General features: G+C 44.7%; 1 protein-coding gene across 1 annotated transcript; it reads left to right on the top strand.

Annotated features, from left to right (window-relative positions):
- The first annotated feature begins 11,866 nt into the window (after positions 1-11,866).
- Positions 11,867-35,864, top strand: LOC131729615 (type 1 phosphatidylinositol 4,5-bisphosphate 4-phosphatase-like). Its single transcript, XM_059019816.1, has 7 exons — positions 11,867-12,174; positions 26,550-26,713; positions 27,118-27,224; positions 27,439-27,550; positions 27,671-27,723; positions 27,925-28,015; positions 28,398-35,864. Exons 1-7 carry the CDS (start codon positions 12,051-12,053, stop codon positions 28,539-28,541), a joined length of 795 nt encoding a protein of 264 aa, XP_058875799.1. The 5' UTR covers positions 11,867-12,050; the 3' UTR covers positions 28,542-35,864.
- The last annotated feature ends 17,090 nt before the right edge of the window (positions 35,865-52,954 follow it).

Genomic DNA, 52,954 nt, shown 5'->3' with positions numbered 1-52,954 from the left:
AACTCACTTAAGTCTGCCCCAACTCACTTAAGTCTCTCCTCTGTCCTAATTCTCCTCGACCTCTCTGCTGCCTTTGACACTGTTGATCACTCCATTCTACTATCATCTCTCGCTGACCTGGGGATCTCTGGCACTGCTCTGGCCTGGTTCTCCTCTTACCTCTCCAACCGCACTTACCAGGTAACCTGGCATGGAGCAACCTCCACACCTCACCCTCTCTTAACAGGAGTCCCCCAAGGGTCAGTCTTGGGTCCTCTCCTGTTCTCTCTCTACACCCGCTCCCTGGGCCCCCTCATCGCATCCTATGGTTTCTCATACCATTTATATGCTGATGATGCTCAGATTTTCCTCTCCTTCCCCACCTCTGACTCCACCATCTCCTCCCGTATCTCTACCTGTCTGTCTGCTATTTCCTCCTGGATGCACTCGCATCACCTTAAACTCAACCTCTCTAAATCTGACCTCCTTTTCTTTCCCTCCTCCTCCCCCTCCTCTGATCTCTCTCTATCTCTGTTCCTCTGGAATCTACTACACTCTCTCCCTCTTCCTCTGCTAAGAACCTCGGGAGTCACCCTGGACCCCTGCCTCTCTTATTCCCAGCACATCTCCACTCTGGCACGCACTTGTCGATTCTTCCTGAGCAACATCCGAAGAATCCGACCCTTCCTCACCAACTACGCCACCCAGCTCCTGGTCCAGGCCTTGGTACTCTCCCGCCTAGACTACTGCAACTCCCTCCTGGCTGGCCTCCCTGCGTCCGCCACCCGTCCGCTCCAGCTCATCCAGAACTCTGCTGCCCGCCTGGTGTTCTCTCTGCCTCGCTTCTCCCACGCAACTCCACTACTCCGCTCACTCCACTAGCTCCCAATCACCGCTCGCATCCAGTTCAAGACTCTTGTACAAGCCTACAGATGCCTTGACCAGACTGCACCCAGCTACCTCCAGACCCTCATCTCTCCCTACACACCCACTTGACCTCTCCGCTGGCTCTACCTCCTCTACGCTCCCCTGCCTCAAGAGCCCGCTCCTTCTCCACCCTCGCTCCGCAGTGGTGGAATGACCTTCCTACAGATGTCAGGACCGCCCAGTCCCTGACCACATTCCGGTGCCTCCTTAAGACTCACCTCTTCAGACAGCACCTGTAGAACTCCTCTGTTTTTCCCCTGGGACACTATCACCTTTCCTTAAATGAGCTTTATTTGCTCTTATCTGCCCCCTATTTTACTGCATTTAATCCTGTACTTCAGAGTACTGTAATCTGCCTAGTGTTTAATCTGTAGTATTTTGTAGTTAATCATATCCTGATGTAACTATCACTGTCACTGTTATCTGCTGTATTATTGAATTGTATTTTGTCACACTTGTATTTGCTTGAACCAAAGTCATTGTATTTGTCTTGTATTTATCTTGCTCTTATTGTATTATTACTTGTACTGTAACACTTGAAATGTATTTGCTTATGATTGTAAGTCGCCCTGGATAAGGGCGTCTGCTAAGAAATAAATAATAATAATAATAATATTTGTATTTAGTTTGGTAGTAAATGTATCACATTTGCATTTGTATTAAGCAAATTCGCAAGAACATTGACATTGCCACTGGTCTCATCAATTTCCTACTATCTGGAAAACACAAGTATGCTCAAAACCATAACCATCACATTTAACAATGGAGTCACCCATACCTTTCAACATGTATGCTCAAAGTTTGAAATCATGTATAAAGTCGACATTGTTCAAGAGCAGTTCCCAGTCATTGGTGCTCATACAATCACCATTCACAAATGCCAGGGGATGACTCTAAAAACAGTTAGGATGGATCATGGTAACTCAATTTTCTCCTATGGACAAAGTTTTGTTGCACTTTCCACAGTTACTTAAGCAGTATCCACCTTATCAACTTTGACCCCACCTGCATCTACGCATGTCAAACTGCAGTTGAAGAGTACCATCGGCTCAGAGGGATTTATTGTCCAAAGTTGACAAGCTTGAAGGAGACTAACACGCACAAGGGAAAAGATTGTGTGCATTCCATTCACCGAGCCATCATTAATGTTCAGGAACAGCAAAAGTCTCAGTCTTCTAAGAGAACATTGCACTTACACATCCATTCAGAGGCTTGAGCAACCCCAATTTCACCTCATGCTATGCAAATGCAGCATTGCAGTGCCGCCTTCACTTTCAACCTCTGAAGGATTCATTAAAACACAGTCAACAAGAGGCTATCAGGAGCTCTGTTCACAAATAGGATCACTTGCCATCCACTGCGTCTCTAACTACTGTGGATATTTGTCACTTCTTAGGAGAACCTTTCAATAGAGGTGAGCAGCAACATGTTGCAGAGTTTCTCACCAAATTGTCTGAAATTTGTCCTGAAGTATCTTGCATGGTTTCAGTCACAATAAGTCATGGCATTCTATGTACTACATATAACTACTGCTCATCAAACCGAGAGGTGTTGTATATTTATCCTCTACATGTACCTGCTGGTACAGATTCCATGTGTTTGGAAGAACTCATTTATAGAAATGACAAATGGGCAATGATTCCTGGTAGCAAATGTAGGCAATGCAACATTTCTCCAATCATGAAACATGAACTTATTCAATCAGCAGGGAGACTGATTGCAGTCCAACTTATGCTTTGGGAAACCAAACCAGACGGGACCGTTACAAAATGACACAATGCTAAGTTTACTGCTGTGCAGAAGAGCACAATTACTGTGGACAACAGGAATTACCAATTAGATTCCATTATCATACACCAAGGACAGGATGCTACTTTAGGACACTATGTGTCTGTTCTTGCTGTGGGAGCTACTGGAAAATGGTGCATGCAAATGATGCACTTATTGAAGTCAAACCATGGTCAAGAAATGCAAACAAAATGAATATGTCCTTTTATGAAGAAATCTAATGCTTTACAAATGCCTTAGCCTAAGTTCATAAGACCACTATATCAAGGAGAATAATGTTTTTTTTTCCAGCATTAAAATGTGTTAGTATACTACCCTTTAGCACGGACATGCACATGTACCTTTTGAACCATTTATAACATTGTAGTATTGTACCTACGTAAATATCAATATATCAATACCTACCAAAATAGACATATTGTTTTCACCTCTCATGCAACTATAAGAATATAATGTTTACACTTTCAATACTGTCCAAAAGTCCCTTCTACCATTATTTTACTTTCAAATATTTTCTCATTTCTCTTATATTACTCTACTTATTATTCTCTTGTAATGTCTGTCTGTCTATTTACCATACACATTCTCGAATATCTTTCCCTCGCTTTGTTCATTATTTGATGAAGTAAAAAAGGAAGTGATATCTATAACAAAAATGTAAAAAAAAAAACAAGTTAGAAAAACACAACAGCCGTTTAAAGGGGTGATATCATACACAAAAGCCCAAGTTAGGAGAAGCAGTTAGGCCAGTCTTGTCAAGCATCAAGCAAATAGGCACAATTGGAAAGGTGCTGGGGCACACACATACACTGAGAAACACACACACTATAACACACACAGTCTCAGTGTGTGTGAGTGTGTGTTTCAGTCACTTCAAGTCATACAAAGAGAATTTCAAGTGGTTTGAACTTGCAACATGATGTTCTTGAAGAGCACATGACCTTAGCCCGCTGCGCCACTGTGCATTTCAAGTGGAGCGATAAAGTGGAGCGAAGCGATCAAAAAAAGGCGCCAAGTTAGAAGCAAGAATTGTGTGAATCTTGGGCCCCAGCACCTTTCCAATTGTGCCTATTTGCTTGATGCTTGACAAGATTGGCTTAATTGCTTCTCCTAACTTGGGCTTTTGTGTCTGATGTCACCCCTTTAAACAGCTGTTGCGTTTTTCTAACTTTGTTTTTTTACATTGACAATGTTTTTGTTATAGATATCTATATACATTAGAAACATTTGTTAGTGTCCGCTGAAATTACTTAAATCGCATATATTTTTTAATGTGATTTATTTTCAAATACTTATAAAAGTTATAATTAATATGTGTATTCATTTGTCATCTGTGGTTAATATATATATATATGTATATGTATATATATATACAGTACTGTGCAAAAGTTTTAGGCAGGTGTGAAAAAATGCTGTAAAGTAAGAATGCTTTCAAAAATAGACATGTTAATAGATTATATTTATCAATTAACTAAATGCAAAGTGAGTGAACAGAAGAAAAATCTAAATCAAATCCATATTTGGTGTGACCACCCTTTGCCTTCAAAACAGCATCAATTCTTCTAGGTACACTTGCACAAAGTCAGGGATTTTGTAGGCATATAGTCAGGTGTATGATTAAACAATTATACCAAACAGGTGCTAATGATCATCAATTCAATATGTAGGTTGAAACACAATCATTAACTGAAACAGAAACAGCTGTGTAGGAGGAATAAAACTGGGTGAGGAACAGCCAAACTCAGCTAACAAGGTGAGGTTTGCTGAAGACAGTTCACTGTCAAAAGTCATACACCATGGCAAGACTGAGCACAGCAACAAGACACAAGGTAGTTATACTGCATCAGCAAGGTCTTTTCCAGGCAGAAATTTCAAGGCAGACAGGGGTTTCCAGATGTGCTGTCCAAGCTCTTTTGAAGAAGCACAAAGAAACGGGCAACGTTGAGGACCGTAGACGCAGTGGTCGGCCAAGGAAACTTACTGCAGCAGATGAAAGACACATCATGCTTACTTCCCTTCACAATCGGAAGATGTCCAGCAGTGCCATCAGCTCAGAATTGGCAGAAAACAGTGGGATCCTGGTACACCCATCTACTGTCCAGAGAAGTCTGGTCAGAAGTGGCCTTCATGGAAGACTTGCGGCCAAAAAGCCATACCTCCGACGTGGAAACAAGGCCAAGCGACTCAACTATGCACGAAAACACAGGAACTGGGGTCCAGAAAAAATGGCAGCAGGTCTGGACTGATGAGTCAAAATTTGAAATATTTGGCTGTAGCAGAAGGCAGTTTGTTCGCCGAAGGGCTGGAGAGCGGTACACGAATGAGTGTCTGCAGGCAACAGTGAAGCATGCTGGAGGTTCCTTGCAAGTTTGGGGCTGCATTTCTGCAAATGGAGTTGGGGATTTGGTCAGAATTAATGGTCTCCTCAATGCTGAGAAGTACAGGCAGATACTTATCCATCATGCAATACCATCAGGGAGGCATCTAATTGGCCCCAAATTTATTCTGCAGCATGACAACGACCCCAAACATACAGCGAAAGTCATTAAGAACTATCTTCAGCGTAAAGAAGATATATATATTTCTCCCCCTATAAATTACTCTGGACTTACAGCAGACAGTGGCCTTTTATCATTGAGGTTACATTATGTTATAATTTTATGTGTATATCTATGTTGACAGTAGAGAAGTCAAGAGAAAATATAGATTGAAATTAATCCAAAAAAAAAATCAAACTGACTCTGGACTCTGATATCTGGAAATAAAACTTCTGTATCTAAAAATCTGTATTTTCTCTTGACTTTCCTACTATAAATGATCAGGAGTAAACAAGGCTCAGACTTTAAGTGTGTTTGAAAAGATAATTGTGACAACTTAGTAGCCTGAAATGGAGAATCCAAAAGCTGCAGGACCAGTTTTTCATCTAGCCAAGCACTCAGCATTCCCTGCATAAACTAGTTTGTACTGCCTTGATCTATCTGACTGCAACAGCTCAGGTTACACCAGGCTTGTGTACCCAGAAAACAAAAGTTAAAACTTACATTTTGCATTGTAATATATATATATATATATATATATATATATATATATATATATATATATATATATATATATATATATATATATAATGTAAAACACCCTAACAATGCATCAATTACAGAAACACTGGTCTCTCTACTCAAAGCATTTTACACAAATTTGCTATTATTGACACTTACTCTAAAAGGAATAAAATAAAGTCAAAGCACATATTCTTAATACGTATAGATGTTGTGTATGAGGAAATCATACTTCATAACTTGCATTTTATGTCAACATTTACAGCTCTAAAAAAAAAAAATGATGATAATAGAATGTGCAAAAAATGCTTTGAGTAAGAGGCCATTGAATATACCTCACTGTACCAACATACATCAATGTTTTCTGAATTTCACATTAGCTACAGATCATTTATTATTATTTATTTCTTAGCAGACGCCCTATCCAGGGCGACTTACAATTGTTACAAGATATCACATTATTTTTACATACAATAAAAACTTTTTTTTTTACACATTATTTTCATCCAATCTCAATGTAGATACACTGATGTATATTAATTGTAAGTTATTAATCATGTTGTAATTTGCTCTTTGTATTTCAGTTACATATAACAGCAGTGAAAGGAGGAGTGTTGCCTGAGGTGAAACGGTGTACCCAATGCTGCACTTTGTACCACTGTCCATTTTGCCAGCCAAGCAAATATAAACCCAATAAACGCCACCATTTAAAAAAGCACTTGGATGTCCATCTAAAGGGTGCAGTGCAGTGTGATGGTTTGTTATTTAATGGTTTTTACATGTAACATTGTTGAAGGTTGTTTAATATATTTAGTGAACGATATGCATTTCAAGTAAAATATTGTGCATAAAGTCATTAATACTTATTGTTTACATATGTTTATTTAAATGTTTATAGAGAATGCTCAGGAATACTCACTTGCAAATACAGTAGGCTACATAATTATTCATACCCTTTATTCAGTGTAAATGAAATGGGGGAATTAGTTTACATTCATTATTTATTGCTATATCATAAAAAACATATCTGTCAAAAATAACTGCATTTTAATTTTTAATATCCAAACTGCATTATATATTTGTAATAAAGTTCTTTGTTTGCAATTTTGATCCCCTTGTTTGTTTTCATAGTACTTTTGACAGGAAAGCAGGACTTCAATCAAAACAGATAAATAAGTGCTTTAAATAATAATAAAAAAAAACTCTTCAGACAACTGTGAATGAATGACTGTGTTAACATCTCCTTTGTCAGGGGTGCAGAACTCTGGGCCAAGAAGGTTTTCATTTTTTGATCCCCCTGAGGCCTTCATTACCTGATTTGAATTAATTTGCTTAATTGGACAAGTTTACCCTTTTATTTGCTCTTAAGCAGTTGGAGATTTACAGACAGCTACAAAAACCTGCTGGACTGACTGCGACTCTAGAGGAGCAGAATTGTGGACCACTAAATGTATATATTATACTTGTTGTGGGATTTTGACAATTTATCTGTGGGAAAATTAAACACGTTCAGTCCAAATGTTTATTAATCGGAGAACATGTGGATGTCAGTAAATGCATTATTACAAATATTAACCATCCATCCATCATCAATAACCACTTCATCCAATACAGGGTCACGGTGAGCTGGAGCTTAACCCGGCAGACACGGTGCAAGGCAGGACTACACCCAGGATTGGACACCAGTCCAACTCTCACACTCACACAAGCATGCACACAGAGGGCAATTTAGAGTGACCAATCAACCTGACCAGTATGTTTTTGGTTGAGGTGGGGAAACCAGTGTGCCTGGTGAAAACCAACACGAACACGGGGAGAACATGCAAACTCCCCTAAAACGGGAATCAAACCTGGGACCCTGGAGCTGTGAGGCAGCAGCGCTAACCACCACACCACCATGCCACAAACTATAACCTAATATACATGATAAATCATAAGAGCAAAGATTGTAATCAAGTTCTTCGTTATTATTATTATTATTTCTTTCTTAGCAGATGCCCTAAGCCAGGGTGACTTACACTTGTTACAAGATATCACATTATTTTTTACATACAATTACCCAGTTATACAGTTGGGGTTTTACTGGAGCAATGTAGGCAAAGTACCTTGCTCAAGGGTACAACAGCAGTGTCCCCTACCTGGGATTGAATCCACAACCCTCCGGTCAAGAATCCAGAGCCCTAACCTCTACTCTCCACTGCTACCCTATGTGTATGTTGTGTATGTAATCAAAAAAATCGTCCAATTTTAATAGGAACAGATAAAATCCACTCCCTTTCTACTAATTCATTTCTATACCAACAAACATCACAGATGTGTTCAATGATTATAATCTTTATTACGAGGCTGTAGTTGGATTTTTATTTGCATCACAGCTTGTTATTTATTATTGTTATTATTTATTTATTAGTAGACGCCCTTATCCATGGTATCACATTATTGTTTACATACAATTACCCATTTATACAGTTGGGTTTTTACTGGAGCAATCGAGGTAAAGTACCTTGCTCAAGGGTACAGCAGCACTGAACCCACGACCCTCCGGTCAAGAGTCCAGAGCCCTAACCAATACTCCACACTGCTGCCCCACTATTTAGGGTTTGGGGCTAGGGTTGGTTTGTCTTCAGTTCCACTTTTAGCCACTAACTGTACCTATAGACAACCACTTTCACTTCAATACAACTGCACCTTGCTAAGAGACCCTTTTAATCACCACCTCTATGTGACTACATGATAAATTGCTGTATTTTGTGTGTGTGTGTGTGTGTGTGTGTGTGTTTCACAAATGGACATAAATTGCTGTTGATAATTTTTTAGCTGATGCTTTTAATGTTAGCCTTAAGGCGTAATTCAGGGGATGCCGTAGAGGGCTCTCTCCCGCTTCGCGCTGCTTTTTTCTCATCCTAAGTCCTTTTCTTTAGCTAGTCTTACCTTCCCTCCGTAGCGTTCTGCCCCGTAAGCATCAGCCGTTCTCTTCCCGGGCGGAAGCTGATCCCAGTTCAGCCTCATTTAGCTTTTTCAGCCAATCACAATGCAGCACTCGCCACGTCGATTATTAGGGCATGGCCAGCGCTGCCCCATGTATGTTATTGGCTGCCCCTCCTGTCTATCTCTCGCTCTCATTCTATTTTAACCCAGCACTATTTTCGCTTCCTTGTCTGTGTTTGTTTTTTGTTCCTCCTCCTGCCCTCCTCTGCTCCTTTCTATATCGCACTGTCCGCACAGTGCTTCCTCAGGGGGGGAAGTGAGTCTCACTCCCCCGGCTGTCCGGGTCGGCCTCTCGTCTCAACCACTGCAGCCTGGCTGTTCCTCGCCGGCCTGAGGGGACCCCCGGCCACATCCTATTCTTCTGCTGCTTATGCGCTAAGCCTAAGCCTCAACCTTGCTGTCCCATCTCCTCTCTTCCGTTTCAGGTCCAGAACCATTTCAGCCCCCTTATACAGTAGGCCGTGCCTCCACCTGCCGAGCGGGCCCCGGCCAAGGGGGGGGGGTTCTCTGTTTTCGTCTCTCCTAAACGGACCCGAGACACTTTTCCTAAGCTCTCCACGCCGCCCAGCTGCCAGCTTTGCTGCCTGAGGATGCTGCACTGAGTTGCGAAGGATCTGTCCTTTTGTCCTGTTCGTCCCCTTCCTGTCTCTTGCTCCATTAAACACCCAGCAGCCAGAGGATGCTGCCTGACCCGTCGGGAGCGAGAGTCAGATTTGTTGTATGTTATGTGTCTAAACTTTGCTCTTTCTCTCTCACTTTTATGTCACCCAGCAGTCGGAGGATGCTGCCTGACCCGGCGGAAAGTGTTTATATCTAATCCTTTGCTGTTCTTGTGTCTCCCTCTCTACGCAATTCAGAGTGACCTTCAACCTGGGCAGCATGTCTTTGGACTGTGGGAGGAAACCGGAGACCCGGCGAACAGGGGGAGAACATGCAAACTCCACACAGACTGCAAATTAACAGTTATAGAATATATATATATATATATATATATATATATATATATATATATATATATATATATATATATATATATATATATATATATATCTGATTGCACAATGGTTTACGCAGGCCTGTATTTTTATTTTACATCTACATTGAAATTCTAATTTCAGTTTGTATTTCAAAGCAGGTCAACATGATATGACCAAAGGGACTTAAACAAAGGGATCATCATTCAACTTTGATAAATCAATTGGCATATGAGCTTAAAGGACAGAACAAAAACTGGGATGCAAATAATATGAGTGACAACCTGAACTTCAGCTTCCTATATTTTATTGCATATACCTAGGCTAACCTATACAGACATGTAAGCATGTCAATTTTACATTGTAAATAAGATGAGAATGACACACATAATTCTTACTTTAATACGATTAAGTAAATGTAGATTGTGTGACGCTACACCCCTATAAAAATGTACCACGGTTCTATAGTGTAGCTATACTATTATTATTATGGTTGTACTGCATTATTGTAACACAGGGAATTGTACATTGATGGTGTAGGATACATTTATTATACAATACAACTGGACTTTCACAGATACCATCGTACCTTGTTCCAAAATCCAGTGGTACATTTTTATAGGGTTCCGTTCTAACAGTATTGTTGCAATAGAAACAAACGGATAATTGAACAGTTTCCAAAGAAGCGGAGGGCAGTATATTAATCAGAGAGTATCAAGCAATATTTTTAAAATACGTTGACATCAAGACCATTCCCAACAATGCTTGCAGATTGTCTTTTTTTTTTTTTTTTACATACATTACATACCGCAAATAGTTAACGATTACCGCTTTTGTATATATTATATGGAAACGTAAGCGCATTCATTAATACTGCCTTTATAAATGTAATGATGATTAAATGGTTTATTTAGAACGCAATGTCGGCAATGTCGATGTATTCATTATTTGAAAAACATAAATAAAATGGGCGTATTACATGTTACGACATTGACAATACAGAGAAAACTAGATTCTGTAAACAAAAAAAAACGACTTCACATGGTCGGGATCAGTGCATCAATGTGAGGACTTGGAAATTGCGTCCGTGTAGAGGCGGAGTTATAAGCGTACCGGGCTTGGGGGCACAGGGGAGAAGTTTGCCCTGAACTTTGACTGGCAGGCAGGTCTGCCTATTAGGCAGATAATAAAACACCTCTCCGCGAAAACCCGCCTCCTCAGTTACATCACAAAGGAAACATGCCTTCTAAGGGCAAAAGCTGCCACATTCAAACTGAAAACTGCGCGTTGTATTTGTGGCACAGAATTTTATCCGACATAATGAGTATTTTGTGCACATAATTATCATTTCGTCCCACAAAATTGTATTTTGTGGACATAATTAGCACTGTGTGCTACAAAATGTGTATTTCATTCCACAGAATGTCTATTTTATGCACAGAATTAGCATTTTGTCCCACAGAATGTGTATTTCGTCCCATAAAATGTTGTTTTGTGCACAGAATTTGCATTTTGTGCTACACAATGTGTATTTCGTCCCACAAAATTAGTTTTAGCCCCACAAAATATACATTTTGTCCCACAAAATGATAATTGTATGTTAAATTATTTTGTGGACAAAACTGAAAACTTATTTTGCTTTTCGTAGACAGAATGTATACTTGACTGTTCATTATGTCCACAAAATGATCTAAGAAAAAATGTATTTTGTGCACAAAATGAAAACATTTTATTTCATTTTGTCCACAAAATGAAAACTCTCTTTTGCCTTTTGTGGACAATATTATATACATTTGTTTTTTCGTTTTGTGGGACGAAATACATGTTGTAATGTATTTTGTGCACAAAAGCCCTTTCGTGGGCAAAATAGTGCTGCCTGCCTGCCAGTCTAAGTTCGGGGCAAACTTCTCCCCTGTGCGGCTTGGGGTGTGAGGCGTGTGTCGTCCGTCTTGCAAGTACACTGTTGGCGTTCCCTGTGTTCAGAGATCATTCTGCGCGGATTCTGCCTTGTTTAGCCAATATTCTTGTAAGAATGAGTGCGTTCTGCACAGATCTGCCCAATTGTACACATTGTGGACTATTATGTGAACTGCGCATATCAGTGCAGAACTGAGGAAATCTGCGCTATAAGAACGCACCCAAAGTTCAGGATCTGCGCAGAATGATCGCCGTGAACGCCTCCAGCTCTCCCAGACAGACACATACAATCACATGACAAGGCTAGCTTGTTGTTTCCTGGTTGCTCCTGCGGTCTCCTGATCCGCCGCTTGTAACACTATCATTTTTATTGTTTATTTTATTATTATTGCCGCGGCGGCGGGTCCCGGTGTCAGGCATGGCGGACGGCGAGAAATCCCCGCTCCTCTCCTACGAACCAAGCGACTTAGCTATCGGCGGAAGCGGCGCAGTGTTGCCCGGGCCAGCGGCGGCGGCGTACGGGCTGCCCTGCCAGCCGCAGAGTGAGTGATAATAATAATAGTTGTTGTGTCATGCATTTATATAGCGCCTAAATATTATATTGGTACCGTGTAGCTGATGCTGGGTTGTTAACTAACCACGATAAAACTAGGGTAATGGTTACAGCACAGCAGCTTACAGCAGGGGTTCCCAAACTTTTTCACTGGGGCCAGGCCCACCTGATCAGTTGTATTAGGTACTGCGGCACATCAATAGCTGTCAATACTGTCAATAAACGTAATGTAAATTCTTATTTTATTTGAAAATATTTCACATTTTCTAAATACTTAGAAAATAACAATGAATATGTAGTGGGATTTTTTTTTTTTTTTTTTTTTTTTTTTGTTTTAGTAATAAAATGAATTCCAAAACCAAACCTTTATTTTTAGATTATTATTATTATGTTGTTACATTAGGAACCTGTCCAACTAAACATCATTAGAAATGCAGCTATTTTCATCGTCATCAAACAAAAAAAAGAAGGAAACGTTTCTTATTTTCCCCATTCATAAATATCTGAACAGTAATTCCTTCTGAGTAAAACAATACCTCGTTTCCACAGAACTCGAGTATGCGCCCTAATTGCCAAAGCCTCGTAAAAAACGCTGTTTTAAAGCAGCTACTGTAGCTGTGCCTCGCAAACTACACACACACGGCTTTCATTTTATTAGAATTAAAGTGCATAGTTACACAGAAACTCAACCCAAGCTTGATGCGAGTCTAGCATTAATTTATATAAAATTCTTATGAGTGTGTATGAATCTTGTTTTTAAAATGTTAATTTTACTTGCTGCTTAAAAACTGTCCTACATCAAATACGTATTTTCCTTCTCAGATGCTGTAATTGCAAATACTTGTAAAAATGTATATATACGTTGTGAAGAAAAAAATAATTCCAAAACATCGATCCATTTATAATTCAAAGTGTTATTCATAACTGCTTTGTTTTTGTATTTCCTCTGGTTTGTCTGATGCACCCATAACCTTGCATGTTATGAATAAACGTTTTTTTTTTTTTTTTTTTTTAAATATAAACTAATACCTACAAAGGGAAAAGAGAGCCTTGTATTGCTACTTTTTTTCTACCACTCTGTACAGCGCAGATGCAAATTAGGTCGTTTTTTAGGTAAAAAAAAAGCCCCCTGGGTTGACATTGTCAGTACCTTTTAGGATTTTGAATGCTTGAATCAGATCACCGTGTAGTCTTCTTTGTTCAAGACTGAATAGATTCAATTCTTTTAGCCTGTCTGCATACGACATTCCTTTTAAACCCAGGATAATTCTGGTTGCTCTTCTTTGCACTCTTTCTAGTGCAGCAATATCCTTTTTGTAATGAGGTGACCAGAGCTGAACATAATATTCTAGATGAGGTCTTACTAATGCATTGTAAAGTTTTAACATTACTTCCCTTGATTTAAATTCAACACTTCTCGCAACATATCCAAGCATCTTGTTGACCTTTTTTTATAGCTTCCCCACATTGTCTAGATGAAGACATTTCTGAGTCAACATAAACTCCCATATGATATTTATAGTGCACATTTTTGGCCGTTTTGTTTTAGATTTAGATTTGTCTACTTTTGGGATGTAATTGTTTTGCACCTGTAGTACTACATTTTTAAAAAAACAGCCACCCTTTTTCTGTGGATGTTTTCTCTATTTTACTCCAATCTACTTCTGTTAGTCTCTGTTTCATGCCTTCATAGTTTGCTTTTCTAAAATTGTAAACCTTATCTTTAGTCATTACTTTTGGGGTTTTAAAAAACACTTCAAATGAGACCATGTTGTGGTCTGAGTTTGCCAATGGCTCTCTGACCTTCTGTTTTTTTGTTTTCTCCCCCCGTCCTTTCTAGTTTAAATGCTGCTGGACCTCCTCAAGGATCCTTTCTCCAAGTAGATTGGTTCCCTTTCTGTTTAAGTGCAGTCCATCCCACCTATATAGATAGTCCTTGTTGTAGAATGTGCTCCAATGTTCAAGAAAGGTGAAGCCTTTCTGTGTGCACCACGATTTTAGCCATGCATTTTGATTTTGTATTTCCAGCTGTCCATATGGTCCTTTGCAAGGTGCTGGCAGTATCCAAGAAAATACCACAATTTTGGTCTTGTCTTTTAATTTCCTTCCTAGCTCTCTGAATTTGTTTTGCAGGGATCTTGGTCTGTTATTCCAATGTTGATTGTATCGATGTGGTCAACTACCACCAGGTCATCTCCTGTTCGTTCTAGGAGCCTGTCCATGTTCTCAGTGATGTGCATGACAGAGGCTCCTGGAAGGCAGCACACTGTTGTTGTAAGGGGGTCCAGACTGGAAACTGAACTTGCTGTGTTTCTCAATGAGTCCCCAACAATCATGACCTCCCTTCTTTTTGCTGCCTGGCCAGCACTGTTTATAGGGTCCTGGATGTTGTTCCTTTCATTTTCTTGATGTTAGTTTTGGTCATCTAAATTGGTTCAAATTTGTTGGATGTTTGGATTTCTGGTGGTCGTGTTTGACGAAGTTTCTTTTTTTCCCCTGCTTCTGCCTATCTGAACCCAGCTGTTTCGACCCTTTTCCATCTCCCTGGTGGCTTTCAGTCTGCTAGGGGTGCAGACTTCCATGAATTGTGGGTATGCCACCTCAAGCTCCTGTTGCTGTCTTATTTTCTGCAGCTCCATTTCTAACACACTTACTCGTTTAAGCAAGTCCTGGATCGTGCAGAACTTTACACACACTTGGTTGAGCTCTGTTGGGTTTTCTCGGATTTCCCACATCATGCAGTTGTCACAGATTACTGGCTTGAAGACCATGTTAATTTTTTTTTTTGGAAGTTTAGTTTAGTTTCTGCAGCTGTCAACCTGCTTTCAAACTGCTTCTAACTGCGTTGTACTTGTCCACTTGTACTTCTCCCACGCTGTCGCATCCACATGTTGTCTTATATTAAGCTATGTTGCTCACATTATTGCAACATCACATCTTACACGACTTTAAGTTAATATATAAAATAATAATAATCACTGCTTCCGCGGCCCACCCAGGGATGAGTCACGGCCCACAGTTTGGGAACCCCTGGCCTACAGTACAGTATTGTATTGTACAGTATAATTCAAAAACACAAATAGCGCTCATTCAATGTCAAAATAAATTTGTTGTGTACTAGAGTGTAGCACAGGACAGTAAAGTACAGTGCAAGTACAGTACTTAGTATAATGTTAAGACAGCCTGCGCTGTAATGTACAGTAATTCATGTATAGGCCTAGTCTTGCTAACAGTAAGACAGACGCACAGGCAGACACGTACTTAACAAGTTCATGTACCATCATAAACTGCTGAACTCAGTTCTACAGGGTCTCTCGAGCCTTGTAGCTTGTAGCGGTACACACGTATTATAGGATCTGTAGTATACAGTCAAATATATCCAATTGTGTACTGTACAGTCTTAGATAGGTACACACTGACACACAAACACATACACTGAAACACACACACTAACTAATACACACACACACACTGACACAGTAACACACACACAGGGTTAGAAACTTCCGCTTTAAATTAAATCTGATGAGGACTAGTTGATGTCTGTGTCTCAGTAGTCCTCTGGGCGAGTACTTAAAACAAATGTACACATATACTCTCACGTTCAATCTTACATTAAAAAAAAAAAAAAAAACATGCAGGAAAGTCAATTTTCTAAAGGGGTGTAGCAGTGGTGAATAAAAATTCACAAGTAATGCTTAGAAAACAGTCACTCGGAACTGAAACCTCCCTTCATCTCCCCTGCAATGCCAACCCCACTTAATGATGTTTTACATTTGTGTTCTCCCTCTGCGCGGGATGCAAAGTTTATCGTTTGAATTTACTGAAACACGTTGCATCTTTTGAAGTAAGTGTAAAGTCATTTTACAGTAATGTGGAGATTTATACTGGGTTACGACCCTGACTGGTGTCATTAGCAAAGCGGGCCGGTTGTACTAACAAGGTCAAACAATAGGCCATGTTTTACTAAACCTTTTAAAACAAATAAACAAACAAATACCATAGGGAACATGTAACAGGGCGAGGTGCCCTGTACATTGTTTTGTTTTTTACATTAATTTTGTTGCTAATCGGGAGATGGTCACCTGAATATAAAAAGCCTGCAGCTCTCCATCTCGGGGTGGGTGTTTTAGAGGAGTGTATGAGAGAGAGCGAGGAGAGCAAGAGTGAAAACAAAAATGAAACTAAAACGAAAGTAAAAGGATCAGTGACAGCTATTTGCCCAGCCTGACCTTTGTTTATATATTTTGTGTTGGTGATTTTATTTTGTTCAACCTTTTTATTTATTTTTGTTATTTAATAAAAAAGGCGGCCAGCCGATTTCTTTCTTTTGAACTGCAGTGCCCGGTGTCAGTATTTTTGCGTTCCTGCTTCTGCCGTGACGTCACCGTTTAGTCACCCTGTCACAGAACATTATCATATTATGTTGGTTAAAACATAATAACACAGTATATTCATAATAAAGTTAAGTTCTTATTTATAAACAGTAACACGTTTAAAGCTTGGGACTCGCTGTCTGTAGCTTGGTGTTGTTTACATTATCGTCAGCATATTTTAAGTGATTGGAAGCTGAAATTACTTTTTTAAAACACACTTTTCTTATACCAATATAGTACTGCTGAGCGGTAATCAGTTCGTTCTAAACGCAGGCTTTAATCGCTAACAATAGGTGCAGGTGGTTATTCTGTGAGCTCTCCGGGGCTCAAGCACCAACGGGGGAAAATAAGGTTCTGCACAGTGCAAATAAATCACCTGTTCTGTCAAATTATAGTGGATGCTTCAAAAGCAGAACTGTTACTGCAGCATTTAAAAATATAAAATCAATTTATACAAAGTCTCCCAGCTTTCTTGAAATGTTCTGCGTTTCCCTCGTTTTTCTTTTGTTTTTGTTATGCTCTCATTAGTATCTGTAGTAGATTCAGCGTCCGTCAGTTCTGGCAGATTCTACTGTACTTGCTGAAGCAGTTTTCTCCCACTGCTAATTAATAAAATAATAATAATTAAATAGCCACCTAACAATTTCATCCCGAGGGCTACAGTGAAACGTACTGTCTTTAAATTGGGACTTTAGTGAAGACCGCATGTGTACGTGCATTATAGATAGTAATTCATAGCCAGCCAGCATTTTTGTAAATAGCAACACGTAATGTACAATCAGATAAACATTGTGTCAACGCTGTCAGTTTCAGGCAGAGCTTCATGGTCGGCAGGGTGACACAGCTGAGAGAATGTTTTCCTCTGTCATCCCGTCTGGTGCTGTCAGTGTCAGTTTCTCAGCACACAAGAAACGAGGTGCAAATAGGTGACTGATCGATCTGTATGAATGTTTACGAAGGTGCTTTGTTAAAAAAAAAATGTTAGTCTAAATTTATAACGGTGTTTTGTTTTTTAGCAAAATAAAATCTAAGCCTGTTTTTGGGACCCTGTCACACGGCTAGCTGAGTGGTGCCGTCAGAACCAGGAAATGAATACACAGAGAAATGAGGTGAAATGATGAAAGCGCTGTTGCGCGGTTTATTATAAATAAAAGGTTTAAACAAACAGAAGACAGGACACGGCACTTGCTCCAAAATAAATCGACAAACAAAATGGACTAACACTTAAACAAACGGTGGACGGACAGACACACAAACACGGTGAGTAAATAAACAAACAAGTATCGTGCTGGTCCTACCAGCACGCGATAGCAATTGTTATAAATATTTATCTTTAACTTTATTTCTCCTCTCTCTCTCGTTCACTACTCACCGAACACCCAACCCCGAGTGAGTAAAACGTGCATAAATACAACTATACATTTTAAATCACACGTGAAACACAGACCCGTTTATATCCCGTGTACCAATGCCTATACACCAACATTAACACACCACACGCAACATACAACACAGAAATGCACACAGGGGCGGAGCACATTGCCACAGACCCCAACTGTTGTTCGGCACTTCACATAAGGACTAGTAAGTTTACACCAGGCCTACCAAGTTTACTGGTTTAAAAGTTTAAAAGGTACTGGTCCTTTGGACTAGCAGCACAGTATTGTTAGTTTCTAACCCTGCACACAGATACACTCATGCACTGATGCACGCAAACTGACACACACACATAGTGACACACTGACACATGCAAACTGACACACACACATAGTGACACACTGTCACACACACAATGACATAGTGACACACACACACATTGACACACACACACAGACATTTTTACTCACCCAAAGCAGGACATTGTAATGAGTCCAAGTACAGTGTTGTGACGAATGTTTCCAGAAACATTTACACAGCCGCTGCCCCTGACCGAGAAAAAAAATACTTCTTGCAATACATTATCAAAATGTATTACAAATATACAAGTAATTCATATTGATATCAGTGTACCAGTTTATCAGGGTGTATTAAGAACATAAGAAGAACATAAGAAAGTTTACAAACGAGAGGAGGCCATTCAGCCCATCTTGCTCGTTTGGTTGTTAGTAGCTTATTGATCCCAGAATCTCATCAAGCAGCTTCTTGAAGGATCCCAGGGTGTCAGCTTCAACAACATTACTGGGGAGTTGGTTCCAGACCCTCACAATTCTCTGTGTAAAAAAGTGCCTCCTATTTTCTGTTCTGAATGCCCCTTTATCTAATCTCCATTTGTGACCCCTGGTCCTTGTTTCTTTTTTCAAGTCAAAGAAGTCCCCCGGGTTGACATTGTCTATACCTTTTAGGATTTTGAATGTTTGAATCAGATCGCCGCGTAGTCTTCTTTGTTCAAGACTGAATAGATTCAATTCTTTTAGCCTGTCTGCATACGACATGCCTTTTAAACCCGGGATAATTCTGGTCGCTCTTCTTTGCACTCTTTCTAGAGCAGCAATATCCTTTTTGTAACGAGGTGACCAGAACTGAACACAATATTCTAGGTGAGGTCTTACTAATGCATTGTAAAGTTTTAACATTACTTCCCTTGATTTAAATTCAACACTTCTCACAATATATCTGAGCATCTTGTTGGCCTTTTTTATAGCTTCCCCACATTGTCTAGATGAAGACATTTCTGAGTCAACATAAACTCCTAGGTCTTTTTCATAGATCCCTTCTTCAATATCACTATCTCCCATATGATATTTATAATGCACATTTTTATTGCCCGCATGCAATACTTTACACTTTTCTCTATTAAATTTAATTTGCCATGTGTCTGCCCAATTTTGAATGCTGTCTAGATCATTTTGAATGACCTTTGCTGCTTCAACAGTGTTTGCCACTCCTCCTATTTTTGTGTCGTCTGCAAATTTAACGAGTTTGCTTACTATATCAGAGTCTAACTCATTAATGTAGATTAGGAATAGCAGAGGACCTAATACTGATCCCTGTGGTACACCACTGGTTACCTCACTCCATTTCGAGGTTTCTCCTCTAATCAGTACTTTCTGTTTTCTACCTGTTAACCACTCCCTAATCCATGTGCATGCATTTCCTTGAATCCCTACTGTGTTCAGTTTGAGAATTAATCTTTTATGCGGGACTTTGTCAAAAGCTTTCTGGAAATCTAAATAAACCATGTCGTATGCTTTGCAGTTATCCATTTTCAATGTTGCATCCTCAAAAAAGTCAAGTAGGTTAGTTAGACACGATCTCCCTTTCCTAACACAATGCTGACTGTCTCCCAGGATATTGTTACCATATAGGTAATTTTCCATTTTGGATCTTATTATAGTTTCCATAAGTTTACATATAATAGAAGTCAGGCTTATTGGTCTGTAGTTACCTGATTCGGTTTTGTCTCCTTTTTTGTGGATCGGTATTACGTTTGCTATTTTTCCAGACTGTTGCATGATCTTGGTTAGCGGTTTGTAAATAACTTCTTTCATTTCTTTGAGTACTATTGGGAGGATCTCATCCGGCCCAGGGGATTTGTTTATTTTAAGAGCTCCTAGTCCCTTTAACACTTCTGCCTCTGTTATGCTAAAGTTATTTAAAATTGGATAGGAACAGGTCAACATGTGGGGCATGTTGTCCGTGTCCTCCTTTGTAAAAACCTGTGAAAAGTAATCATTTAATATATTTGCTATTTTTAGACATTTAACCTCCTCTTTGAATGTTCTCTTGCTGTTATAATATTGGAAAAACATTTTGGAATTGGTTTTAGCCCCCTTAGCAATATTGATTTCTATCTCTCTCTTGGCCTTTCTAACTTCCTTTTTGACTTGTGTTTGCAGTTCCAAGTACTCTTTCTGTGTGCTTTGTTTTTGGTCCCTTTTAAAAGCTCTGTAAAGTGCCTTTTTTCGCTGAATATTTTTTTTAATTGATCTATTAAACCATTTTGGCCATTTTGTTTTAGATTTAGATTTGTCTGCTTTTGGGATGTAATTGTTTTGTGCCTCTAGTACTACATTTTTAAAAAACAGCCACCCTTTTTCTGTGGATGTTTTCTCTATTTTACTCCAATCTACTTCTGTTAGTCTCTGTTTCATACCTTCGTAGTTTGCTTTTCTAAAATTGTAAACCTTAGCTTTAGTCATTACTTTTCGGGTTTTAAAAAATATTTCAAATGAGACCATGTTGTGGTCTGAGTTTGCCAATGGCTCTCTGACCTCTGTTTTAGTTATTCTGTCTTCATTATTTGAAAAGACTAAATTAAGGCATGCCTCCCCTCTAGTCGGTGCCTTGACAAATTCCGTTAGGAAGCAGTCATTTGTCATTTCCACCATTGCAATTTCATCCGTCGTGCCCCCCATTGAGTTTTCCCATTTTATACAGGGGAAGTTGAAATCCCCCATTAGTATGGCTTCTCCTTTTCTACACGCATTTCGAATGTCATTGTACAACAGATTATTTTGCTCAGCGTCTGAATTTGGCGGTCTGTAGCAATTGTAAGTCGCCCTGGATAAGGGCGTCTGCTAAGAAATAAATAATAATAATAAAAATGCTCCTATTATTATGCCCTTTGAATTTGTGTCCATTATTCTGACCCATATTGATTCTGCATTGTTTTCTTTGTCCTGATTTAACACCTGGGCTTCAAGGCTATTTCTTATATATAGCGCTACCCCTCCGCCTCTTCTGTCCTGCCTGTCTTTCCTATACAGTGTGTACCCACTAATATTATATTTGTCTCCATCACTCTCAGACAACCAAGTTTCTGTAACACCTATCACATCGTAGTTATTTGTTAGTGCAGTAGCTTCAAGTTCTAACATTTTGTTTCTCGGACTTCTAGCATTAAGATAGTGGTCTTACCTGAGTTGTTGCCCTTGTTTTGATGTAGTCACCCTTCTGTTTTTTTGTTTTCTCCCCCTTTCCTTTCTAGTTTAAATGCTTCTGTACCGCCTGAAGGATCCTTTCTCCGAGTAGATTGGTTCCCTTTCTGTTTAAGTGCAGTCCGTCCCACCTGTATAGCTAGTCCTTGTTGTAGAAAGTGCTCCAATGTTCAAGAAAGGTGAAGCCTTCCTGTGTGCACCACGATTTCACCCATGCATTTTGATTTTGTATTTCCAGCTGCCCATATGGTCCTTTGCAAGGCGCCGGCAGTATCCCAGAAAATACCACAGTTTTGGTCTTGTCTTTTAATTTCCTTCCTAGCTCTCTGAATTTGTTTTGCAGGGATCTTGGCCTGTCTCTTCCAATGTTGTTTGTACCAATGTGGACGACTACTACCGGGTCATCTCCTGTTCGTTCTAGGAGCCTGTCCACATTATCAGTGATGTGCTTGACTGAGGCTCCTGGAAGGCAGCACACTGTTGTAGTAAGGGGGTCCAAACTGCAAACTGAACTTGCTGTGTTTCTCAGTATGGAGTCCCCAACAATCATGACCTCCCTTCTTTTTGTAGGAGGTATAGCATCGGGGTTAGTGTTGTAAACTGATACCAGAATCTAGTGTAGTAACCTTATACCGTACCAGAGTTTATAATGCTGTACTACAGTTTATTACAGTATTGGATGGGTTGTTCTGTATAATCTATTGCACTTCGCTGTTTATTAGTAATAAGAAGAAGAAGAAGGAGGCATGCTAACGGAACGTTTTCGGGGTTCGCATTTAAATACTATGCAACAGCAGTAGCTACGTTTTGAAAGCAGTGAAGCTGTGCATGGTTCGAGAGGAGGCTACAGTAGCTGACTGCCTCGCTTGGGTGCGTGGTACAAAAAGTGAAACATAATAGTGTGTTAAAAGACAGCTAACGTTAAAATTGGGGGTTTATTTTAATTGATTATTCATATAGCTAGGTTATTCAGCAGGTCTATATTGATATATTTATTGTTGTACGCAGAGAGCTTCTGGTACATGTTGTTATATATGAGGGATTTTGTAGGTAATATTTGTCGAAAGGATAATAATAATTTCATTTAAATGCCAGTTTGTTTTATTTCTTCACCGATGACGCTGTGCTCATGTTCATGCCCACGCTGGGTGTTCTGTTGTGACGTGCACGTGCAGTTTGTCCGTTCAAGCAGCTCAGTTGAGTTTTTGGAAATGAACTTTGCTCTGAGGGCAGATCAGCCCTGGGGGCAGAACTAATGTGTCGCGTCGGATTGGTTACTTGATTTTTGCCAAAGGCGGGACTAAAAGGCTTAGATAGAACATGACCTGTATCGTCTAAAAAATATACGTAGCAGAATATATTTACATAATTCGATTATAGGAGTTGTCAAGAATTCCATTATGAAACATGGGATTTATCAGGTGCAATGACAAGGGAAAATATTGGAGCACTAAAACAGTTCATTTTTAAATGCATGAAAAACAATGCTGCTAGTGGTTCTTTTTTGTCAAGATGGTTTTAGACATACTTTTTTTTTTATTTATTTAAATTTAGTTGTTGCCAATTATTTTTATTATTTTCTCCCAATTTGGAATCGCCAATTATTTTATTATGCTCAGCTCACCGCTACCACTCCTATGCTGACTCGGGAGGGCGAAGCCGAACACACGCTGTCCTCCGAAGCGTGTGCCGTCAGCCGACCGCTTTTTTTCACACTGTGGACTCACCATGCAGCCACCCAAGAGCTACAACGTCGGAGGACAACGCAGCTCTCGGGCAGCTTACAGGCAAGCCCGCAGGTGCCCGGCCAAACTACAGGGGTCGCTGGTGCGTGGTGAGCCGAGGACACCCTGGCCGACCTAGCCCTCCCTCCCCCCGGGCAGCGCTCGGCCAATTGAGCGCCGCCCCCCTGGAAGCTTCCATCCTTGGTCGGCAAAGGAATAGCCTGGACTCGAACTCATGACGTCCAGACTATAGAGCGCATCCTGCACTCCACGTGGAGCGCCTTTACTGGATGCGCCACTCGGAAGCCCCAGACATGCTTTTTAATCATGCATAGTAAGCTATTTAATGTTGCTGATACAGAATGAGGCTTGTCAGTGTAATTCTTCCCCAAAGGACAAGCAGATCTGTTTCCCTCCTGTCCTGAGAGCAGGACTGTCACTCCTGTCCCGAGAGAAGGCCTGTACCCCTGCCCCGAGAGCAGTCCTGTGCCCCTGCCCCGAGAGCAGATCTGTGTCTCATATCTGCCCCTAACAGAGCCCCATGCCCCTCGCTAGGGCATGTCTGCCTTTTTCACATTGAAATTTATACTTTGTTTAAATGGGTAATATTCTGTTATTCTAGGCCAGGTTATATTAATGTTGTTCATTATGTTAACCTAACAATCTTTTGGTTTCTAGACATCATGGTAAAAGGAAATAAGACTGGGTTAGGGGCAGAGATGAGAGAATATCTGCCATTGATGCAAGGGCAAACTTGTTCTTTCGACAGGAGGGGCTCAGACCTGTCTGCTTTTAGGGCAAAAAGGATACAGACCTGCTCTGGGGGCAGGGGCACAGGCCTGCCCTTGGGCAATGAGGGCACAGGCCTGCCCTTGGGGAATGAGGGCACAGGCCTGCCCTTGGGGAATGAGGGCACAGGCCTGCCCTTGGGGAATGAGGGAACAGGCCTGCTCTGGGGGAATGAGGGAACAGACCTGCTCTGGGGGCAGGAGAGGAACAGATCTTATTTATTTTATTTTTGACCAAAAATCTATATGGGGGTGAATTTGGGTATCTAACATGTTTATTTCAAACATTATTAGCCTTTAAAAGCAGTGTGTGTGTGTTTTCACAGAACATTGGCAGGGTGGTACCCCCTAGGTATCAACACGAAAATCTCAGGAACTATAAAGAGTTGACCGCTCAAATTTCACAAAGTTTCTAACAAACACTTTTACTAACTTTTTGCCGATTTTTAACCAAATGTGTAACGTATGGTGACATTGGCTGGTTGAATTGACAAGGAATGACCCAAGGAGGCTGTGTGGTCCAGTGGTTAAAGAAAGGGGCTTGTAACCAGGAGGTCCCCGGTTCAAATCCCACCTCAGCCACTGACTCATTGTGTGACCCTGAGCAAGTCACTTCACCTCCTTGTGCTCCGTCTTTCGGGTGAGACGTAGTTGTAAGTGACTCTGCAGCTGATGCAGAGTTCACACATCCTAGTCTCTGTAAGTCGCCTTGGATAAAGGCGTCTGCTAAATAATAATAATTATATATATATATATATATACAGTGCCTATAGAAAGTCTACACCCCCTTTCAAAATGTTCACCTTTTGTTGCCTTATAGCCTGGAATTAAAATGCATTAAAATAGTTTTTTTTTCATTTATCTACACATCCTACCCCACAACTTCCAAGTGAAAAAAATATTCTAGAAATTTGTAGAAAATTAATTAAAAATAAAAACTCAAATAGCTTGGTTGGATAAGTGTCCACCCCCCTTGTAATAGCAATCCTAAATTAGCTCAGGTGTAACCATTCGCCTTCAAAATCACACACCAAGTTAAATGGCCTCCACCTTTGTTAAATTGTAGTGATTCACATGATTTCAAGATAAATTCAGCAGTTCCTGTAGGTTCCCTCTGCTGGGTAGTGCATTTCAAAGCAAAGACTCAACCATGAGCACCAAGGCGCTTTCAAAAGAACTCCGGGACAAAGTTGTTGAAAGGTACAGATCAGGGGATGGGTATAAAAAAATATCAAAGGCCTTGAATATCCCTTGGAGCACGGTCAAGACGTTTATTAAGAAGTGGAAGGTGTATGGCACCACCAAGACCCTGCCTAGATCAGGCCGTCCCTCCAAACTGGATGACCGAGCAAGAAGGAGACTAATCAGAGAGGCTACCAAGAGGCCAATGGCAACTTTGCAAGAGCTACAGGCTTTTATGGCCAAGACTGGTCAAAGTGTGCATGTGACAACAATATCCCAAGCACTCCACAAATCTGGCCTGTATGGTAGGGTGGCAAGAAGGAAGCCATTACTCAAGAAAGCCCACCTTGAATCCCGTTTGAAGTATGCAAAAAAAACACTTGGGAGATTCTGTAGCCATGTGGCAAAAAGTTTTGTGGTATGACGAAACTAAAATGGAACTTTTTGGCCTAAATACAAAGTGTCATGTTTGGCGCAAACCCAGCATAGCGCATCACCCAAAGAACACCATGCCTACTGTGAAGAATGGTGGTGGCAGCATCATGTTACAGGGATGTTTCTCATCAGCAGGGACCGGGGCACTTGTCAGGATAGAAGGGAAAATTAATGGAGCAAAGTACAAAGAAGTCATTGAGGAAAACCTGCTGCCCTCTCCAAGAAAGCTGAAATTGGGACAGAAGTTCACCTTTCAGCATGACAACAACCCAAAGCACACAGCCAAAGCTACACTGGAGTGGCTAAGGAACAACAAAGTAAATGTCCTTGAGTGGCTCAGTCAGAGTCCCGACCTAAATCCAATCGCAAATTTGTGGCATGATTTGAAGATTGCTGTCTATCAACGCTCCCCAAGGAACTTGACAGAGCTTGAACAGTTTTGTAAAGAAGAATGGTCAAATATTGCCAAATCTAGGTGTGCAAAGTTGGCAGAGACCTATCCCAACAGACTCACAGCTGTAATTGCTGCCAAAGGTGCCTCCACCAAGTATTAACTCAGGGGGGTGAAGACTTATCCAATTATGATCTTTCAGTTTTGCATGACAGGCACACACACACTGGGCAGCCAGTGGGGCTGTGTGTCCCTCTCCCAGGAGGACTGCCATTTTTTCTGGCTTTTTGGGAAATGGGGGAGGAAAATTTACATTTTTTCAAGTAAATGATCTTGGGTTGGGAGTATATGGCAATTTAGGAGAAAGTGCATCTCTGTTTCCAGTTCTTCTGTCTCACAGTGACCACACAGCCAATCTGGTCTGTGCAGAATTGTTTGGTTTACCCCTCTCTCTCTCTCTCTCCCCCCTCACCCTCCCTCTCTTTCTATCGCACACTCTATTAACCTGTCTTTCTCGTTCCCTCTCTCTTTCTCATTCCCTCTGTCTCTCTATTAACCTCTCTCTGTCCGTCTCCCTCCCCTTCTCTCCAGACCTCCCCTCAGTTCTCCCGATCGAGGAAGACCTTCCTCCTTACTCCCTAATGATGTCGGGCAGCACTTCCAAGATCAACTGTCGTGTATGTCAGTCCCTCATTAGTGTGAAGGCAGACAGCCACCAGCACCTTGTTAAGTGTGGGGTCTGCAACGAGGCAACGGTGAGGAGAGTGTGTGTTTTTGCATCTGTGTGCGTGTGCGTGTCTCAACATGTGTCTAAGTATGTATGCGTGTACGTGTGCATGAGTGTGTGAAGCTAGGTCTGTATTATTGTATTTCTGTGTTATTGTATTTCTTGCTCTTATTGTATTACTTGTATTGTAACGCTTGAAATGTTTTTGCTTACGATTGTAAGTCGCCCTGGATAAGGGCGTCTGCTAAGAAATAAATAATAATAATAATAATTATTATAATTATTACTGTACTGAAAAGTAGTCAGTGTATCTGTGTTAACCTCCCTTCTTTCTCTCTCTCTCCCCCTTTCAACCCCTCCCTCTCTCTCTCTCCCCGTCTCTCTTTCTCCCATACCTCATTCTCCCCCCTCCCTTCCCCCCCTCTCTCTCAGCCCATTAAGAACCCTCCTCCTGGTAAGAAGTATGTGCGCTGTCCTTGTAACTGTCTCTTGATCTGCAAAGCAACTTCACAGAGAATGGCCTGTCCCCGTCCTTACTGGTGAGAGAAGGAGGGGGGATGGGGGAGAAAGAGGAGGGGGGATAGGGGAGAGGAGAAGGAGGAGGAGGGGGGAGGGGAGGGGAGGGGAGGGGAGGGGAGAGGGGAGGGGAGAAAGGGAGATTCAGGCCCACACACAAACACACACATATGTAATTATGTCTCTCTTCTGCTCTCTCTCCCTCTCTGCCGCTCCTTTTCTCTCTATCTGTCTCAGTAAGAGAATTATAAACTTGGGTCCAGTGGAGTCAGATTCAGGTCCTGTCAGCCCAGAGCTGCAGCCTTGTGGAGCCAGAGTGAGCTGTGGACACTGCGCTCACACATTCCTGGTGCGATTCACAATTCATCTTCATCTTCATATTCATCATCCTAATTAATAATCACAAGTACTGTAATAATAATCAGAATAAGAATCAATAAGATTGATAATAATTCTCTCTCTGTCTCAGTGGACTGACTTTACAAAGAAGAAACTCGCCAGATGCCCTCACTGTCGGAAAGTGTAAGTCTGTGTGTCTGTCTGTCTGTCTGTCTGTCTGTCTGTCTGTCTGTCTGTCTGTCTCTCACACACACACACACACACACACACACACATTGACCCTGCCACTTACACAGTCCAGAATTGAGCCTCACATTTTATCATAATGCAATCATGTTATCATGTATAACTGTCTCTTTTGCCCTCTCCCTGTCTTTCTCTCAGGTCCTTTATTGGGCGGCGTTACCCCTGGCAACGCTGTGTTTACTTTTTCATGCTGGGTCTCTTCTTTGCTGTCATCGCTGGAGGACTAATGGTGAGATGGAGGAAGGGAGGGATGGGGGGGCAGGGGGAGCTACATGGCCACACCCAAAAATCTTTTCATTCTAGAATGTGTTTAAATGGTGTGTACCATCAGACTCAAGTTCAGTCTTTTTCAAATGAATTGGTGCGTCACCTCCCAAAAAATATCAAGGAATTAAGACCAAACAGGTCAAGAAAGGTCCGCACTCAAATAGAGCAACTCACTCAAACTCTGTTTTCAAAAACACTTTTCATGGTTTCTTTTTAATATCTTTCAGCTTTTAATATGTTTCAGCTCACAGCCTTCATCTGATGAAGCAGGAGTAAAAAGAGAATGTAATTGAATAATAATATTTGCAAATATTATTCTCTCTCTCTCTCTCTCTCTCTCTCAGGCTGGCACTTGGCAGGAGGCTGAACAGTACGGAGCGATCTATGCCATCTGGGCTGTGGTTCTGGTTCTGTGTGTGGTTTGTCTGGGTTGGGCGGTTTACTGGGCCTGCATTAAAATCAGCGAGCCTGTACAGAACTACACATAGAGGGAAAGAGGGAGGAGAGGAGGAGGAAGAGGAAGGAGAGGGGTGGAAGGGAGAGGGGTGGGAGAAAAGGAGAGAGAGGAGCTGATTTATAACTATACTGATTAAACTGGAGAGAGTGAGAGTTAGAGGAGCGGGGGGGGGGGGGGGGGGTACAGAGACAGACATTATTATAAAAAGTTTCTTGTTAAAGGAGAATTCAAAAGTAAGGCAACACACCCGCCTATTGCTACAAATGTGCCTTACAGTAAAAATCCAGAGTGAGTGAGAGAGAGGAGGGATGGAGCAAAAGAGAGAGAGAGAGAGAGATGTTAATTAGCCAATCTCAATAATAATAATTGTTCTGTCATTAAATTCAAATTGACTTTATTAGCATGAAAAAATAAGTGTTGTCAAAGCACATACATGGCACAAACAACAACAATATATACAAATAAATAAAGAAAATGCAGTGCACATAAATATATATATATATATATATATATATATATATATATATATATACACACACACATATACAGCAGCCTCCAGGATCATTCATACCCCCAATACACTGCAACTGGTTTGAGCAAAATAAATGCAAGCGCTCTCCCAAGACTGTCCGCATGAAAGCTTCAAGACCATCGGCACTGGACACTGCCAAGAAATATCTGAAAACACGACGTTCAAACCTCTTCACACCCTTTAAATTAAAATGCAGTTATCCCAGACAAACATGCCCCCACAATTCCTCATGCCCAATCTATCCATGCTACAAACACCGAACGCACACCTGCATCTTCCACCAAAACTTTCAGTTACATTGTATCAAGTGCATGAACAGTCCCAGAGTCCACTGCACACATGCATATACATACATATAAACACTTCCCTTACAGGATATGTCGATCCGCTTTTATCTAAGTCAGCAAGCAACACTTATAAGCCGTATAAAACCGTATAAGACAAAATGTGTTCCATTTCCTTACCCTAAGCACAGTAAGTATGTAAGCCACAGCATACTCTAGCCTGTCTCAGCAGTCAGGTGAGCGAGCAATCAGGAATCCTGTTTGTGACGCCAATTCTGTAAGAAATATTTTTAGAACACGGAAACAATACAATAGAGGTCAAGCTTAAACAGTTTGACAAGTTTATTGTCTTTTGGTCACAACGACCACAGAACTGGAAGCTCCTCTCAAGGATACTTAGTGAGATACATCTTCCCTGTCCCTTTATACAGTTCTCTCCCTACAGCAAATCAGCATTAGGTTACAAAGTACAAGAAAACAAAAAAGTACACATATTCATTTGATTGGTTAAAGACTTATTCCCATTGTAAATATTTGCTATGCCAGATCTTATCGTGGCACAAGGTTTATGGCTGGCCATCTGCACTTTACCAGGTAAATATTTAATAATAGCTAACTCACCCAGACACTATAGCCCACCTCACACTTAGCACACAGAATTCCCTGAGAGTGCAATTTGTCAAACTTTTGCTCAGGTTTGAGCTTTGCTGTTACCCAGAACACTTGATAATCAGAGAAACACAAAAACACATTCTTCACCTGAAAAACATCTTTCATCTGTAAATGTTACAAAATGTGATGGCTCACAGACCTGTACAATTATAATGTTGAGATCTGTTTCCATGGGTAAGGGTGCCGTTAGTGTTAGGAGTTTATTATAGGAGAGTATTACTAATTTGTTTTGGCCTTTCCTACTTTTATTTATTCATATATATATATATTCCAAGAAAGTAATGGTGTTTGTATGTGAGTGATAATGATTTATAAAAGTATTTGAAAGGGAAGCGGGAAGGGGCAAATATGTGTACTATTCACTGGTAAACACTTCAGTTTGCCCTCTTGTGTGAATTATAATTCATAAAAACTAAACCTCCAGCACTGCGATCCAGGCAGCTTGCTGAATGTGCGCTCATTCACACCCCTGAAGTATGTCTGGTTGATGTTTTCATCTGTAGGTGAGTTTGGGCTCAGTACAGGCGTCAGGATCTACGGTTGTAAGGGGTCGCCACTGTCTGATTGTGGCAATTTTATGTCTGCTTTTCAGAGTTCTTAAAATAATCACGAAAATATGAGGCCCGCAATTACTGACAGCTTTAATAAATTAGTTGGAATATTAGAACATAAGAACATATTTGATAGACCTCATTTGCAAAATCTCTCAGAAACCCCAGAATTACATATGCATATGCACAATTACATATGTATCAAGGGCTAAAGTGCAAAGAGACACCACTCCCGGAAATTACATCTTAATTGCGTGTTTATGCATTGCGTGCCTTTTATAAATCCAAACCAAAAATTGAGAACCCTCAATGCCATTTTATACAGTCGTAAAACATCCTTTGTGCAATCCTTTTATAAATCTGGGCCTCAGTCTCTACCATTCCTGATTGATTGACGTGACGGCACCATGTCTCTTGTAGAACAATAATGTGTTTTATGTTGATAAGAAATTCCGGGTCTGTGCTGTTCAGCCCTAAAGTTGAGGAATACAGGCCCTGAATGTTCCAGATACTAATTGAAAGAGATCTCATTTTTATATAAATATATATATATATATATATATATATATATATATATAGATAGATAGATAGATAGATAGATAGATAGATAGATAGATAGATAGATAGATAGATATAGATATAGATATAGATATAGATATAGATATAGATATAGATATAGATATATATATATATATATAGATATATATATATATATATAGATATAGATATAGATATATAGATATATATATAGATATAGATACATATTTTTTCTAGGTTACCTTTTTATGTAGAATGAAACAAAGTGAATTTAAGCCGTTCATGTCTTTATATGTGCGTGGGTTTTTTTCAGTGTTTTGCTGAATCGCCAGTAGGCTTGATGTACATTACCAGTGTGCATCCGGGTTTCTCAGCTCATCAGCCATGTGCAGATGAGTTTAGGAGCTGCTTGATCTCCCCAGCTCAGTGAGGGCAGGGCTGGCTGGCTGGGCGAGGGCAGTAACGTGGTTGGCTGGTGGGCTGCAGTCTAGACTGTGTGGGAGTTTCCCCTAGGGGCTCTCCTCCCTGGCTCGTGCATTGTGGGACGGGCTAGATGGGTCCCGGCCCAGGGCACATTCTTTCAGGATCTTGGCAGACTTGGAGGCCCTGCTGGTTGATGTGGACCCTGTGGTACAGGTGCTGGGTGCTCAGGGTGGGTCAGAGGGACACGTGGCAGCTGTGCACAGCATCCTGAGATCTCCGAAATCACTTCCTCTCTTTGAAAATGTATTCATTTTGGTCTTTGTTTATTTTTAAGAATTAGCTTATTCTCCACAGCAATCCACACACTCCGCACACACAAGTCTGCGTGCATGTGTGAATTGCTGGAATGCTGTACGAATTCATCTCTTAAATCCAAACGTGACGATAATGTTTTATTTTAATAATGTTTTATTTCCATTGTGTAAACATTCCTGTAAAAGTCCTGTGATTTTTATTCTATTTCTGCTCTATTTCGACTCTTACTGTCAATATATCTGTGTGTTATATTTACCCTGGTTTTATATATATATATATATATATATATATATACAGACATGCTCAAATTTGTTGGTACCCTTACAGCTCATTAAAATAATGCTTCATTCCTCCTGAAAAGTGATGAAATTAAAAGCTATTTTATCATGTATACTTGCATGCCTTTGGTATGTCATAGAATAAAGCAAATAAGCTGTGAAAAGAGATGGATTATTGCTTATTCTACAAAGATATTCTAAAATGGCCTGGACACATTTGTTGGTACCCCTTAGAAAAGGTAATAAATAATTGGATTATAGTGATATTCCAAACTAATTAGTTTCTTTAATTGGTATCACACATGTCTCAAATCTTGTAATCAGTCATTCAGCCTATTTAAATGGAGAAAAGTAGTCACTGTGCTGTTTGGTATCATTGTGTGCACCACACTGAATATGGACCAGAGAAAGCAAAGGAGAGAGTTGTCTGAGGAGATCAGAAAGAAAATAATAGACAAGCATGGTAAAGGTAAAGGCTACAAGACCATCTCCAAGCAGCTTGATGTTCCTGTGAAAACAGTTGCAAATATTATTAAGAAGTTTAAGGTCCATGGAACTGTAGCCAACCTCCCTGGGCGCGGCCGCAAGAGGAAAATCGACCCCAGAGTGAACAGAAGGATAGTGCGAATGGTAGAAAAAGAACCAAGGATAACTGCCAAAGAGATACAAGCTGAACTCCAAGGTGAAGGTACGTCAGTTTCTGATCGCACCATCCGTCACTTTTTGAGCGAAAGTGGGCTCCATGGAAGAAGACCCAGGAGGACTCCACTTTTGAAAGAAAAACATAAAAAAGCCAGACTGGAATATGCTAAAATGCATATTGACAAGCCACAATCCTTCTGGGAGAATGTCCTTTTGACAGATGAGTCAAAACTGGAGCTTTTTGGCAAGTCACATCAGCTCTATGTTCACAGATGAAAAAATGAAGCTTTCAAAGAAAAGAACACCATACCTACAGTGAAACATGGAGGAGGCTCGGTTATGTTTTGGGGCTGCTTTGCTGCGCCTGGCACAGGGTGCCTTGAATCTGTGCAGGGCACAATGAAATCTCAAGACTATCAAGGCATTCTGGAGCGAAATGTACTGCCCAGTGTCAGAAAGTTCTGTCTCAGTCGCAGGTCATGGGTCCTCCAACAGGATAATGACCCAAAACACACAGCTAAAAGCACCCAAGAATGGATAAGAACAAAACATTGGACTATTCTGAAGTGGCCTTCTATGAGTCCTGATCTGAATCCTATCGAACATCTATGGAAAGAGCTGAAACTTGCAGTGGAGAAGGCACCCATCAAACCTGGGACAGCTGGAGCAGTTTGCTCAGGAGGAGTGGGCCAAACTACCTGTTAACAGGTGCAGAAGTCTCATTGAGAGCTACAGAAAGCGTTTGATTGCAGTGATTGCCTCTAAAGGTTGTGCAACAAAACATTAGGTTAGCAGTCCCATCATTTTTGTCCATGCCATTTTCATTTGTTTTCTTATTTACAATATTATGTTGAATAAAAAATCAAAAGCAAAGTCTGATTTCTATTAAATATGGAATAAACAATGGTGGATGCCAATTACTTTTGTCAGTTTCAAGTTATTTCAGAGAAAATTGTGCATTCTTTGTTTTTTGTGGAGGGGTACCAACAAATTTGAGCACGTCTGTATATATACAGTACTGTGCAAAAGTTTTAGGCAGGTGTGAAAAAATGCTGTAAAGTAAGAATGCTTTCAAAAATAGACATGTTAATAGTTTATATTTATCAATTAACAAAATGCAAAGTGAGTGAACAGAAGAAAAATCTACATCAAAACAGTATTTGGTGTGACCACCCTTTGCCTTCAAAACAGCATCAATTCTTCTAGGTACACTTGCACACAGTTTTTGAAGGAACTCGGCAGGTAGGTTGGCCCAAACATCTTGGAGAAGTAACCACGTTCTTCTGTGGATTTAGGCACCCTCAGTTGCTTCTCTCTCTTCATGTAATCCCAGACAGACTCGATGATGTTGAGATCAGGGCTCTGTGGGGGCCATACCATCACTTCCAGGACTCCTTGTTCTTCTTTACGCTGAAGATAGTTCTTAATGACTTTCGTTGTATGTTTGGGGTCGTTGTCATGCTGCAGAATAAATTTGGGGCCAATCGGATGCCTCCCTGATGGTATTGCATGATGGATAAGTATCTGCCTGTACTTCTCAGCATTGAGGAGACCATTAATTCTGATCAAATCCCCAACTCCATTTGCAGAAATGCAGCCCCAAACTTGCAAGGAATCTCCACCATGCTTCACTGTTGCCTGCAGACACTCATTCGTGTACCGCTCTCCAGCCCTTCGGCGAACAAACTGCCTTCTGCTACAGCCAAATATTTCAAATTTTGACTCATCAGTCCAGAGCACCTGCTGCCATTTTTCTGCACCCCAGTTCCTGTGTTTTCGTGCATAGTTGAGTCGCTTGGCCTTGTTTCCACGTCGGAGGTATGGCTTTTTGGCCGCAAGTCTTCTCCGGACAGTAGATGGGTGTACCAGGGTCCCACTGTTTTCTGCCAATTCTGAGCTGATGGCACTGCTGGACATCTTCCGATTGCGAAGGGAAGTAAGCATGATGTGTCTTTCATCTGCTGCAGTAAGTTTCCTTGGCCGACCACTGCGTCTACGGTCCTCAACGTTGCCCGTTTCTTTGTGCTTCTTCAAAAGAGCTTGGACAGCACATCTGGAAACCCCTGTCTGCCTTGAAATTTCTGCCTGGGAGAGACCTTGCTGATGCAGTATAACTACCTTGTGTCTTGTTGCTGTGCTCAGTCTTGCCATGGTGTATGACTTTTGACAGTAAACTGTCTTCAGCAACCTCACCTTGTTAGCTGAGTTTGGCTGTTCCTCACCCAGTTTTATTCCTCCTACACAGCTGTTTCTGTTTCAGTTAATGATTGTGTTTCAACCTACATATTGAATTGATGATCAATAGCACCTGTTTGGTATAATCGTTTAATCATACACCTGACTATATGCCTACAAAATCCCTGACTTTGTGCAAGTGTACCTAGAAGAATTGATGCTGTTTTGAAGGCAAAGGGTGGTCACACCAAATACTGATTTGATGTAGATTTTTCTTCTGTTCACTCACTTTGCATTTAGTTAATTGATAAATGTAATCTATTAACATGTCTATTTTTGAAAGCATTCTTACTTTACAGCATTTTTTCACACCTGCCTAAAACTTTTGCACAGTACTGTATATATACTGTATCCATATATATATATATATATATATATATATATATATATATACACTTCAAAATACAGGTACATTAACTACAATGTAGTTACACTGTAATTACAGTATATAATACATGTAATTCCTCATAAATCCTATAAGTGGACCAGTAACTACATTATGGAATTCCATAAAATAACAACATGTAGTTCTATTTAGTTACATATGTAACTAAGTTAAAACATAGTCTGACCTTAATTACAGTATTACTGATTGTGAAATGACCCCTTGTTACCTGGTGATAACAGGACATGGTAAATGTAACAACATTATGAATCATGGTAATTATAAAACAAACATAATTAAATGTAATTCCTTTGGCAGTGTATTGTATTTTGAAGTGACTCCTTGTTATCTTGTAATAAAAGAAATAATGAATTTAATTGCATTGTGAATCATGATAATTGCAATAAAACAAATATAATTCAATGTGATTCCTTTGGCAGTGTACTGTATTTTGAAGTGACTCTTTGTTACCATGTAATAAAAGAAAATACTGAATGTAATTACATTGTGAATCATGGCAAGTACACTGATAGGTAACCCTGTGCGATTTCTTTGGAAATGTTTTGTGTTTTTAGGTAACACTGCTTCACTTGCCAGTAACATCCAATTATAGTAATATAGTAGTGTACATTTAAAGTGAAAGGGGCTGGGTGTGACATTACTGTTAAAACGTTAAGTGATAGGTGGAAAATAAAATACACATATTCAGTTTTATTTTTCTGTATGCATACATTCCAAACAGACACACATTTGAATCTATAATACATTAAACATACACGGTCACCTCACACTTTTAAGACAAAAAAGAATAGTTAGGAGTACCCAAATATGTAGGTGGGGATTTGCAAAGCATTTTACTCCAAAGAAAAAACCCTATTAATGTTACAAAATTTAAAATGAAAATAAATAAATAAATAGATAAAATGCTTAAACTCATTTCTTGAGTAATGCTTTTTTCATTATATTTTGTTGGTAAACACTCTAAAATTATTATTTGATTTCCATTACACGAGAGTAGATGTTAAAACTTCATGCTGATTTGAACTCGGCTCTCGCCAAGATAAGCACCAACTAAGACGTAGCTTTACAGTAAACTAATGTGATCCATATGTGTCTCCATCCATTTACGTTTCCTTCCATATGATGATGTAGATATCCTTCTGTCTGGTGTTAATGGCTGAAGTGTAATGCTGGCTCCAGGGATCAGCTTATTTTGCCTCCCTGGCGCATCAGCACACACAACGGCTGCGATGCTGGCTCCGGGGATCAACCAAAGTGCGGCCTCCCCAGCGCATCAGCATGACAACCGTCTGGATTGAGCTAAGTAGGGTACATCTCTGGGGTTTTCAAGTGGGCACCTTCCATCCTCAGTGTTTCGTCGACTAGCCCACGACACCTCAAGAGGGCTCGACGGTGATTCTGGCGTCCCAGCATCACCCCCCTCCGTCCCCCACTCAACTCAGCCCAGCTTACTTACCTGTCCCCAGCCAGAATCTTTCCGTCTCAACCACAGCCAGTTGCTGCTCCTTTCTGCTGCTTCAGATAAGTTCTTCACTGTGCGACGCAACTCTTGGCCACTGAATCCGACGTCTCTGAGAAACCGGGTTGTAGAGTGTGCCACAAATCCTCGACAACCCACTTCCACTGGGTAAACCCGAACTCTCCATCCTCGCTGTTCCGCTTCAGTGGCTAGTTGAGCATACCGCAGTTTCTTCCTCTCATACGCCTCATCTACAGCATCCTCCCATGGCACTGTTAACTCTACCAGGTGAACAAGGCGTGCTGATCCAGACCACAAGACAATATCTGGTCGAAGGTTAGTGGTGGCAATCTCAGGTGGAAAAATAAGCCGTTGACCAACATCTGCCAGCATTTTCCAGTCTCTAGCAGCTTCCAGTTGTCCTGGGCGAGAATTGGTTTTAACACCTTTTCTTGGTGGTTGCTCTCCTGGGCGGAGGAATGTTGTCTTTTGTGTGTAATGTTTTGATGGAACAGGTGACAACTTATTGGTCATGTTACGCTTGTCTTCCAATGCTAAGGCCAAACATCGCAGCACCTGGTCATGGCGCCAAGTAAACCGTCCTTGGCTAAGAGCCACCTTACATCCTGTCAAAATGTGCCTTAATGTTGCAGGTGATGAACACAAAGGACATGAGGGATCCTCTCCTACCCAGAGGTTTAGGTTCTGTGGTGATGGGAGAACATCATATGTTGACCTGATGAGGAAACTGATCCTGCTCTGTTCCATTGACCATAGGTCTTTCCAGCCAATCTTGCGTTGTTCCACACTCTCCCATCTCATCCATTCTCCCTGCTTGGCCTGGGAAATGGCCTTTATACACCTCATCCTCTCCTCCTGCTTTTGCACCTCGTTGACTACCAGCTTCCTCCTTTGAGCTGGGGCCGCCTTGTGCCATGTAGGAGGAGTTGAACTGAAACCAAGACCCCCTCTTCCATGCTGAACTTGCCCCATGATATCACCAATTCGAAGGGCAGCCTTTGCATCTTCCACAGCTTTCTTTGCCGCCCACTTTCTTCCAGTTTTCAACACAGGTGCTGCCTCCCTTACGCATTTATCGCGTGACTCTACTAAAGTCATTTCCAGTCTGACCTTGGCGCACTTAAACTCCTCGGTTAGAGCAGAGACTGGTAGCTGCAGTATTCCTTTACCATAAAGTCCCACTCTGCTGAGGCAGCGTGGAACTCCCAACCATTTCCTGATGTATGAACTGATTAAAGCTTCCAGCTTCTCTACTGTTGTCAAAGAAACCTCGTACACAGTCAGTGGCCACAGCAACCTCGGCAGTAGACCAAACTGAAAGCACCAGAGTTTTAGTTTACCTGGTAGAGCGCAGCTGTCTATGCTCTTCAACCCTTCCAATGCTTGTTGTCTAACTTCTCCCACACGAACTGTGTCCTTTAGATCCCCGTCGTACCATCTCCCAAGACTCTTCACTGGCTTCTCAGACACTGTTGGTATTGCCTCACCATTAATGAAGAATGTTTTATCTACTACTTTGCCTTTAATTATAGAGATGCTCCTTGATTTAGTGGGCTTGAATTGCATTCGTGCCCATTCAATGTTATTGGTTAATTTGCCCAATAATCGATTAGTGCAGGCTACTGTTGTAGTCATGGTTGTCATGTCATCCATGTATGCTCGAATTGGTGGTAGTCGCATTCCAGAAGCCAAGCGCTCTCCTCCTACTACCCATTTTGATGCCCTAATGATTACTTCCATTGCCATGGTAAAAGCCAGTGGAGAAATGGTGCATCCTGCCATTATTCCAACCTCTAGGCATTGCCATGTAGTGCTGAATTCTGAAGTTGAAAAACTGAATTGCAAATCTCCAAAATAGGCTTTCACTAAATTTGTTATTGTCATCGGTACACTGAAAAAATCAAATGCTGCCCAAAGTAGTTCATGTGGCACTGAACCATATGCATTAGCCAAATCCAGGAATGTCACATGGAGCTCCTTCCTCTCCTTTTTAGCTGATTGAATTTGTTGCCAGATCACATTGATGTGTTCTAAGCAACCTGGGAAACCTGGAATGCCCGCTTTTTGTATTGAAGTGTCAATGAAGCAGTTCTTTAATAGGTAAGCTGACAATCTCTGAGCAATAATGCTGAAGAAAATCTTGCCTTCTACGTTTAATAGGGAAATGGGACGAAACTGACTGATGCTTGTAGAATCTTTTTCTTTAGGTATAAAGACTCCACCTGCTCGGCGCCATGCTCTTGGTACAACCTGTTTTTCCCATGCCACTTTCATCAATTTCCACAGAATTCGTAGAACTCCTGAAGCACTCTTGTACACTCTGTACGGAACTCCATTAGGCCCTGGAGATGATGAAGCCCTTGCTTTTTTCACAGCTTGCTCTATTTCTTTCCACTTAGGTGCACAGTCCTCCATTTGGTATTCTGGTGGATTGATAGGTGGGATGTCTGACGGAATTGACATAGGCTCCTGCCTTTTTGAATCTGTATGTGTTTCCTCCAAATATCTCTCCAGCTCAACCTTAGATGCTTTTAGTGTGCCATTCTTCTCACTGGTGAATAACTTCTTTACAAATTTGAATGGGTCTTTATAAAAGTTAGCTCTCGCACGCTCCTTCTTTTTGTAGCGTTTCCGTAGGCGCTCAGCTCTGCGCAATGTTGCAAGCTTATCTTTTATGACCCTTTGTAAGAGATTGAGTCCCTCCTTCTGACTTTGTTCTGCTCTTCTCCATTGGTTCCTCAGCTGTCTCCTTTCTCTAACTAAGCGTTCAATCTCTTGCTGCCGTCTAGACTTTCCAGGAATAGTTTGTACTTTTTCCTTCCTTTTTTCAACTCCAAACCTCTCACTTCCATATGCGTAGATGATGTCCCCAAATTTATCCAGCTTCTTTTCAACTGTTCCACTTAATCTTTCCAATGCAACGCAGAGATCTGTGTTTACTGTGTCCCATGCAGTTTTCTCACAAGCTCTTGGCCATTTAACTCCAGGCTTGTGCCCGTTGAGGTTCTTTTCTCTCTTATGCTGGTTTGTCTGACCGGGTTCACAAGGATCATTAGGTTCATCACTAACTGTGTCCATGCAAGTCCTCCTCACATCTATGACAGGGGTGCTGATGTCCTGCGAACTGTGGTTTGCTTCCTGTCGCTGGATTTCATTCGACTGACTTGACTGACTTCGTAAGAAGTACTGATCAATGCGAGGCCCTTGTCCCTTCTCCCTCAAGCATTTCATTCTCCCTTGATGAATCTTCAAACCCCTGACCGTTGTCGCCTTGCTCCAGCCGCAGACACAAACCTGGAGTTCCATGTCTTTGTTAACTGCAGATCTTGAAGTAGTCTTTTGTGAAGTACTCTCCATACTCATATCCGTTTCCGTTCCTAAGTCGTTAACCGTGTTGTCCAACGTATAGAACTTTAATGTCAGTCACTTAACTATACTAATATTGAATTTTTCAATGTTCATTCCAGCAGGTCCTGGAATGAATGGCCTCCTCGTTTGTAAACTTTCTTATGTAAAGTTTTAACATTACTTCCCTTGATTTAAATTCAACACTTCTCACAATATATCCGAGCATCTTGCTGGCCTTTTTTATAGCTTCCCCACATTGTCTAGATGAAGACATTTCTGAGTCAACATAAACTCCTAGGTCTTTTTCATAGTTCCCTTCTTCAATTTCAGTACCTTCCATATGATATTTATAATGTACATTTTTATTGCCTGCCTGCAGTACTTTACACTTTTCTCTATTAAATTTCATTTGCCATGTGTCTGCCCAGTTCTGAATGCTCGCCAAACGCCACCTGGCACCTTCCCAGTGCACGCACGTCCTCCAGCGACCCCGCACGGTCCCAGCGGCTTGCCAAACGACACCTGGCTCCTTCCCAGCGCGCGCAAGGGCCCCAGCGACCCTGCACGGTCCCAGCGGCTCGCCAAACGACATCTGGCACCTTCCCAGCGCGCGCAAGGGCCCCAGCGACCCTGCACGGTCCCAGCAGCTCACTAAACGACACCTGGCACCTTCCCAGCGCGCGCAAGGGCCCCAGCGACCCCGTACGGTCCCAGCACCTCGCCAAACGACACCTGGCACCTTCCAAGGGCGTGCCGCAGCTACCCTGCACGGTCCCAGCGGCTTGCCAAACGACACCTGGCACCTTCAAAGCGCGCGCACACAGGCCCCAGCGACCACGCGCGGTGTCCCAGCAGCTTTTCAAACGGCACCTGGCAGCTTCCCAGCGACCGGACGCACCACAGAGACCCTGCGCAGTGGACTCAGCTGCTCGCCAAACGAGACCTGCCACCTTCCCAGCACGCGGGGTCCCAGCGGCTCGCCAAACGACACCTGGCACCTTCCCAGCGTGCGCACGGGCCCCAGCAACGCCACACAGGGTCCCAGCGGCTCGCCAAACGACACCTGGCACCTTCCCAGTGCACGCACATCCTCCAGCGACCCTGCACGGTCCCAGCGGCTCGCCAAACGACACCTGGCACATTCCCAGCAGGTGCACATGCCCCAGCGACCCCGCGTGGGGTCCCAGCGGCTCGCCAAATGACACCTGGCACCTTGTCAGCACGCGCACGGGCCCCAGCGGCTCGCCAAATGACACCTGGCACCTTCCCAGTGCAAGCACGGGCCCCAGCGACCCCGCACGATCCCAGCGGCATGCCAAACGATACCTGGCACTTTCCCAGCACGCGCACGGTCCTCTTAGACCCGGAGCGGCGTCCCAGCGGCTCGCCAAATGACACCTGACACCTTGTCAGAATGCGCACAGGCCCCAGCGACCCCGCGCGGGGTCCCATCGGCTCGCCAAACGACACATGGCACCTTCAAAGCATGCACACGGGCCCTAGCGACCACGCGCGGTGTCCCAGCAGCTTTTCAAACGGCACCTGGCACCTTCCCAGCGACCAAACCCGCCACAGAGACCCAGCGGGTGGTCCCAGCGGCTCGCCAAACGAGACCTGCCACCTTTCCAGCGCAAGCACGGGCCCCAGAGACCTCGCGCGGCGTCCCAGCGGCTTGCCAAACGACAGTTGGCACCTTTTCAGCACCTCGCATGGGCCCCAGAGACCCCGCGCGGGGCTCAGTGGCTTGCCAAGCAACACCTACCAACTTCCCAGTGTGCGCACGTGCCCCAGTGACCCCGCTCGGTCCAAGCGGCTCGCCAAACGACACTTGGCAACTTCCCAGCGCACGCACATGCCCCAGCGACCCCACAAAGGTTCCCAGCGTCTCGCCAAACGACACCTGCAACCTTCCCCTGCGTTCACGGGCCCCAGTGCCAGCTGCTCGCCAAGCAACACCTAGAACCTTCCCAGCGCACGCACGAGCCCCAGAGACCCCGTGCAGGGTCCCAGCGGCTCGCCAAACGACACCTGGCAGCTTGTCAGTGCGCGCAGGGGCCTCAGCGACCATGCGCGGGATCCCAGCGACTCGCCTAAGGACACCTGCCACCTTCTTAGGGCGTTCACAGGCCCCATCGACCTAGCGCGAGGTGCCAGCTGCTCGCCAAGCAACACCTGGCACCTTCTCAGTGCACGCACGTGCTCCAGCGACCCCACACGGTCCAAGTGACTTGCCAAACGACACCTGGCACCTTCCCAGCGCGCGCACGGTCCCAGCGGCTTGCCAAACGACACCTGGCTCCTTCCCAGCGTGCACAAAGGGCCCCAGCGACCCCGCACGGTCCGAGCGGCTCGCCAAACGATACCTGGCACTTTCCCAGCATGCACACGGGCCCCTTAGACCCGGCGCGGGGTCCCAGCGCTCGCCAAATGACACCTGACACCTTGTCAGAGTGCGCACAGCCCCCAGCGACCCCGTGCGGGGTCCCAGCGGCTTGCCAAACGACACCTGGCACCTTCAAAGCACGCACACAGGCCCCAGCGACCACGCGCGGTGTCCCAGCAGCTTTTCAAACGGCACCTGGCAGCTTCCCAGCGACCGGACGCACCACAGAGACCCTGCACAGTGGACCCAGCTGCTCGCCAAACGAGACCTGCCACCTTCCCAGCACGCGGGGTCCCAGCGGCTCGCCAAACGACACCTGGCACCTTCCCAGCGTGCGCACGGGCCCCAGCAACGCCACACAGGGTCCCAGCGGCTCGCCAAACGACACCTGGCACCTTCCCAGCGGGTGCACATGCCCCAGCGACCCCGCGTGGGGTCCCAGTGGCTCGCCAAATAACACCTGGCACCTTGTCAGCACGCGCACGGGCCCCAGCGGCTTGCCAAATGACACCTGGCACCTTCCCAGCGCAAGCACGGGCCCCAGCGACCCCGCACGATCCCAGCGGCACGCCAAACGATACCTGGCACTTTCCCAGCACGCGCACGGTCCTCTTAGACCCGGAGCGGCGTCCCAGCGGCTCGCCAAATGACACCTGACACCTTGTCAGAATGCGCACAGGCCCCAGCGACCCCGCGCGGGGTCCCATCGGCTCGCCAAACGACACATGGCACCTTCAAAGCGTGCACACGGGCCCTAGCGACCACGCGCGGTGTCCCAGCAGCTTTTCAAACGGCACCTGGCACCATCCCAGCGACCAAACCCGCCACCCAGCGGGTGGTCCCAGCGGCTCGCCAAACGAGACCTGACACCTTTCCAGCGCAAGCACGGGCCCCAGAGACCTCGCGCGGCATCCCAGCGGCTTGCCAAACAACAGTTGGCACCTTTTCAGCGCCGCGCATGGGCCCCAGAGACCCCGCGCGGGGCTCAGTGGCTTGCCAAGCAACATCTACCAACTTCCCAGTGTGCGCACGTGCCCCAGTGACCCCGCTCGGTCCAAGCGGCTCGCCAAACGACACTTGGCAACTTCCCAGAGCACGCACATGCCCCAGCGACCCCACACAGGTTCCCAGCGTCTCGCCAAACGACACCTGCAACCTTCCCCTGCGTTCACGGGCCCCAGTGCCAGCTGCTCGCCAAGCAACACCTAGAACCTTCCCAGCGCACGCACGAGCCCCAGAGACCCCGTGCGGGGTCCCAGTGGCTCGCCAAACGACACCTGGCAGCTTGTCAGTGCGCGCAGGGGCCTCAGCGACCACGCGCGGGATCCCAGCGACTCGCCTAAGGACAACTGCCACCTTCTTAGGGCGTTCACAGGCCCCATCGACCTAGCGCGAGGTGCCAGCTGCTCGCCAAGCAACACCTGGCACCTTCTCAGTGCACGCACGTGCTCCAGCGACCCCACACGGTCCAAGTGACTTGCCAAACGACACCTGGCACCTTCCCAGCGCGCGCACGGGTCCCAACGGCTCGCCAAACGACACTTGGCGCCTTCCCAGCGCACGCACATGCCCCAGCGACCCCATACAGGTTCCCAGAGGCTCGCCAAACTACACCTGCAACCTTCCTAGGGCATTCACGGGCCCCATTGACCTAGCGCGGGGGTGCCAGCGGCTCGCCAAGCAACACCTGGAACGCCAAATGGTCCCTGGCACCTCACCAGCATGCACACGGGCACCAGCTATCACGCGCGGTGTCCCAGCGGCTCGCCAAACAATCATTGGCACCTCCCCAGCACGGGCACAGGGCCTAGCGACTTCACGTGGGGTCCCAACGGCTCGCCAAACCGTCCATGGCGCCTCACCAGCGCGCACACGGGCCCCAGCAACCCCGCGCGGGGTCCCAGCGGCACGCCAAGCGGTCCCTAGCACCTCCCCAGCACACGCACGGGCCCCAGCGACCCCGCGCGGTGTCCCAGCAGCTCGCCAAATTGTCCCTTGCACCTCCCCAGCCCGTGCACGGGCCCCAGCAACCCGCGCGGGGTCCCAGCGGCTCGCCAAACGGTCCCTGGCACCTCACCACCACGCACACTGGCACCAGTGACCCCGCGCGGGCTCCCAGCGGCATGCCAAACGGTCCCTAGCACCTCCCCAGCACACGCACGGGGCCCAGGGACCTCGCGCGGGGTCCCAGCAGCTCGCCAAACAGTCCCTGGCACCTCCCAAGCACGCGCACGGGCCCCAGCGACCCCGTGCATGGTCCAAGCGGCTCGCCAAATTGTCCCTTGCACCTCCCCAGCACGCGCACGGGCCCCAGCTACCCCATGTGGGGTCCCAACGGCTCGCCAAACGGTCCCTGGCACCTCCCCAGCACATGCACGGGGCCCATCAACCAGGCGTGGAGTCCCAGCGGCTCGCCAAATGGTCCCTGGCACCTCCCAGCATGCGTACTGGGCCTATCGACCCCGCATGGAGTCACAGCGGCTCGCCAAAAGGTCCCTGGCAACTCCCCAGCCCGCGCACGGGGCCCAGCGACCCCGCATGGAGTCAAGCGGCTCCCCAAAAGGTCCCTGACACCTCCCCAGCCCGCACACGGGGCCCAGCGTCCCCACGCAGGGTCCCAGCGGCTCGCCAAATGGTCCCTGGCACCTCACCAGCATGCACACGGGCACCAGCGATCACGCGCGGTGTCCCAGCGGCTCGCCAAACATTCATTGGCACCTCCCCAGCAGAGACCCTGCACGGGATTAGTGCGGCTCACCAAACGGTCCCTGGCACCTCCCCAGCGACTTCGCGTGGTGTCCCAGCGGCTCGCCAAATGTTCCCTGGCACAACCCTAGCACGCACGGGCCCCAGCGACTTCGCACGGGGTCCAAGCGGCTTGCCAAATGATACCTGGCCCCTCACCAGCGCGCACACGGGCCCCAGCGACCCCACGCAGTGTCCCAGTGGCATGTCAAACTGCACTAGCACCTCCCCAGCAAGTGCACAGGGACCAGGGACCCCGGGAGGGGCCCCAGCGGTTTGCCAAAGGGTCCCTGGCACCTCCCCAGCACGTGCACGGGCCCCAGAGACCAGGCGTGGAGTTACAGCGGCTCGCCAAACGGTCCCTGGCACCTCACCAGCATGCACACGGGCACCAGCGATCACGCGCGGTGTCCCAGCGGCTCGCCAAACGATCATTGGCACCTCCCCAGCAAATGCACAGAGCCTAGCGACTTCGCGTGGGGTCCCAACAGCTCGCCAAACCATCCGTGGCACCTCCCCAGCGCGCGCACAGGCCCCAGCGACCCCGCGCAGGCTCCCAGCGGCACGCCAAATGGTCCCTAGCACCTCACAAGCACGCGCACGGGCCCCAGCGACCCCGTGCATGGTCCAAGCGGCTCGCCAAATTGTCCCTTGCACCTCCCCAGCACGCGCACGGGCCCCAGCAACCCCACGCGGGGTCCCAGCGGCAAGCCAAACGGTCCCTGGCACCTCCACAGCACACGCACACGTACTGGGCCCAGCGACCGCGCGCGCGTTCCCAGCAGTTCGCCAAATCATCCCTGGCACGTGCCCAGCGCGCACACGGCCCCAGCGACTTCGTGCGGGGTCCCAGCGGCTCGCCAAATGGTACCTGGCTCCTCCCCAGTGTGCGCACGGGGCCCAGCGGCTCGCCAAATGGTGCCTTGGCACCTCACCAGCATGCACACGGGCACCATCGATCACGCGCGGTGTCCCAGCGGCTCGTCAAACAATCATTGGCACCTCCCCAGCACATGCACAAGGCCCCAGCGACTTCGCGCCGGGTTCCAACGGCTCGCCAAACCGTCCATGGCGCCTCACCAGCGCGCACACAGGCCCCAGCAACCCCGCGCGGGGTCCCAGCGGCACGCCAAGCGGTCCCTAGCACCTCCCCAGCACACGCACGGGCCCCAGCGACCCCGCGCGGTGTCCCAGCAGCTCGCCAAATTGTCCCTTGCACCTCCCCAGCCCGTGCACGGGCCCCAGCAACCCGCGCGGGGTCCCAGCGGCTCGCCAAACGGTCCCTGGCACCTCACCACCACGCACACTGGGCTTAGCGAACCCACGCGGGGTCCCAGCGGCACGCCAAACGGTCCCTGGCACCTCCCCAGCACACTCACGGGGCCCAGTGTCCCCGCGGCTCGCCAAATGGTCTGTGGCCCCTCCCCAGCGCACGCACTGACCCCAGAGACCCTGCACGGGATTCGTGCGGCTCACCAAACGGTCCCTGGCACCTCCCCAGCACATGAACGAGCCCCAGCGACTTCGCGTGGTGTCCCAGCGGCTCGCCAAATGTTCCCTGGCACAACCCTAGCACGCACGGGCCCCAGCGACTTCGCACGGGGTCCCAGCGGCTTGCCAAATGATACCTGGCCCCTCACCAGCGCGCACACGGGCCCTAGCGACCCCACGCAGTGTCCCAGTGGCATGCCAAACTGCACTAGCACCTCCCCAGCAAGTGCACAGGGACCAGGGACCCCGGGAGGGGCCCCAGCGGTTTGCCAAAGGGTCCCTGGCACCTCCCCAGCACGCGCACGGGCCCCAGAGACCAGGCGTGGAGTTACAGCGGCTCGCCAAACGGTCCCTGGCACCTCCCCAGCGCGCGCACGGGCCCCAGAGACCCTGCGCGGGTTTTGTACGGCTTGCCAAACGGTCCCTGGCACCTCCCCAGCACGCGCGGGGTCACAGCGGCTAGCCAAATGGTCCCTGGTACATCCCCAGCGCACGCACTGGGCCCAGCGACCCCGCGTGGGGTCCCAGCAGCTCGCCAAATGTTCCCTGGCACATCCCCAGCGTGTGCACGGGCCACAGCGACTTTGCGCAGGGTCCCAGCGGCACGCCAAGCGGTCCCTGGCACCTCCCCAGAACGCGCATGAGCCCCAGCGACCCTGTGCGGGGTCCAAGCGGCTCATCAAATGGTCCCTGGCACCTACACAGCACGCTCAGGGGACCCAGCGACTCCGCCCTGGGTCACAGCAGCTCGCCGAATGGTCCCAAGCACCTCCCTAGCGCGCACATGCACCAGCGACCCCACGCGGGGTCCCAACGGCTCGCAAAACTGTCCCTGGCACCTCCCCAGCGCACGCACAGGCCCCAGTGACTCCGCGCGGGTTCCCAGTGGCTCGCCAAACTGTCCCTGGGACCTCCACAGCAACGGCACGGGCCCCAGCGAACCCTTGCAGGGTCCCAGCGGCACACCAAACGATCCCTGGCACCTCCCCAGCACACTCACGGGGCCCAGTGTCCCTACACAGCGCGCTCACAGGGCCCAGCAACATAAGAACATAAGAAGAACATAAGAAAGTTTACAAACGAGAGGAGGCCATTCAGCCCATCTTGCTCGTTTGGTTGTTAGTAGCTTATTGATCCCAGAATCTCATCAAGCAGCTTCTTGAAGGATCCCAGGGTGTCAGCTTCAACAACATTACTGGGGAGTTGGTTCCAGACCCTCACAACTCTCTGTGTAAAAAAGTGCCTCCTATTTTCTGTTCTGAATGCCCCTTTATCTAATCTCCATTTATGACCCCTAGTCAAAGAAGTCCCCCAGGTTGACATTGTCTATACCTTTTAGGATTTTGAATGTTTGAATCAGATCGCCGTGTAGTCTTCTTTGTTCAAGACTGAATAGATTCAATTCTTTTAGCCTGTCTGCATACGACATGCCTTTTAAACCTGGGATAATTCTGGTTGCTCTTCTTTGCACTCTTTCTAGAGCAGCAATATCCTTTTTGTAACGAGGTGACCAGAACTGAACACAATATTCTAGGTGAGGTCTTAATAATGCATTGTAGAGTTTTAACATTACTTCCCTTGATTTAAATTCAACACTTCTCACAATATATCCGAGCATCTTGTTAGCCTTTTTTATAGCTTCCCCACATTGTCTAGATGAAGACATTTCTGAGTCAACATAAACTCCTAGGTCTTTTTCATAGTTCCCTTCTTCAATTTCACTATCTCCCATATGATATTTATAATGCACATTTTTATTGCCCGCATGCAATAATTTACACTTTTCTCTATTAAATTTCATTTGCCATGTGCCTGCCCAATTCTGAATACTGTCTAGATCATTTTGAATGACTTTTGCTGCTTCAACAGTGTTTGCCACTCCTCTTATTTTTGTGTCGTCTGCAAATTTAACGAGTTTGCTTACTATACCAGAATCTAAATCATTAATGTAGATTAGGAATAGCAGAGGACCTAATACTGATCCCTGAAGTACACCACTGGTTACCTCACTCCATTTTGAGGTTTCTCCTCTAATCAATACTTTCTGTTTTCTACCTGTTAACCACTCCCTAATCCATGTGCATGCATTTCCTTGAATCCATACTGCGTTCAGTTTGAGAATTAATCTTTGTGCGGGACTTTGTCAAAAGCTTTCTGGAAAGCTAAATAAACCATGTCGTATGCTTTGCAGTTATCCATTTTCAATGTTGCATCCTCAAAAAAGTCAAGTAGGTTAGTTAGACACGATCTCTCTTTCCTAAAACCATGCTGGCTGGCTGAGAATTAGTTCAGTTTGAGAATGAATCTTTGTGCGGGACTTTGTCAAAAGCTTTCTGGAAAGCTAAATAAACCATGTCGTATGCTTTGCAGTTATCCATTTTTTTTTTTTTTTTAAATTTAGTCGTCGCCAATTATTTTTACCCCGGTTTTCACCCCAATTTAGCATGCCCAATTATTATCTGTATCCCCGGCTCACCGCTCGCAACCCCCCCGCCGACTCAGGAAACGGAGGCTGGAACACGCGTCCTCCGGAACGTGCTCCTTCCAAGCCGTCATTTTTCGCACTGCAGATCCACAGCAATGCCACCAGACCTATAGTGCCGGAGGACAACACAGATCTGGCGGCTCCGCTGTAGAGCAACAGGCGCCCTATCGGCCACAGGGGTCGCTGATGCGCGGTGAGCCGTGGATTCCCCTGCCGACCTAAGCCCTCCCTACCCGGGCAGCACTCAGCCAATTGTGCACCGCCCCCTAGGAACTCTCGGTCACGGTCAGCTGTGACATAGCCTGGATTCTAACCTGCGATCTCCAGGCTATAGGGCACATCCTGCGAGGAGCGCCTTTACTGGATGCGCCACTCGGGAGCCCCGCAGTTATCCATTTTCAATGTTGCATCCTCAAAAAAGTCAAGTAGGTTAGTTAGACACGATCTCCCTTTCCTAAAACCATGCTGGCTGGCTGAGAATTAGTTCAGTTTGAGAATTAATCTTTGTGCGGGACTTTGTCAAAAGCTTTCTGGAAAGCCAAATAAACCATGTCGTATGCTTTGCAGTGATCCATTTTCAATGTTGCATCCTCAAAAAAGTCATGTAGGTTAGTTAGACATGATCTCCCTTTCCTAAAACCATGCTGGTTGTCTCCCAGGATATTGTTACCATATAGGTATGTAACGCCCCTCCCACTCCTGTTAGTGTATTGAGTAAACAACACCTAACTCACTGTAAGTGGCGAGGAATGGGTTACCAATACTTATTTAAATTATAATTTGTCTGTTAGAAATATATGTGTACTCTTTCTTTAATGCGGTGCCTCCACCTATGTAAGGGACATCTCAATACACGTGCACCCCTTAATAGGAATTATTATCAAATACTAACCCCAGTATCCACTCACACAACACACACCAATAGAAATAAGTAAACAATTTACTCAAATAAATGCGCAATAATAAGGTATTTTCAATAATAACATAAACACACAATAAACAAAGGCTAGGTATTAAAATAAATAACATACAATCAATATTACAAATAATATATTTACTCTTAAATAATATGCGTTGCTATGCAAAATAATTAAACTCTTGCACTACAGTGGGCCCACACACATGGATAATGGCTGTTCTAGTGGGCTCAATTGCAGAAGGGCTGGAAATGCATAGCAGTCGGGTATAGCTATAGGTGATGCTCCCAATTGATCCACCACACGTGTGTTGAATTCAGGAGACTCAGTTACTTCCACCCAATGGCATACAGCTTTTATACCTGAAGGCGAGATTTCTTTCTTTCCATTCACTGGTCAGATTACTAGAATGCAATCTTCGCGACAGTAAGTCAGCATCGACGTTGTTTTGTCCAGGTCTGTACTGGATATTAAAATCATAGGTGGCAAGAGCTGCAAGCCATCTATGACCTGTAGCATTCAGCTTTGCAGTTGTCAAATCATAGGTGAGAGGATTATTAGCCGTTCTCACTGTGAACTTGGCTCCATAAAGATAATTGTGAAATTTATCCACGACGACCCATTTAAGTGCCAAGAACTCAAGTTGGTGTACTGGGTATCGCTGTTCGGACATGGATAACTTCTGGCTAGCAAAAGCTACTGGTCTCAATCCTTCGGGGTATTCCTGGATTAATACAGCACCCAACCCATTCATGCTAGCATCTACATGTAAGATGTAGGGCTTAGTACTGTCAGCAAAAGCCAATACCGGTGCATTGGTAAGGCAGCGAATGATCTTCTGGAATGCTTCGGTGCACTGATCATTCCAACGGTCTCCAAAGGGCTCCGACTCTTTAAAGTAGGACTTTTCACTGTCTTTGGAGGTCTTCTTTCCACGCTGTACTGGTGGATAGCCTTTGGTAAGTTCTGTCAATGGTCTGACAATGGCTGAGTAGTTTGCCACAAATCTACGGTAATAGCCACAGAATCCCAGAAAGGATCTTAATGACTTCAGGTTCGTAGGTTGCTCCCAATTGACCACGGCTTCAACTTTTGCAGGGTCAGTTGCTACACCGTGTTCAGAGACAGTATGGCCAACATATTTGACCTGAGGCTGACAGAATTGGCACTTGTCTATTGACACTTTCAGGCCGCATTCTTCCAGCCGATCAAGAACTTTCAAAAGTCGCTCTTTGTGTTCTTCCAACGTCTTACCAAATACGATTATGTCATCAAGGTAGACTAACACTTGGAGAAGGTTCATATCCCCCATGGCTTTCTCCATTAGCCACTGAAGGAAAGTACTGATTAGAGGAGAAACCTCGAAATGGAGTGAGGTAACCAGTGGTGTACCACATGGATCAGTATTAGGTCCTCTGCTATTCCTAATCTACATTAATGATTTAGACTCTGATATAGTAAGCAAACTCGTTAAATTTGCAGATGACACAAAAATAGGAGGAGTGGCAGACACTGTTGAAGCAGCAAATGTCAATCAAAATGATCTAGACAGCATTCAAAATTGGGCAGACACATGGCAAATTAAATTTAATAGAGAAAAGTGTAAAGTATTGCATGCGGGCAATAAAAATGTGCATTATAAATATCATATCGGAGATAGTGAAATTGAAGAAGGGAACTATGAAAAAGACCTAGGAGTTTATGTTGACTCAGAAATGTCTTCATCTAGACAATGTGGTGAATTTTTAAAAAAGGCTAACAAGATGCTTGGATATATTGTGAGAAGTGTTGAATTTAAATCAAGGGAAGTAATGTTAAAACTCTACAATGCATTAGTAAGACCTCACCTAGAATATTGTGTTCAGTTCTGGTCACCTCGTTACAAAAAGGATATTGCTGCTCTAGAAAGAGTGCAAAGAAGAGCAACCAGAATTATCCCAGGTTTAAAAGGCATGTCGTATGCAGACAGGCTAAAAGAATTGAATCTATTCAGTCTTGAACAAAGAAGACTACGCGGCGATCTGATTCATACATTCAAAATCCTAAAAGGTATAGACAATGTCAACCCGGGGGACTTATTTGACTTGAAAAAAGAAAAAAGGACCAGGGGTCATAAATGGAGATTAGATAAAGGGGCATTCAGAACACAAAATAGGAGGCACTTTTTTACACAGAGAATTGTGAGGGTCTGGAACCAACTCCCCTGTAATGTTGTGGAAGCTGACACCCTGGGATCCTTCAAGAAACTGCTTGATGAGATTCTGGGATCAATAAGCTACTAACAACCAAACGAGCAAGATGGGCTGAATGGCCTCCTCTCGTTTGTAAACTTTCTTATGTTCTTATGTTCTTAAAAGTGGCTGGGGCACCCGTGATACCCTGCAGCATACGTTCGAATTGGTAGAAACCAAGAGGACAAATGAATGCTGTCTTCTCCTTGTCTTCCTCTGCCATAGGTATCTGGTAATATCCGCTGCGCAGATCTAGTACTGAAAACCACTTGCTACCAGACAAACAGTCCAACGCGTCATCAATGCGCGGCATGGTGTACTGGTCTGGTATGGTCCTGCTGTTCAAAGTGCGATAGTCTATGCACATTCGTACTGATCCGTTCTTCTTCCTGGCTACAACTATGGGTGAGGCATATGGGCTACGAGACTCCTTAATAATGCCTGCTGCCAACAAGTCTTCGTGACCTCTCCCTGAAAGGTCTTGAGTCA

The sequence above is a fragment of the Acipenser ruthenus genome, unplaced genomic scaffold, assembly GCF_902713425.1.
Source record: "Acipenser ruthenus unplaced genomic scaffold, fAciRut3.2 maternal haplotype, whole genome shotgun sequence".
NCBI lineage: Eukaryota > Metazoa > Chordata > Actinopteri > Acipenseriformes > Acipenseridae > Acipenser > Acipenser ruthenus.
Note: the sequence above shows the minus strand (reverse complement) of the source record. Positions and strands in the feature narration are given on the sequence as shown.

Coding starts and splice junctions, on each gene's coding strand:
- LOC131729615 (XM_059019816.1), top strand. CDS start 12,051: ATGGCGGACGGCGAGAAATCCCCGCTCCTCTCCTACGAACCAAGCGAC. Junction 12,175..26,549: donor GCTGCCCTGCCAGCCGCAGA/GTGAGTGATAAT, acceptor CCTTCTCTCCAG/ACCTCCCCTCAGTTCTCCCG. Junction 28,016..28,397: donor TCATCGCTGGAGGACTAATG/GTGAGATGGAGG, acceptor TCTCTCTCTCAG/GCTGGCACTTGGCAGGAGGC.